The sequence below is a fragment of the Dermochelys coriacea genome, chromosome 3 (genome assembly GCF_009764565.3).
Source record: "Dermochelys coriacea isolate rDerCor1 chromosome 3, rDerCor1.pri.v4, whole genome shotgun sequence".
Taxonomy (NCBI): Eukaryota; Metazoa; Chordata; order Testudines; family Dermochelyidae; genus Dermochelys; species Dermochelys coriacea.
This window is the reverse complement of record NC_050070.1, coordinates 193,966,596-194,038,684: the sequence shown is the minus strand read 5'-3', so window position 1 is coordinate 194,038,684 and position 72,089 is coordinate 193,966,596. Positions and strand designations below refer to the sequence as shown.

At 39.9% G+C, this 72,089-nt stretch overlaps 1 long non-coding RNA gene across 1 annotated transcript; it reads left to right on the top strand.

Annotated features, from left to right (window-relative positions):
• Window positions 1–48,355: 48,355 nt before the first annotated feature.
• Window positions 48,356–50,722, top strand: LOC122459157. The gene is made up of 3 exons (XR_006279657.1): window positions 48,356–48,483; window positions 48,604–50,200; window positions 50,404–50,722. It is a non-coding gene; the product is annotated as an uncharacterized LOC122459157 (long non-coding RNA).
• Window positions 50,723–72,089: the final 21,367 nt, after the last annotated feature.

Below are 72,089 nucleotides of genomic sequence, written 5' to 3'. Positions count from 1 at the left end.
ATCTTGCCTGCCAGTCTTCCTCCACCACAAGATGGCTGGATAGGGTAAATGTTGATCACCCTCTACTAGCTGGCTCATGCAATGCTATTGTTCACTACTATGCTCTTCTGCTTTGTGTGGCAATTTAAGATAAAGGCAGTATGTTGTCTGCAGTGTACAATTTTCAAGTGTATGTGCAAAAGAAATAGGTTGACAATATTTTCTCTAAGCATCATATATACAATATACAATAACAAAATCCCTGTACTTATTTTTTATGTGATACATTTTTCAAATATATTAACAACAATAGTAGAAAACAATAGAATAAAGCAAAAAATAGACTAACAATAGTTATGTATTAACTTTTAGGATCTAATATGCCCACATGTTTACGGCATGTATATGAAACCTAGCACCCATGCAAGAATAGTATTTCAATTCATTAATGAGTTAATAATACCCTTCTTAATTATGCTATATTAATATATTATAATGCAAACTAAAATAAATAAATGATGCTTAGACACAGATTAGTCATTTTAGGTAGTAGATATTGAACAAAGTGGGACAGTCACAAGATGTATGCTAGGATTTTCAAGGAGCCTAAGAGAATTAGGTATTGAACTATTAGGCTTCTTGGAAATTCCCATCTTTAAAAGACAAAGACCAAGTATTGGAATTAGGGAATCTGCAATGTCCCAGACATTACACACACATCTCCTTTATCTCATCTGTATCTTTTTTTGTGGAAAGAAACATCCTCATGTATAATTCATAATGAAATCTAAAAATGGTGCCATAGAGTATCCTATATTATTACACTGGGACTTTTCATCTTGCATTCTGTATGTAAAATTCTTATTGGCTTCTGCCACAGGATAAGGAATCAGAAGACCTGTCTTGGTCTTGCTGTCTGACCTTGGACCAGTGACTTAACTTTTCTGCACTGCACTTTTCCCTTCCATAAAGTGAAGCTAATTATACACCTGCCCTATTCTAAAGTGCTTGAAGTTCTATGACTGAAAGTTATTATAGAAGTGCTAATTATTGTTATTAATTGGCGCTGGTTGAAAAATGAAAACCTATTTTCATAAAAAAAATTAGGAACATAGACATTATTTTCGTGTGAAGTGTTCAAAGGGGATCTTTTTCTCCTTTTTTAAGGAGAATCATTATTGAAAATGTTATTGAAAGTTTTTTATGCCAACACCCCACTTTTTAGTAAATGAAAAAAATGGATAATGCTTTCAATAATATTTTTGATAATTTTCACATTGCTGACAATGTTGAAAAAATTTTTTGCCACTGGATTCCATTTTTGACAACCTTTTCATTTGAAAAATGTCAACCGGGTCCATTACTAATATTATATCAGCACCTTCATTTTTTTAAAATCTCTGTTAAGTGTTGTAGTTTAGCTCTACAGATATTTAAACCGGTAAAAATCTACTGCAATGTTGCCATAGAATGGGAAAAGTTCATCAGGGGGTATGAGACTGTACATCAAGGTGAAGTGAAGTGCCCTTAGTCATAACTACAAGGGATGAGCATTGTAGGAGAGATTTGTAAATGAAACGGCAAGTCATTTAAAAGTCCTCTCCCTCCTTCACCCATACCATATTAATTACATATCTTGGGCCTGTGCCAATATCTTTTCCTTACATCTTAATAAAGGAAGCTGGTATTCAAGATAAACAGTCTGATACAATGTAAAGGAGCTGCAGATACTTTGAAATTGTATTTTCTAAAAACACTTATAAGTTATGCTTCAAACACAGTTTCGTTCACTGAGTCGTGTAAATAAATATCAGGCCAGTGAGTTCCCATCCCACAGCTTCAGTGCAGTAACTCTAATTACCCATCTATAAACAATACTGACAAGCCATAATTTAAAACTCTGTGCTCTTCCTCATTGCCATGTTGTTTGCATTCACTATAGGTAAATATCAAAATGAATAGCATCTACTATATTTTAAAGAGAAAATGATTGGCTAAAACATGTATATAAAGTGCATTAAATGAAAGCATTTCCCAAGGGCCTGGTCCAGACATGCTGCCCAAGCTCTAGACTATAGAGCAGAAAGGTCATTCAGCCACTAAAGCCCAATCTGTCACTCCCACTGAAAAAAACATGGATCAGGACTCGGCTCCAAGGCTGCAGTTTGTGGATCTGATAGGGCGAGGGTGAGGATCAGCAAAGCTGAGATTTCCAATGCATCTCAGTGCAGAGAGCCAGCAAAAGGTCTAGGCAGCACTTACACCCTATTTTGAGGACTTAAGTAGGATTTAAGTGGTGCAGAGGACTTGTGCAGCACAGGGGCAAATTTCACCCCAGATACATTCCTTCTTTGCTGACCTATTCTCTTCAAAGTCCCCAATCAAAGCTGCAAAGCGAGGATTCTACACTGGATTAGATTTTCTGGATGGCTCCAGCAGGAGTTGTCGGACTGATGGGATTGGTGGCCTGTCCCTGTAGAATCTAGTTTTAATTTATTTTATAGAACAAATACATTAACATGGACTGCTGGGTCTGGGAGAGTCCACAACCCTTAGCTGCAAAATATAGCATGGGAGAGGGTCTCCTTTTTCAAGATTGCCAGTCTGAAAATCTTCAGGCATGCACGGCCCACTTCAGTGCTCTAACCCTGGTTGACAAGTCCATTCAGGAGGTCAGAATGGGAGACCTATTGAAATATTTGTGACATCCACTGGTCTCTCCTCCATCAATACTAGGAGAGGTGGGGCAAACACAGCTGTCACTGGCTGGCTGCAGAAAGATGCTTGTCAGCCAGGGAAGAGTACATCAGAGCATTGCCCCTTTAAGATGTATACACTAAGCTGCAAAAGAACCCAATGTCTGGGGAATTCCTTGTGTACAATATGCTCAGTGGGTGACTTCAGTGTCATTAAGCCAGGGCAATTGGGGCAGAAGCAGTCTCTGCAGGGGCCAGCTGGGAAAGGCATTTTATGGCCAGTATGGATGAGGCATTTTCACTTAACAGAACATAGGCAGCTTGCAGGCTTCCATGGATCAGGAACTGAAGAAGCTCATTATTTCTTGGACAGGGCCCAGTGTCATTGCACAAGTGAGCTAGCTAGCTAGCTTCCTTCCCAAAGTAGGTGAGCATTCACAAAAGCCTGAGCAAGGAATAACTGAGTGGCCTCAGAATGTACAGCCACTATATTCAACCGGCAAGCTGTGTATGCTTGCACAATTGTTTGTGATAAATATTTTAAACATACATTTTTTGGGTCCAATTAACCATCCGTGTCATTTTACCAAGGTATTTTAAGAAGGAAAACAGAAAAAATCTCCTTTTGGAACCAATCTTTTAAATTTGTATTTGAACCACCAGAAGCCTGACCAAACAAAATGTCAAATTTTTCCTTGTTCATTAACCTTTGATGCTTATTGTACAGTCAATTTCACTGCTCACTGGGGACGTGGCAGAATCAAATCACCGTATTCATTTTACTTAGGGCTTTAGGTAGAACTTGAACTGCAGTCCACAAAGCTGGGGGTAGAGCGGGGGACAGAAGGCAAAGCTATTAGACCAATTCTACCTCTTCAGCAGTTTGTATGTTCAATAAAAATTGAAGAGAGAGAGAGAGAGAGAGAGAACCCCAACTTAGTAATAATTCCCTTCACAAGTTCTACTATAATTAAAAAAATAGAGTCAAGGTCATGATGAGTGCTATTGAAAATAACAGACAGACCCGTAATTATAACAGGGCCAGATAAACCAAGGGTTAAGGGTCTCTTAATACTCCGTCAGCATTTCCACTATAACCCCTCAGTTTCAGAGGTTTACATCTTGGACATAAATATTTGCTGCAGGCTAAAAATGCCCCTTCGAGGGGTCAGCTGGAGAGGTAAATTTTATTTACATATATTTTTTTAAAATGGCCTAGCTCTTTAGGAGTCACATGGCTCTTCACAAATACAAGAGGCATATTTCATTCGAAAAGCGAGAGATCACAATCTTATGGAACATAAGAAGATGTCAATGAGGGATCTGCCTGCATGGAGTATATTGCAGGGCTAGGGCTTTGCATTTAAGGCCACATTCCTACCAAGACTTACACGTGTGGTTAACTTTATGTGGCCTCCCTGGCATTCCTCTACTCATGGTGTGTAAAATTAAGCACATGCATGACCCTTTGAAGAATCAGGGCCTAAGGCCTTATCAACATGAGAAAGTTGCTTTGTACTCATTTAAATCGATCTTTAAACAGATTTAGTTAAACCACTATGACCCCCTGTGTGGATATCCTTATTTTGGTCTGAGAGTGTCTTATTTGGGGTTTCTAATCATCTTAAGCTAAACCACAATATTACCAACACTCATGATTTTAATTTGGTGCTTTTCTTAAAGCCCCAGCAGCTGGAATCGAGAAGCTGTGTGTCAATCTTAGCAGTCATTAGTTTAAAAAGTACATTTTTAACTCTCATAGGTGTAGAGAAAAACTTGAAAATTAGAAGTGAGTGCACACTGAAGGCTCAGAAAATGAAGACAAATAAAAAAGAACTCAAATGTATTATTTAAAAAAAAACCTCACGATTTTTGGCACCTGCCTCACGATTTTTGAATGCTTGAAGTAGGCAGTACTGAAATCAAAATAAACATGGTTTAAAATGCAATAAGAGCTTCCCAGCAGCATTTTGCACTGGTTTAACTAAATCAGTTTAAAACCACCTCTTTAGTTAAAATGGTGCAACTTTCTCGTGTAGATAAGCCCTACTCCAGTAATATTCTCCTCCATCATGGCTTTGGTGCTCATTTAAAGTGTGCTGGGATGGAAAAAACATGATTGCTAAATTATCTTGACTGTACTGTAGAGATGTGTTTTCAGATCTTTTTGATGAGCAAAATGGTCCAGAAGGAAAAACCCATCTAAAATGATTACACAGGTAAAAACCCTGTGGCCACTCTTTTTTGCCTATCTCTATAAAAGTTATCACAATATAATAATCAGAATGCCTGCTGTATTTCTACCTCACTTCAGCATCTCTCTCAATACGATCCTAGAGGGGTTTGGATTTTTTTAAGACAAATTATATTGAGGATATATAACTTTTTGTTTGTTTGTTTCTAAAAACATATTTATTGTGTAAGACCCAGAAGATAAAAAGGATGCAACTGTTATTCTTGGTTTGTTTTGTGGTTATTTACTTAGGGCTAAGCACCTCATTTTTCTTGTGTACAAAAAGTAATTATGCAGTCAAAAGAATTATAGCCTGCATACTTCAAAACATATGAAAAATGTAAAACTTTATTACACACATTAATTTCTAACAAAGGACGTCTACAGCTTCGAAGTAACTGGGATAAGCCAGATAACTGATGCATGGTATATATACTGATGTTCCTCCCAAATGGGCTTTATAAAGGCAAACAAACAAATAAACAATTTCTTCCGTTATGTCTCTCCTTCTCTTATAAATTTCATCTCCCTAGAACAGGAGACTGTAGATTTAGAGTTTTTTATTAAGCTAAAATATTCTGCTCAAGCAATCTCTTTTACTGTCCTTTGCAATTTTTTCCTCACTTTCTAATCCCAAACTATTCAAATGAAATGACTCCTGCTTGTGTCACTGACCTGACTGTGGCACCCTGGGCAAGTTACTTAATTTATCTGCCTCAGTTTTCCAATTTGTAAAATGGAGACTGTCCACTTGATTCACCCCAGCTAGGGAGGACATTGCAGTTGGCATAGACCTGTGTCTGAACTAGTGTGTGCATTTGCCCCCAGAGGAGAGGTGGTGCTTATACCTTCACCAATGTGTTGCATCAGGGCAGGATAGCATTAAAATGTGGCCAGTACATTGGTGCAGCATGTTGAATCAGTACATCCCTCAATGACCTGACCACACCCTTGCCTAGCCAGTATTGCTACACTGGAATGGAAATTGGCACTCCTGCAATTTCCCCCTGTGGCTAACTTTTGGTTACCAAAGGCTCTCTGTTAAATGAATCAAGCCTACTGATACATAAACACCTTGTCTGGGAGGCACAATGAAAAGCAAAAAGCTGGAAAACTGCATTCCATGGCTCCCTCATCACTAAATGTATTATTTGACCTTTTCAAGAACACTTTTCAAGTACAGTGTCCACCAGAAAGGAGAAAAATATGAAATTTCAAAATAACTGAAATCATTATTTCAGTGATGCTTTTTTTTTTAAACGAAGATGAAAAATGGCTTCAGGGTAGTTTTGCTTTATTTTTAAAAGTGAAACTTTAGTATTTGCTACTATGACAGTGGTGAATCAAATTGTTTGTGCCTCTCACCTATGGATTTATTTGTACCTGTGATTTTCAATTTAATATGTATAGAATTATGTAGGCTTCAGCATTAGCACATTTAGCACACATAACATACTGTTCTCAAAAAGAAAAGGAGTACTTGTGGCACCATAGAGACTAACAAATTTATCTGAGCATAACTGGCTGCTGCCTAACAAATAACATATAATAAATAAAGAACTAACATTTGAGTGTTATTTTTCAATTCTTCTTTGTGTTAATCCCATCAAACGGGATCCACTCTACAACTCCTCTCCTCCAAAAGTGTTCTGTTCAATGCCATATTCTGTCACACTGTATATCAACATTGTTGTCTTTATGACATCCCACTACTATTTCTTGGGTTGGCCCCTCTGTCTTTTTCCTTCACTTTTGATCTGGTGGACTCTTACATAGTTGTCAGGATTGTGCTGTAGCTAGTCTCAAGCCAGGCTGAAAAAGGAGGAGGCTTGGCATCTGGTTGGCAGCTGACCGTAAAATTTGTCATAAACTGAAACTTTAATTTTCAGTTATTTTTCAGTAAACTCTGGTGCAGATTCAGCAAAACACTTAAGCACCTGCTTCACTTTAAGCATGTGCTTAACTCTCATTGATGTTAAGCACATTCGTAACGGTTGCTGACTTGGGTCTAGTTCTGTGTTTCAATAATTGCTGGTATTTGTCCAGCTATCTAAAGCACAATTCAAAGAAGCAGCTTTGAATAGCTTGCAAATGAATGGAGTGTACAATCATAAATGTTCTGACCTTTGTACTGATGTGTTCAGACTCCTTGGCATTGAACAGACGAGCTTGTCACTCCCCTTGACGGCATATGTGAATTCTAGACTGAGTACTGAAAGCTACATAAACTCTTGTGGCCCACATCCAGAAAAGTATTTAAGCACCTAACTCCTATTCATTTCAATTTGAGGATCCAGACCTTCTACGCCTATATTATTATTATTAATTTGCATTGTGTTAGTGCCAAGGAGCCTCAGGCCTGGGACCCTATGTGCAAGACGCTGTATACAGCACATTTAAAAAGAGAGGAAAACCGCAAACCAAAGCTCCAACTTTGACCCTCTCAGACTTGGAGGAAGTTTGAACCTGGATGCAAATGTCAGGCTTAGGCCCATCTTTAATTAAAATGTAGTTTGGGGGTGAAAAACCAAAACCTGTATAAAATTTAACCCAGCCATCACCCTAAGAAAAATACTCTAGAACAGTGGTTTTCAAAGCCGGTCCACTGCCTGTGCAGGGAAAGCCCCTGGTGGGCCAGACCGGTTTGTTACCTGCCGCGTCCACATATTCGGCTGATCGCGGCTCCCAGTGGCCACGGTTCACCGCTCCAGGCCAATGGGGGCTGCAGGAAGTGGCATGGGCCAAGGGATGTGCTAGCCGCCCTTCCCGCAGTCGCCATTGGCCTGGAGCAGTGAACCGCAGCCAGTGGGAGCCATGATTGGCTGAACCTGAGAACATGGCAGGTAACAAACTGGTCCGGCTCGCTAGGGCCTTTCCCTGAACAAGTGGCAGACCGGCTTTGAGAACCACTGCTCTAGAACACAGACAGGTTTAGAGCCTTTGAATACTCTACTACTCCCTCCTCCACTTACTCTAAAGTCTAAATACGTGATTCTCTGCTGCCTTGTGCATTTCGTAGCCATTTGCCCTGAGCAAAGTGAGTGCAGGTTGTCAGTGTTTTACACCCACTTTCCAAAAGTACAAATGGCAACTGAGCGAGTGAAGCTGTAGGTCCCCATTTTTTTAATTTACTTTGGGCTGTAATCTACTCACATAGTTCAAGTCATTCATCCTGCAAACCACCAATTTGTGTTATGCCCTGCAGTTAGAAATCACAGGGTTTTCTGCTAAAAACAATGGAATTCATTTTATTGCATGGATATTATTCATTCTTAGAAAGGTTCAAAAGTACACACAAAAGCTAATGCTGTAAACTCAGGGTCACACAAAGTGGCATGCAGAATCATAGCCAGATTGCCTGTGTGGGTAGGTGTGGGGGCAGCAGCAAGACTAGGACAGGAAGGAAAAGGGGAAATGTTTGGTGACTTTGAAATCTCTTCTATCATTTCATAATTAGAATAAAAGGCACAGGCTGATATCATTGGAAGACTTTGCCTAGAGCTGTTTCATCTGAAGTCAAATTAGGCTGTTACAAGCTTTGATAAGAATGCTGTTTCTTCTTGTGAAGTGAGATGCCTGCAGATAGGATCCCCAATGACCCTGTCTTCTGAATCAGCAGAAAGGTACCTCCAAAACATGCCAATATGATCCATAAATACATACTGGCTAGCAAAATAATAGCATTACATGTTGTTTATAGGCTTTAACCTTATTGCTTTTCAATGGAAACAATCATATCATCCCTTAAACCTGGTCTCAGCACCATTTAAACATCTCCCTTGTCTACCCACTTTAAAAGAGCAGCTGAATAGCTACATATATAGGGACCAAGACCCTCCCCTCTCCAGGTGTCTGTACTTTACTTAGGGCCCCAAGCTTGATTCAGCTCATGCCCTTTCTGACAAGCTTCAGCTGGCCCTCCTCACCAGACAGGCAGATCAATTAACAGAGGGATTTTTCTTTCTGAGCTCCCTTCCTGGACCTTTAACCCTTTGTTTGCTCTACTAACAGAGGGAGGACCAGGGCATAGCTGGAATCACATAAAAATTTTCATTCAAAACCTATTTCAGCCAACAAATGACTATTTTTCCCCAAACTGAAAACTTTTGTAAAAAGCTTTTGAGTTTTTTTTCAAAATTTTCTAGATTTTGTCAAAACTGAAACTTTTGAAATTTTGAATGATCATTTTTCTCACTTTCTCCTTTTTGCCACTGAACACAACTTAATGAATGATGTCTAGAATTCTGTTTGGTTTTCTTTCTTTCTTTCTTTCTTTCTTTCTTTCTTTCTTTCTTTCTAACTCTTCTAAATCCTCCTTTTTGAAAAAAGTTACAGTATGGAAAAAGAAATACATGAAATTCCATAACTCTGCTATTTGGTAACTTTACAAAAGTTGGTTTTGAACAGTTATCAGATTATCAAAATGAAAAAAAAAACCCTTACAAAATCTTATGACATCATTCATTTTTATTGCAGTCAGTGCAAAAACGGGGGGGGGGGGGGAGAAGGGAAGAAGGGGGGGAAACATTTTAAGTTTTTGAACATAAAATGTCAAAACCTCAAAAATTTTCAAAAAAAAATAATGTTCTGCAAAGAATTTCAAAAAAATTAAAACCGATCCATTATGAACCTTGTGAAATGGAAACAACTTACCTATTTGAAATTTTTTTTTAATATCAACCAACTCTACACGGAAGTGTAACACACAGCACCTCACCGATATGGAAAGCCCTAATGCTCTTGCCCCAGCAAAGAAATACATACCAATTACATTGCTAATGATAATAATTAGATGCTCCTGAGAAAACAGGTTTCCCAGAGCTACTGAATAACTTTGAAAAAAATAAAAAAATATCAATGCATGATACACAAAATGCAATTCAAATATATTGATAGTGAATATTTAATTATTTTTGTTAGGCAGCATCTCATCATTGTCAGCATCTTTGGCTATAAAAGGCCATTCTTAAGATGGACCCAGAAAGATCTTGCACTGCTGATTTTTTATGATCCATTGGTGAGGGTTGTTTTTTCCCCCTTCCTGAATTAATACACAAAAGCTCTTTGGAGCAGGGACTGTCTCTTTGTTCTGTGCCTGTTTGGCCCCAAGCACGATTGCCCCTGATCCATGACTGTGGCTCTTCAGCGATACTGCCACATAAATAATAAATAAATAAAACCAATAATAAATACACTGCAGTGCATCAGAGAGATAAGGTGGGTGAGGTATTATTGTTAATTGGATCAACTTCTGTTGGTGAGAAAGACCTGAAGAAGACCTGTGTGTAAGCTCAAAAGTTTGTGTCTCTCACCAGTAGAAGTTGGCCCAGTAAAAGGTATCACCTCACTCACCTTGTCTCTCTAATATCCTGGGACCGAAACAGCTACAGCAATACTGCAAACTGCAGTGTGCATCAGTTAAGGTTGCTGTATCACCATTATTTGTAACAAAAAGACTAGAAAGTGAGGAAATGAAAAGTTAAGGCTACCAACACTACATACCCTCTATTCCCCCATTCAAAGAGACACACACGCATATGCACACAGTATTAGGCTATTGATAAAGACAGATATATCTTCTTCACTAGCTAAATCTGGCATCCGTGAAAGTATGATTTTTGTATGATACAAATGCACAGGACAGCTATAATGTTTTTTTTTTTTTGCTTCCTTCTTGATCAACTCGGTCATACAGTTTTTTGACTGAAAAGAATGATCCTAAAATGTACAATTATTCTAAAGCAATAATGGAGTGTTAATATTAAGTTTCATTTCTGCGCCTTTTGTCTGTTAATACCACAACTTTTATTATGAATTTAAGGATAGATTTCTGCATACAATTAATATTGTTCTCCTGTAATGCCACCAAAGGAAACTAAATCACTCATTAGCATAAGGTTTTTAAAGCTCCAAAGAGTAGAAAATGAGTTTGAGATGTAAGAACTTTGTAAATGTGTTACCAGACACACCAAAGTGAACTACCCAAGTACAGGATGGTATTATTGGAGCTGATAAATCCTCAGACACACCATTCAGCTAGTTATATAACACATTAGAACTAAATATATGAGCAAAATTAGAACATTCTTCTAATAGTGCTAAAGTTCAGACAACATTCTGGAGGATGAAACTCTCATTTTTAATTCCTTATTTATCCATATAACACTGACCACACACAATCAAGTACTGCAAATTGTTTTTTTGTTGAATCAACATAGTCTGAAGATAGTGCCTCTTTGTAACTTAGAGGTAAGTTGAACAATGCAATGCACTGATCAATCCTATGATCCTGAACATTTGTCAAGTGAGATTTAATGAAAGAGGAGTGTCCTTGCTAACACGCTAAATCCTGCCTGTAATCCCCAGTATAACAAGAAAACAAAGGGGTCCTCCATCCCCTGCTATATCAGGAATAAAGATTGGATGATAGCATGATGTGAACATAAAATAATTGTACACAGAGGCTTATGCAAAAAGGCTTTGTTCGTAAGTACTGGAAAGCCACTCACCCTGAAACAATGGGGCAAATTAGAATGCATCCAGCCCAAGGGTGTAAGCAGCACACACACACACTCCTAGTGACGGATGCTTAGCTCTTGCTGGGAGGTCACCACTAAGAATCTTTCTTGAGAAGGCAGCATGTCAGATTTCAGACACTTTCTCTACAAATAGGCTTTTGCAGCTCAAAAGAGGGGCTTTTCGATCCACATAATAAAGTCCATTTACATGAAAAGATGCCGCTTTCAATGACATGATTAATTTAGGAAATACCTGGCATCTGAATGAAGCAAAGACTTCAAGAGATGACTGATGATGAGAAAAGATAATTAGGCAAATGTCAAGAGTCAGTGTTTTGACTGGTGACTGAGAGGCTGGCCTGACTAGGTTATCGTATACCCATTCCAGATGGAAATGAAAGGTCTTTGTAGAGAATTCAGGATGATCATCTTATGGCTAAATATAAACTCTATTTAAGCCTAGATTTTTCCTGAGTTTTCTTCCACTGCAACCAGAAGTGAGGCCTTCTTAGCCCATGAAAGGCCTCACTCACATCAATGGTTTTTCTGATGGTACTAGAGAAAGCTTGGCCTGTTTGTGTCTTGAGATGTCTAACATATGAAAATTTATCTTGCATTTTGTTGAGGACTAGAGCACTCTCAGACTTTTCAAAGCTTCCAGTGATGTTTTCTCCCAAGTCTCCAAAGGTGAAAGGAAATGTAGTAACTTTGCAGAGAGGACCTGAGGACAAAGGTAAATGACAACTCCTTTCTTAAATACAAACAAAAAAACAAACCCCTTTTCTTCCCAAGTTTCAACCAAATGCCCCCTTCAGTGACATGGCACTGAATACTGGTGCCCTCCACAGGACAAAAACAAAATCAACAGGATATTGCAGATCACTATGCAGCATGCACTGACAGGACTTCTCTGTTTAGATTGATGGATTGTCTCCCCTAAGTAAAAGGAGCAAGTACAATGCATTCTTTCTAATCCATCATGACATTTTGGATCAAGATTATCATTGGTCCCACAATTATGTATATGAGATTTAATTTGTGGGCTACGCCGGGTTTATACAGCATATTGGGTCCTGAGAAATATGCATTTGTGCAATAGAATTTTAGGCACTAGAGGTTTTATGGGATTTATGAAGCAGTTGTTAGACAAGCTTGAGACATCACTGACTTTTTTCACTTCTGTCTTGCCTTGGTGCAGATTGAAAGCTAGGCCTGGTTACTAATTCTGTTGGATCCTCTGCTGGCCAGGAACTGCTCAAGAAGACAGGGTAAAAAGTACAGTAGAGGAAGCATCAGCCTAATCAGTCAAGCCTAATTTGTTTAACCATCCAATGCTGCAACTGCTATTAGTTAATCTTCAAATAATTTGTTATAGTAGGCTTTATGAAGTACCGGAAATAATTGTCTTTTTTCTGAATTCTATAGCTGTGGGCATTTATGGGTATAATAAGAGAGCGTATCGTGCAGTCAGAAATGGTGGAGGTTTTATAGCCCTGCATTAGCCAGAGGTGGATAACCTATCTTTGAGAGGTTTGATTGACTGAAAACACATTTTTAGCCTGCTTAAAACGGCGTAGAGAGTGTCACAGAGGTCCCCAAAAGTAAAATGTTCAGTGTATTTAATGAAACTCTACACTCTAACTACATGTAAGGGCACTGTAAGATACTAATTAGATTGTACCATAAAACACCGTAAAAAGCAAAGGCTTGACATTAAAAAAAAAGTCTAAGCTCTGGCCAGCTTTTTTATGTTAGAGAAATACTTAAAAAATAGATTCACAGCAAATATAGGAGGGCTTTGAATAAATCTGTTTCTAATAGCATCTTAAAGCTGGAAGGAATTGAAATAGCCTTTTGTGTAGTAATTTCTACTTAAATACCAAAGAAAAGAAACAAACAAAACCCTGAAACAAACAAAGCCAATCGAAAATAAGAACAATTTTCCATATCTGAAGACAATTTTATAAATGACCATGAGAAATAGGAAAGTATGATTATTATCATGACATTAGCTAAAATATGCATAGTTTGTCACCGTACTTTTCTTTTTTTTCTTCTAGGAAAGATTAGGAAAATTAGGATGTTGGAAAAAAATAATTGCTCGAAAGCAGGGCATGAAAAATTCCTTCAGAGTAAAATAAATAAATAAATAAATAAAAGCTACTGCACTTCATTTAAATATGGCAATGTAAACATACTTCCAGAAACCTTCTCCCTGGAATTTATAGTACAAAGCATTGTTCAAACCATCTTTCCTTGAAACATATTGAGAAAGGTTTTAAACAGGGAAGTGTTGTGTGGTTCTGGGACTATAATATCACATGGAAGGGTCTAGAGTGCCAGAATCCAAACAGAATATGATAGTGTTGTCCTATTTGCTTTTAGTTATCAGTAAATCCTGAGATGCTTAGCATTTTATGTTTAAATTTTACTTTGTAGGAATCAAGATTTTTTCCATGCTGCTACATATTTCAGCTAGTCTCTCGTCTCCCACTTATAATGCACTGAACACATTAGAAATATTTTGCCTCCTTAATAATGTAGGAATTAGTGTAAGTTTTTTTGAATTAGTGTAATTTTTAAACACTCAAGAATATAAGTATTCACATGTCCCAGAAATTTGTAACATAAAACATATGTAACACACTGAAAAACCATAGCAGTTACAACTGTCGACAACACAATTAGTTTGATCAAGCTAGATGTAAATGATCTCCTCCCCCTAAAATATTTTAGGTGGAAAATATCTCAGTGTGTATAATACATACTCTTCTATGCTTTGTGAATTAAAATGCATTTGTAACATAAAACATAACAAAGTGTATAGCTATGAATGATATGTATATACCTCCAATGAAGTTACTTTTTTAAAGCCTAGACATTGTTATACACAATTGAAAAGAATTAAGTGTTAATTTAATAAATCTGTTGTCGGCTGTGTTTAAACTAAACCCAATTAACATATGTTTATTGTTGTATGTGTAGAAAGTTGTAGATTTCTAAACCCTTTACTATGAAATGTGCTTTGTTTTATAAATGAAGTTACACATCTTGGAGATTTTATTGCTTTGCTTTCATATGGACAGTGAGTCACTTTTCTTCCTTTGTTCAGAAAAGTACAGTTTATAGTTGTTCCTAGATTGATTATTTTTCTGGAAGGTTTTGTGATTAAAAATATCATATTTGTATTAAGTTATTTTGCATGCAAACAGCTAGCTCAAGGGGTATTCTAGATTTACAAGATTTTACTAATAAATGTGCTCCCCTCAGCATTAAAGCTGCTAATTAGTGCTTTTAAACAGCTCAACATTTAATTCTTTGAAAGCACCATATCAAGGACTAATATAAAACTGTTTATGTAGAAGGATACATAAAATAAGGTGTTAAACCCAACACAAATTGAGTGGCATGGGGTTCCCTACAGTGCTAATTTTATGTTTATTTTCGTCTCATTTGAAGTTAAGATGTCTGCATTATAACAGTGATATGTAACATGCTCATCATACAGATTAACCAAAATGTGTCAATTTATGAGTCTTATTTGACTAGAAAGGTAGTCAGCTAGTACTTTCATCTGTGTGTATAGTCCGTTATAGAACATCCTAAATATGTCTTTTTTTGTTTTAATGTGATTCACTATCAATACAAAAGATTATTTATAGATTAGTTTTAATGAGGGATTGTTAAATTAAAAATGTTAAACATTCCATTTCACATAGGGCATATTAAGAGATTTTAGGGTCAGATCTTCAGCTGGTGTAAATCAGCAGTGCTCCATTGATTTCACTTGCACCAGCTGAGGAACTGGCCCTCAGACAGATATTTACAGTAAAGAAATAAATCACTTGCAGGCCTCTGAGCTTTGACATTTTTATTGTGGTAGAAAATTTTTGTATAAACCCAGATCAGTACGGCATAGGGTCCCTTAAAGGAGAACAAACTGTCAGAGCTGTTTGAAAGTTTATTTTCAAAACCTCTTTTTCAATGAAAAAAAAACAAACTTTTTTTATGGACAAAATGGAAGTTTTCATGGAAAATGTTTCTTTTCATTGATTTTTTCTTTTGAGTTTTCATGTGAAAAAGCCAACTCCAAACCCTAAAGATTTTCAGTTGCTGAAAATATTTTTTTCATCGACCCTCCTCTCCCCCATAAGGAACAAAAGTTTTAACCAAAAAAAAATCATTTCCATTTTATCAATTTTTTTTGGAAAGACAACTCATTTCCCAACCAGCTGTATTTCCACCAATACACAGCCTCTAACCTCCTCCTTCCTTGAGATGTGTACTGTCTGGGAAGATGGTAGAGGTCACCTCTAGCAGCATCTGAAATCCTTAGATTTCTGGGTTCTCCATCAGTCATGCTTTAGTCCCAGGCATGGAAAAGGAATGGGTGTTTTGTCACAAAGACTGCTGTTCGCAGGCCTATGAGCAGAGACTCTGTAATCCTTGCTGATACTATTTGTTCTTTCAGTTGTTTTTGAAACATATGAACTTGAGGTGCTGTTGACACAACTGTGGCACGGGTAGAGACAATCATTGTACATGGTTCCACTCATTCCCAGAGATTGGTGCTGGGTATTGTCCTTCTCCTCACATGGAAAATCCTGCAGGACTCAGTCACGTGAGAGACCTTTTGAGGCAATATGGATTATATTGTCATAAATATGCTGATGGTTTTCAGCTGTCTCTCCCTTTCTTCTGACCCAGGCATAGCAGCTCTATACTCTCCCAAAACCTGGAAGAGATTGAGATCTGGATTAAAACCATCTGGTGTAAAATCAACCCTGAGAAGATAAAACTAATGCAGATTGGCTGGGGAAAGCTTTCTGAGGGTCTGGAATAGCCTAGAACTGCTCTTTTAAGCAAGGGTCTTTGCCTTCTTATTATCAAAGTGGTTCATGATCTCTGGATCTTTCTAGGCCCTGATCACTGCATCTAGATTCCTAAATTAGAATAGTAGACAGAAACATTTTTTCCCCATCTGTGGCCAGCCACAAGATTGCACCCTTTCCTCATGGATTTGGTCTTCACCAGGCTCTTTCACACCTTTACCTCTAGACTATTCTACTGCAATACACTGTATCTGACACTAATTTCAGCTGTACAAAGATGGCTGCTTGCATTCAAGATGGGGAAGACTGGATGGAACATATTATACATGTGTTCTGCGTTCTACACTGGTTGTCATCCACTTTTGGGTAAAATCCAGCAGATCACATAAAAGCATTCGGCAAACTTCTATTATTTATGTTACATTGGCATCCAGATCATGATCCTGTGTCCTGGGCAATGTACAAACATATATTAAAAAACAGACCCTGCCCCAAAGAAGTTACAGTCTAAATAAATTGCCTGTTCATGGATGATAGTTTGGGAAACACAAATTATATAAAGATAAGCAGATCCCCTAAGAAAGATGATATAAAGAGACTTGCTTTATAATTTATGTACAGTAATTTCCTTTCAAAGGTAGTTTGTTCAAGAAGGGTTGCTGCACCAGTGTGTTATGTTCAGTTGGAAAGGCTTATGTACGATGACTCACTTACTTTACAACTAACATTATCTGGAGCAAAGGGTTTTTGTTTGCTTGTTTTATATTTATTTTTTCATGTGAATTGGCTGACGCCAAGATCTGGAATAAAATCTAAGGGTCTGTGTGTGTAGTGGGTTTTTTTTAAGTGTATTTCAGAAGCTATGCTGAGCCTATTACCTCATCTCCAAAGTCTCTGAGTGTCCATTCTTGAATATCTGAGTAGTAATGAACCATTTGCCATCCCAACATTTCCAGCAGCAAGCACTGATATTTGAACTTCCTTTTCACCTCTCACTGGGGGCTAGTATATCTAGAAAAGCATTTTTTCTTAAAATAGTTTTTAACTTCAAATTCTAGGGTGGAATTCCATATATGCCAGCAGTGATAGGTCTCACATTTCAGCATCAGAACCTACAATATTCTCATCTCCCTACCACATGCTGTTCTTTGATTCTCCATCCATAAGTCAGTTTCAGAAATCTACCTGGTGTAGGTGGGGTGGGGAGGGCTCTCTGATTATCAAGCTATCCTAGCCCTGGCCCTGGTCTGAGCCCTGATGTAAGTCAGAACAGCCTTGGGGCAGATCTAGCTAATGACCAAGGGACCAAACTCCATCTGTGAATTGAATTGGTAGAGCAAAGCTGTACTCTGACCTGGCCTCACCCATCCTTTCCAATATGTCCCCTCCTGCCTCTGACACACATCCGAAGCTGGAGTAGAAGCGTGGGCAGATGATGTAGGAGCTGGGTTTGCCGAGTTTGTGCTATTGGAGACTACCACTTGACAGGCAATTCTAAGATTGGAAGCTGTGGCCAGATTCCAGCCCCTTTGTGTTGCTCAGGGAACTAAATACAGCTGTGCATAGTGCCAACCTCTTTGTTTCATATGGCTTAGAGGTGGTAACTTGTCCAGAATATCATTCACCTTACATTGTGGTTTTGGTGTATTATGTGGCTCAGCTGGATGTACTTCAGGCATTGAGAGTTACCCAACAGAGAAGTGTAAATCACTTGACTATCCCATCACCATACAAACTACTCATTACACTTTAAGCTGTGTAAAAATGTTCTTGGAATTCCTTTCTACTTATTCATCTCTAAAAAATTGTGGTTTGTAACTAATTGCAGCAGCTGTTGGTTGATAGTTGGCTCAAGTAGTAGAGGTATCTCTAGGATTATCTCTTTTCTAATTTAGGAAACCTGGAAATTAATCCATTTGAACATTAGTTCTTTTGCCAGAAGCTTGGAATGGGTGGCAGCGGATGGATCACTTGATGGTTACCTGTTCTTTTCATTCCCTCTGAAGCACTTGGCATTGGCCACTGTTGGAAGACAGGATACTGGGCTAGGTGGACGTTTGGTCTGACCCAGTACAGCCATTCTTATGTGCTTATATACAAGCCTCTTCCTTACTGTAAAGAAGGTTCAATCCATCTGCAGAATGTTGCTCACAGCCCACATTTTTGGAAAGTGAAAAACAGACATTTCTTGTCTACATGGTCTAAACCACTTACAGCATCTAGTGATTGACTATCATGGGTTCTCCTCCACTTCGATACAGGTTTATCATATTTAATAGTTGGTTCACATTATTGCATGACAGTCTAATTTTTAATTAATCCCAACCCAAGTGAAATGAATTAGGTCTGGGAATATATGTTCCAAACTATTAGCCAGCACCTTTGCAAGTAACTTACAGTCCACCTTTATTAAAGATATTGGTGATAATTAGTGCAGTGTTCTAGATCCCTTCCTGGTTTAAGAGTTATGATAATGAGTGCTGTTCTTAAACTTACCAGAAGGATGTCATTCTACATGCTCATGTGTTCCTCCAGGGACAGATAACAGTATCTTTTCACATTATTTTTAATACTGAGACAGATAACTATTTAGGGCTCTTACTATTTTTCACAGATTGGATTCCCTTTAATTGTAAGGCAGAGTGGTCTAGTGGGCAAGGTACTGGGCTGGGATTCAGGAGACCTGCAGTCTATTCACGGCTCTGCCACTGACTTGCTATGGCCTTGGGCACCCCACTTCATCTATCTGTACTGCAATTCCTCAATCTGTGAAATGAAGATAATGATACTTGGGATATGGCTACACGGAAATTGGCTACACTGAAACCCACGGCTGGTCAGTGCTGGCTGATGTAGACTCAAGGGTCTGTTTGATTGCGATGTCGACTTTTGAGAGGTGGGAGAGTCCTACAGCTTGGGCTCCAGCACGAACTGGAACATCTACACTGTTATTTTGGGTTTTTTCAATTTAAAGTGGTGGTAATTTAACTGTTTTTTTTTAGGCAGTGTCAGGAATAAATCACACACTTGTTTCTAGAGTGCCACACTTTGTGCTGCCTGAATAAGGGTGATGGCCCAAAGGGTGCCTGATTCTGCTTTAAGGCTATTTCCTTTTCTTTTTTGACCCTAGCCTTCTCTAAGTTCTTCTCTCTTGACTTTAACTGATCTACCTCTACTTACTACCATTGCAACCCTCTGCTTAGAGAACTGCAGGAATGCCCCAGGGCCAGTGAAGCTCCAGGCTTCCAGGGTCCATTATAATATTCCTCTACAAAATCTCTCAAGCTGTTACCCAAAACCATTTTTATCTTTCCAGATATTTTCTTTCCTTCTGACATATCCTCTCACTTGACCAGGCTATCAGCCTGACCCCAGAGTCTCCATTTATGTAGCCATAAATCACCTCGCGGACTATAACACTGAAATTTACAGTTTGTAACCCTATTCCGCTGTCTCCCCCCCTATTGCACAGCAAACTGCTTGTACCAATCGTCCCCTCCTCTCCACCACTCCTCGCTACTGGCTCACCAAATCTGTTACTCAGGGGTTTTGGAACACAAAGCTGTGGTAACTTAACTATTTGGGTTTTTAGGCGGTATTAGGACTAAATCAATGGGAACATCTAATTTTTTTCCTTAATAAATTCCTTATTATTTTTTATTAGCAAAGCATTGTTAGTATTTTTAGTTATAACAACAATGCAACTTATATGTTGGGGCATTTAAAACCAAGGTTGCTATTTATTTACCTTTTTATGGTTTCTTTATTGTAATTAGCAAAAACTGCAAGCTGCAGCAATTTGGCCTTGCCTATAAAAAGCCCTAATAATTATTCCTAGCTATGTGATGGTCTGCTTTTAATTAATGGTAGATAAACACACCCAAAATGGCTGTGATTTAGTTTGGTCAAGTTTTGGGGTTACAATGAAACAGTTCCTAAGCCTGAGCCCTTGAGCCCAGATCAGCTGGCATGGGCCAACCGCGGTGTCTAATTGCAGTATAGACAAACCTTTAGTGCTTTCAGAGCTATAGCTGAAAAGTGCTATATAAGAAGTAAGTTTACTCTAATTATTATTTTCTCCTTCCTTTATATAGTTTTATCTGCAATGGCTCCATGGAGTCAAAGACATCTGTATATTGCCTATCCTCAGGGTGGTTGCAATCAGAACATATGTTTGAACAGAATGACTTAGATCCATCATTTTGCAATAAAATATTGTTGTGGTTACAGTGCTTGTAATATTACTGGCATTTTTTCCTCCAAAGACTGTTCCTTATATAGTTTTTAAAAAGGTATTTTAAATTAATTGTTCCTCCAATTACTACAACGTAGAAGAATGGTTTCAGCTTTTGCAACATTTCAAAATTTCATTTTCTTTTTGCTGCTCTGTAACTTTTCTAAAATTGGAAAAGTTTTGAAAAGTTGGAGTGGAAAGAAGAAAAAATAAATAAAAATAAATTCCCACCATAACCCCAGGCATCATTCATTATATTGTCCTCAGTGACTAAAACAAAACAAACAAAAAACAAACAAACATAGAAAAATGGGAGAAAATATCTGAAATTTCAAAATGTCAAAATTTCATTTTTTTTCAGTTTTTGCAAACCAAAATGAAAAATATCAGTTTGAAAGGAATTTTTTGTTTCAGAATTTCCCATTCAAAAATGTATGAAAAAATGACATTTTTCTGTCAAAAATTAATTTTCAACAAAACTCCATTTTTCACAGAAAAAAAATCTGTTGACAAATTTCAATCAGCTCTAATAATGTTACTTTGATGCATTGCTACAAAATATTGTAGTGTATCTTTATAAGTGATACACCATTAGCTCCAAGTAGTCTTGATGCAATGTATTTAGCTTTATGGATTTCCTTAATTTCATATTGGCAGCACAGTTGGACTTGGATCCCTCAAATAAAGGTGGTGTTCCTCTAGCTCTTTTAGCTTTCTTGTTAACTCAGTAAGCTTTTCCTAGTTTCGTCTATTTTTATTTTGGGGAGAAGTAAATGATGCTGGCCCTTAATGTAGGCTCTCAGTGCAACTCAACAGAGAAGTACTAGATTTGACACCATCAGCTCAGGATTAAACAAAGACTGTGAATGGCTAGCCAACTACAAAAGCAGTTTCTCCTCCCTTGGTGTTCACACTTCAACTGCTAGAAGAGGACCTCATCCTCCCTGATGGAACTAACCTCGTTATCCCTAGCCTGATTCTTGCTTGCATATATACACCTGCCTCTGGAAATTTCCACTACATGCATCCGACGAAGTGGGTATTCACCCACGAAAGCTTATGATCCAATACGTCTGTTAGTATATAATGTGCCACAGGACTCTTTGCTGCTTTTATAGATTCACCCTGTGACTTGAAGCCTATAGGGTGTTAGGATTGTGAAGCAGAGGAAGGCTGAATCTGTAAAGGTGACTTTATATATCCTCTGGTTCAATAATCAGGCACTCAGATGCTACAGCAAGGGGGCCATATTAGGGTGGATAGGTAGGCAGGGAGATAAATGTACCATTTGTTTTGGTGCAGTTTGTTAGGATGTGAGACAGTGATTTCTCCATGCACACAAAGGGCCTGGTTCTGTTCTCATGCTGCTGAGAATCAGAAATGACTTCGCTGAAGAAGCTGCACCTCCGTAAGTGAGCAATCACAGTTTCCTCCAGCTTGCTAGGTAATTTCATCTCTTTCTCCCGGACAAGGACCTATCCACAGTGACCTATGCATTTGTCACCTACAGGCAGGATTACTGTGATTCTCCTATCTGAAGCTGAGTGGGAAGACAATGTACAGGCTCCAAACTGGCAGAGAATGTAGCTGTCTATAGTTTAGGCCAACATGAGCACACCAGAAATGGATTATTGTTAACAGAGGTGTGTAAACATGAAATTAAGGATGATAGAAGCTGAGATATGGATTAGGAGATTAAATAATTTATCAATTAAATAATTTTTACATGGGCATCCATTGCTGTGGCTGCTGGGCAGTTCATAGGCACTAAAACACCTAGGAAAAAAATAAAGATAATTTGCACCCAACACCTGGATTTGCATCCAGAAGTGAAAAGGCCAATCAAGGAACACTGAGGTTAGGGCTCACAACAGATAACTCACTCAGGCAGTGACCAGCTGCCTTCTACACTCTCTAATACAGTCAAATATCCTTCCAGGGTATCATATTGATGTAATCCAGCCCAGAAAAGCATTTGCATGGATTCTGCAGGCAAGATTCAGATGCAAGAGGAAAGGTTATTACGTCATATCCAATTGCAGATGAAAAAATACACTCCGAGCTGCTTAACCTAATAGAAAGGAGAGACAATGCCTGGATAGAATATCTCTATATTTATCGATCTACACTATACTCATTAGCACGGTTGCTGAGTATTTCATCTGTGGATCATGGACCAGATATGTCTTAGAAAATGCCAGCTTATAGTTCATGGTCCTTGTGTTGCTGCCAGGGGCACTCAGAGTTGTGAGGCACCTTGCTGCCCTTAGTGTGAGAAGGTCTTGTCTGTACCGGCTGTGGATCAGCAACCTGACTCCATCAGTCTCTGACAACAAAAGCTCTATCTTCCAGGCCTCCGTAGGCTTTGCTCTCTCTGTACAGCTAGCGGTAGGCACACACCAACCCATGGGTCTTCCAAGCATCTCTCTGGAGTACTCAGCCCCTGATCCACTGAACACTCACAAAAATCTCAAATTTCCTACTTCCAAAGCAATAGTACACTCCAGCTTGCAAGGTTCAACTCAGGATCACCACTCTACTTAACACACAAAACTTAGATAGATATATAAGTAGCTAGCTAGATATAGCTATAGATATATAGTGAAAAAAAGAATAAATTTATTATCAAAGAACAGAGATTCGAGTGATAGAAAGTAAGACTATTGGAAACAAATGGCTACACACAAAACAAAATCATAACATGTTTTCTAGAATCTAAATTAAACTAACAAGGCATTCCCCTATCTCCTACAAGACAGTTTATTCCAAGTCCTTTTCCCAGTGTTTTCAACCAGTTTGGCTGAGATCCTTTCTCATAAGACCAAGGCTGCTGGCAGGTTGTCCTCACAGATGGGAATATCTGGGAGGTTCATCTGCACTCCAGATATAGTTTCAGAAGTTCATTCTCTTACTCCTAAACAGGATAATCCCTGCTGTTGTTTGTTTTTTCCTGCAGCTCCCACAATCTATCGCATAGAAATTTGCTCAAACTGTAAATAGGCATTCATTGTGAACCACACAATACTCAATCTACACATGACTAGCCAGAGTGAGCTAAGCATCTCTTCTTCCCTGCCTCACACAAGTATGTGGACCACCTTTTGGTGACCAGTCTTAACTCACAGACCCAGAGAACATAATTTTTACTATATATACATAAATCCTTCACATGTTTTACATATATACATCTCACAATGATTATGATGATCAGTGTGACACAAGAGACGTTACATAACCCCTTTGGGGTGAACGCAGGAGATCCCTATACTCCTCTGTACACCTACGCCATCTGCCTGTTGGCATCAAGACATTCTTGGGTCACAGCAGAAAGTCCTACCTGCAGAGAAATGTCACAACCCCCACTGTACAAAGAGCCAGCGGCAAGCTAGAACAGTGCCCAAAGTAGGTGGTGACAGACAAGGAATGGATTTGGCCAGGAATCCTGGAACACAACCTGAGGAGTGCTAATTTTGAGTCCTATCTGCGTTATAGCTGCCCATGTGCACCTAATCTTCCTGTTGGCTCCCTTGCCCAACCAGTACAACCTCCACTTCTACTGAGTTAAGCTCCAGTGATTCACTGTTACTCATGTTCCCACCAGCTTCAGGCATAGCAAAAACAGAGATCGGGGCATCCATGCTCAAAGAAAGGATTCTGGTGAGCTGACTATTATGTATGCATTACTGATACAGTAGTCCATTATGTTTCACAGTCTCCTCCAGTAGCTGTTCATATGTACTGAACTGTACAGGTTGCAGGCTGGAACCTGAGAGAGTTCCCACATGAGAGAGCACCCAGGGATGGAGAGGCAGTGGCTTGCAGCAAATGGCTTCAAATGGTGATGGTGGTGGAGTCGCCATGTGGCACCTCCTAAAGATTGGCAATAGGTCTACTCAGCCCCAGAACAGGGTGAGAAGAGGGCAAACCACCGGATGCAATTAAAGACATAAGAGGTAAGCAGAGGGCTGGGAGACACTTGGGCAGGAAGAAAATAGTATGGCCCCCTGGGAGGTTTAATTTAACATTCAAACCTCCAAGAGGACCCATAAGGGTGGGTTCACTGCTAGCCCCCAGGAGCCACCTTGAAGGGTTCAGTTTATAAAGTCCTGAGGAACTGAACTCTGAACACACATACCTCTAGTCACTGCCTTTGTTTAGGATCCTAAGGCCTGCGCTCAGTCCATGGATGAGAACCCAAGCCCAAGAAAGTTTAAATACGTTTTTCATGTACGGTTTTGTAAGACATTGTATCAAATTGTTCCCCAGAGTTACACTAATTTCTTAACATTAGCTAAAATCTGTGTACATTATATTCTCCAGTTTGTTGGAACGAGATGTCTTCCTACCACTTCTCTTCATTGAAGGGGAGGAGGAGAAAGTTGCTACATTTTTCTTTTCAGCTGCATGCACACAAAATGTTGCGGTAATATTAAATTCCACTCTCCCTATTTTCTTTATCCATTTGTAAAACTTCTCTTTGTACTCTTTAATAGCTGGTCTTTAGAGGGTGTGATAATTTCCAAAGTGCTATTTCTTTATGCATAAAAATCCAACTGACCCTTCAAAAAAAGTATTTCAATTTTACTTTCATCAAAGAGTTAAACAGCCAAGGGCTTTTAGCATCTCATTTCACTTACACACATAGCCCATTATAACCTGCATAAACAAGGATGACAAGTTGAGATTAATGAGAGTCCCAAAGTGACAGAACAATTTAATTGTCAGAAATCATAGGAGGTGAACTTTGCCAGTGTATTTATATAAGACTGCCATAGTCTAAAAACTTCCCTAATTGATTATGACCAATAAGTAATAACACTGAAAGCAGTTTTCTGGTATACAGATAACAAATGACCCATAACAGTTAATAGCAGTATTAAGATGCATAAGGGAAGAATATTAGATTGACAAGATAAATTACCTGGAATGTTGTGCAAATAATTGTAGAGTTTACACGTTTAAGAAGAGTAAAAGAAAACTGCAATACTGTAGACAGTCAAAATAAGTCTAATTTAAGACAATGAGATTACAACAACTCAGTGGATTGCTGTACAATGCTATTGTTACACAGTAGCATAGGAGCAGATGCAGGCAAACAGACTTTCATATCTGGAATGGTTTGTCGATAACTCTTGTCTCTACCTTATATTACTTTACAATACTTAAAAGAATATTTTTTTTACAGTTTGAAAACTTTAACGCTTTTAGGTGGCAGAAGAAGGCAAAACAATTCCATGTAAACAAACAATTTCACACACATAGCCCCCAATCTCATTACCACCTTTAGCCTCCAAGGGAAAAATACATCCTGCGTCTTCTATATATTTTTAAATCCCACAAATCCATCCAATTACTGTCTAAATATATATGTACCATTTGACTTTATCACCTCAGCTGGAATCCTGTTGCACCTGTTCACCAACTTCTGTCCAATTCTCCTTAAATTCTATTTATACATCCTCTAGTTTATTTAATCTTTAATTTACATCCTCTAGTTCTGGCTAGTGCAATGATCACAAGCAGATCATCAAACTAATTTGAATGATATCCCTTAGGTAATGGAAATTTTCTTAAGATTTTCCATAAAGTAAGGTACTTATACTGTACCAGCAGTACTCCCCCTTCTAAGAATAAAGAATATCTATTCATACCCCTAACACTTTAATTGATGATCTAAAAATGCAAAAGGAAACTTTCTCAGGGCAATCACTGACTTTCATTCATATAACCTCTTAATTACCTTTTCACATGAGAGACTAAATAACCCAAATTTCATCGCTCTCTCCTCCTGCTTATGATTCCATCTATCAACTTAGCTGTCTTAAACTTCTTCCAATAGGCCAACCAGAACAGGACACTAGGAGCCAAATTCTTTCCTGATGTTCATCATGAGGGCAAGGGGAAATGTACATGTACCTGTGGGCAGAAATTGGCCCTGTATTCCAAATGCAGTCTGACCAGTGTTTTATAAAGTGCCACTGGAAATGTGTAGAAATATTTTGAAATTCTATAGAATTTTCCCTTTTATTCTATGAAAATTTTTGGAATATCAGTTTAGATTTTAAAGGTAATCTTTGCAAGCAGCAGGATTAGATTTACTTTTTAATGAAAGCTTAAAATCTTCAGAAAACATCTAAAACTCCATGGAGACATTCTAAATCTGTGTCATAGAATGGAATTTACTCAAGGCATATTTTTAGCGACCATAGTCAAAGTACAGTACATTTGGATTTATATATGGTGCTTTCTGAATAGAAGCCAGCATCCTTCTTTACTGTTGCTTTGAGCTTGGCAAACTATTAACAGTGAACAATGTTCTCAATTTTAGTCCTTTTTTTGGTTGTGGATTATCTGCAAACAGATCATGATTTTTAGCAATTTGTTCATTTTTTCAAAATAATTGGACAAATGATTTACCTAACGAGGATTTCAGCCTTACCAGCTTCTCGCTGTGTGATATGCTTTGAGCATTCAGTATTTGCAGTTTGAAATGCAAGATGGCCTGAGTGGTCCCTTAGTGTCATTTGTTTCTTGATTGAATAAATGTAACTGTTAAAATTACGTATTTGTTCTGGAGAATCATGATAGTGAATTCTAGATCCGGTTTCACAAATGGTTGAGGCTTTTCACAGAAAGGTCCTGTTTCAGCAAACATCTTTGCCAGCAGCTCACTACAGTATTTGTGGAAGGTAAAGATAAAAGGAGCAAAACCACAGGTGTATTTGGTGGTTGGAAACCATTTGTTAAAAAGTGTTAACAAATGGTTTCCATTCCCCCCCCCCCCAAATTTGCATTTGATTTGAATTTTGGGTGAAAGTTCAGGTCACTCTTATCCAAATCTATTTACCCCTCCACTACTTTTAATATCATTGAAATCATCACAAATAATAAAACATGTAAAGAGTGAGCTCTCTAAACTTCTTACATCATCCCAGTTTGAATGTTGCAAGTTCAGCTCATAGCAGCATTGGGAAGGATTAGCTACAACCATTCCAGTGTGACTCTGGTACATTTACTTGATAAGCCCCAAACAGTCCAGTTTGACAGCCCCTTTATATGCAAGCTTGAAAAATAACCTATTTAGCATTCCCCAGCTTCAGCACATGATTTCACTGGGAAACTATGCAAAAGATACTTTGGAAATAAATATGTACAAGAAATTACAACTCTGTCTGAATGACCCGCTACCTTGGAATGTCTAGAACTGTGAGAATTATAAGGTCAGGAAATATGTACAGACCTAGTGCCTTGAAAAGTTACTATTCCTTATTTGGAATCTGCACAGACATGGAAGCTGAGGTTGTATAAACTAAAAGGAAGACTTTTCCTGTCGCTTACATGCCTAGTCCTTGACCTATCCCATTTATAGTTTCCTTTAAGATACTATGCATTGCAAGTTCATTTGTTTCCTAGCAGTCTTCCAACAACGATTTTCAGGACTAGCCAATACTTCACACAGAGCTGGGCTATGTAAGCAGAAGCCTTAGATTTATATGCCAGTAAAAGCGCAAGTTATTAATGCATATTATGCCATTGTATTAGTTTACATCATTGTTAACAATTTGGAGCTCAGGCTCTAGTATTTCCAGGTAAAATGTATTCCTTACTCTCTGTCTGAAAATTTTAAATACAGATGTACAGAAATATTTAGTCTGCTTTACTATAAAGAGAAGGTAAAGTGTTATTTCAAACAAAAAACATACCATAAACGACACATTTAGTTTTGACAGATTTGCTTTCCTCTGTAGGGTCCTATCCTCTGTCCTGATATGGATCAAACTCTCATTGATTTCAAAGGCGAGTTATGCTCACTTAGGGATTGCATTTCTGGTTTTGTTTTTAAACTTCTATCCCATTTTTTTGTACCATATTAAATTGTTCTCTCATTTTCACTACATATAGATTTTGCTTTTTGCAGCTAGCAATCTGATCATAGAAGATATACAAAAATCTAGTAATAGATGGAAAATGTATTCACAAGCACATTTTTTCAACATTCAGAATCCATTACTGGATACTCTAGAAATTAGTTAGAAGGGCATTTATACTACCATATGACACAAAATTCCAAAAGGAAAATACATCTATGTTTATTCTAGATATAGCTGTCTTCTGGTTGAATTGTTCCTGTTATGAGATGGATTTTTATCTAATGTACATAATTACATTTTGGCTAAAAGTTCCTTTTGTATTTCCCCAGTTCACATCTTAATTTAATGATATTTTAGTTTTCAGTTGAACATGTTTGCTGTATGATACAAAAATGCAACGCATTAACAGCTTTTGTATACATGTGTATGCATGCGAACGTCTAGATTAGAGATGTGTTCAAGCCTCAGAATTATGATCTGGATCTGGATTTCAAACAACAAAAAGTTTGAGTGTTCACTTTGGGATATTTTGCTTCAGTTTGCTCTGAAGACAAGGTCCATTTGTAAAATTCAGGTTCATATGGGTGTTCACATTTCAAACATCTCCTGAAAAATTCAGAGATGTTTGAATCTGGAGTTCTTAGTTGGGCCTATCGATAGCCTAGGTACAATGTTAGTTTATTGTAACACGTGCTACAGGACTTTTGAATCAATCAAGTTATTTTGTCACTGAAAAGAAATGCAATATTGTGTCAGGTACCAGATCCCCAACTGCTTTAAACCTTAGATGGAGCGATGTTGATTTATATTACTTAAGATCTGGCACAGTTTAGACTGGAAATTTCGAGACGCAAGATCCAAGAAGTTTGAAAGTAAATGGGCTGTGCATTCATGAACACTTGCACAGTAGGGAAGGGACTAAGATACAGAATCTTCAGTCCCTGAATTCATTAGCTGATGTCCATGGGCTCTATTGCTGGGATATGGTACGGATCAGCAGATGCGGCTTATTGTTTTCTCCTCCATGAAGCTTTGGCCTTCTCTGTCTGCACTTGTAAAGGCCTTTGCCATACCAACAGCAACATGCCCACTCCCCTTTCGTTGCCTAGGGTCCCAACATCATATCTGCACCACTTGACTTCACAGCATGTTAGATATGCAGTGCCTCATTCTTTGTGGCAACCACCCTCTATAGTCATTTATACATGCAAAGTGAATGTAAAAATGCTGCTGAATCAGAATGGTGGCATTCTAGACCCATTTTGCACTCACTCTGCCAGTGCTGATATGTTACAATTTTACGGTGAGTCTCATAATATTTGGTATTTCTCTTAAAGCACCAGCTCAAGATTCATGAAAACATGAGAGAACTTCAGCTTTAATGTTTTTAAAGTACATTTACAGGAAGCCTGAAATATAGGCAGTAGGGTCACTAACCAACCAAGGTATTAATGGAGAACTCAAGGAAGATAAAGCCATTTCAGAGAAGCTAAATGTATTCTTTGCATCAGTCTTCACTACAGAAGATGTAAGGGAGATAACCCACATCAGAGCTTTCCTTTCTGGGAAACAAATCTGAAGCAGTGTCCTACACTGATGTGTCAATATAAGAGGTTTTAGAACAAATTGATAAGCAATAGTAAATTGGCAGGGCCAGATGGTATTTACCCAAGAATTCTGAAGGAACTCAAATATGAAATTGCAGAGCTACTAACTGTGGTATGTAATCTATCCCTGAAACAAGTCTCTCCACCAGATGCTGGAAGGTAGCTAATGTAATGCCAATTTTTAAAAAGGGCTCCAGAGGTGATCTTGACCATTACTGGCCAGCGAGCCTGACTTCAGTACTAGGCAAATTGGTAGAAACTATAGCAAAGAACAAAATGATCAGACACATAGAAAAACATGTTTTTTTGGGTAAGAGTCAACACAGCTTTTGTAAAGGGAAATCATGCCTCATCAATCTATTAGAATTCTTTGAGGATGTCAATCAGTATGTGGATAAGGGTGATCCAGTTGATACAGGGTACCTGGATTTTCAGAAGGCTCTTAAGGAAACTAAGTAGTCATGGAATAAGAGGGAAGGTCCTCTCATGGATCAGTACCTGGCTAAAAGATAGGAAACAAAGGGTAGGAATCAATAGTCAGTTTTCACACTGGAGAGAGATAAACAGCAGGATCCATGAAGAATCTATACTGGGACCTGTGCTCTTCAACATATTCACTAATTATCTGAAAAAGAGAGTGAACGGTGAAGTGGCAAAGTCTTCAGATGATATAAAATTATTCAAGACAGTTAAGTCCAAAGTTGACTGCGAAGAGTTATGGGGGATATCAGAAAACCCGATGACTGGGTAACAAAATTGGAGATGAAACTCAACACTGATAAGTACAAAATAATGCATGTTGGAAACATAATCACAACTACACATATATAATGATGGGTTCTAAATTAGCTGTTACCACTCAAGAAAGATACCTTGGAGTCACCATGGATAGCTCTCTGAAAATTTCAGCTCAATGCACAGGAGTGGTCAAAAAGGCTAACAGAATCTAAGGAACTATTGGGAAAACAAGAAAATATCATAATGTCACTATACAAATCCATGGTGTGCCCACACCTTGAATATTGTGTCCAGTTCTGGTCGCCCCATTTAAAAAAAGATATAATGGAACTGAGAAACATTCCATATAAGGAGAGACTAAAAAGATAAGAGCTGTTCAGCTTAGAAAAGAGACAACTAAATGGAGAAATAATAGAGGTCTATAAAATCATGAATAGTGTAGAAAAGTAAATAGAGACATGTTATTTACTTTTTTTCACAATACAAAATCCCGGAGAAACCTGATGAAATTAATAGGCAGCAGGTTTAATACAGAAAAGAGGAAGTAGTTTTTCGACACAACACACAATTAACCTGTGGAACTCATTGCTGTGTGATGTTGTGGCGGGCAAAAGTATAACTGGGTTCAAAATGGAACTAGGTAAGTTCATTGAGGATAGGTCCAACAATAGCTATTAGCCAAGATGGTCAGGGATGCAATCCCATGCTTGGGGTGACCCTTAACCTCCGACTGCCAGAAGCTTGGTCCAATAAAAATATTACCTCATCCACCTGCTCTCTCTAGAAGACAAGGGTGGATTACTCCACCTTCCCTGTTCTATATACTCTCCCTGAAGCTGTGATAGCCACTACCCCTGAAGCCACTGTCGCAGACAGAGTACTGGAATAGATGGACCATTGGCACGATCCATTGTGGGCGTTTGAATGCTCTTATTTCAAGGTCTTATGATTTCAGAGAAAAGCTTGAAAACGTGACCCTAGTGCCTCCTAAACGCACAACAACCAGAAAACAAATTAAAAATAAACAACCCTTCAAACAACCCTTTTAAGCCAAGCTCATGATGTTTGAACACTTGGGATTGGCAATACTGCTTTGTATTGGTGTAATTTACTGAACAAGGTGCAGAGCAACAGAGAATTAGGACAATGTTTCCACTGTGTTCTGGGGTTACTTGCAGTTTCCTTGTGAGTGCCTGATCATGAACCACTGATGTTAACAGTAGTTTCTCCACTGACTTCAGTGGCAGTAGTATTGGACCTGATTATCAAACTGGTACACCAAAGAGCCATTCAATAGTCTTCTGCTTTATTTAAAACCATCATTAGATGTTTTGACAATTCAAACACTCACGAAAACATTCAGTTACTTCAACTTTAGCAAAAGTGGGTCTCTCTATCAGTACAAGTCACCAAAAATTTTTTATGCTCTCACATAGATAATCTAACAACACTCCACGTTTTCTATTTCCAACTAAAACAGGTTCAAGATATCCCCCTCTGCTATGTGGTATTGCTGTAAACCATACAGCTAAATTTAATCTTTATCTCATGTTAATCTTCAATTTAGGAAAGTTCATTTATTATAACGCGTGTGATCAAGTTTAACAGATAGTTTTTGTTATAAAACAACCTCTGTCAAGAAAGCTTGATATTTAATTGACTATTATAAGCTTGGTTGCAACTTTTCCCAGTAATGAAAGCTATAGTTAAGATCATATTCAGACTTCCATTATAATCATTTTGGAGCCACATTCTGCCACTCTCAAACTGAGTAGTACTTGACTATGCAAGCGGGCCCACTGGCTTCAGCAAGTGACTCATGCAAGTAAGGTACTACTCACTGTAAGGTTGGCACAATCTGGCCCTTTGTTTTCTTATGTTCATAACTCCCTCTTTTTAGGGCTGAAACTGTTCATGCTTGGTTTCTTCCCAGAGGTGAGTATCTTTAGTACAGCTGGTAGAATTTTTTTAATTCCAAATTTTGATGCAATTTTGGAATTTGAAATAAAAAACAGATCAGAAAAATAATGATGACATCTAAATTTTTCATCCTTTTTTAATTTTGAAAAAAGGGAAATTTTGTAAAAAAATATATTAAATCCACCCGCCCCACCTTTTTTGGCCCAGCTCTAATTTAAAGGAAAATCCATTAATCTGTATTTGAGTTTAGGATAAATGGGGGGAAAATCCGTTGAAAAATAATTATAACTTCTTTGCTCACTGCAAAGTAAAAAATGTCTAGCAAAGAAATCACCTCGCATGTGGATAATGTGCTATGGGTGGGAGGGGGTAAGAATTAAAAATTGACAGTGAATTAAAAAAATATTTCTGAGCAGACTCAGTGGGCTTTGTAAACTATCACAGAACTTTCTGGTGCTATATAAGACCAGCTCTTGGTTCAGCCAGTGCAGCAGTTCAAGGGAGGAAAGGAGCAAAAGAACCCGTTGCTCCCCACACACACACATGATTAGGGTCGCGTGGGCTTTGTGGAGCTGCGGTATATGCCCCTCATAAAGGTGGGCAGGAAACTATGACAGAGGCCCTGGAGGGAGAGGACCCTGGACTCTGCCACCTCCGAATGCATCGAACAGCATAGCAATGCCGGTGTGTCAGACAGCATACAAACTCCCTTCCTGGAATGGGATGGAGATTATGATTCCCCAAGTCACGATCTCCCTCCCAGACTGTTCCCAGGGCAGCACCATACACTGCTTCTTATTATGGGCCAGATCAAAATGTTACGATCTAGATAAGCAAGTGAATCAATAATATTAATAATATGTAATGCCATCAGCAGGGGAAAGGGAGAACTAGAGTCTCACACTGACAGGCCATTGCGTTACTACTTTCTGGGGGTGCTAAAACGATCCGTATTTACCTGTGTATCATTGAAACACACTCAACAATATTTTCCCTGTTGAAGATGAAAAGACACTTTGTTGTTGAGGGAATGGTGGGAGAGAAAAGGCTTATCTGTCTTTTTGATTAGAAATGCATGCTTCCAGCTTAACTGTGAACCATTGATAACTGGTTGGAAAACCATTCCCAGAGAGTAGTTATGCACCCACCTTATAGTAGCTCCATCTAGGTTCTATTTCCCTAGTTTGTTTATGAGAAGGTCATGCGAGATAGTATCAAAAGCCTGAGTGTGCAATTCATTCTGCATTTCTGAATTTCTGCAAATACTGAATTTAACAATGAAATCCATGTACCATCTGGAGCACACAGCTATTGCAATACAACCAAAAAGATATTCTGTGCTATTAATTCAGCCTTATAGTCCACTGTTGCCAGTCAAATCTGGTAGCAGCAAATGCTTGACACCACCCCTTGCCTTCAACAACCCATTCTCCTCACTGATGTGTGAACTTCAAAGCCAACACAGACCATTTAAATACTAACATTATTAAGCACTGGTAGTTCCTTTCTTCTCTTGTTTTTTTATTTCTTTAAAAAGCAAACACACACAAGGAATTGAATGCAACAAAGTACAACACTAAGATTCTGAATGGAAACACTCTCAAGCCAGTAAATGAAAATAGTAATGTTCTCATCAGAAGAATAACTCACTGACATAGTATGCACTGTGGGCCAGATCCTCAGCTGGTGTAAATCGGTTAACTCCTCTAACTTCCATTCAACATACACCAGTTTGAACCTTTTGAGGCTTTGACCCTGTATACATAGGTATACATTTGTGTTGTGTGTTTGTACAGCACCTAACATGATGGTATCCCGGTCCATGACTAGGACTCCTAGCTGGCTACCACAATCCAAATCAGAAATAATCCAATAAGAATATGGCTAGATTGTGACACGGCTCTTGGCCTATAGTAAGGGGTGGCATGAAAATAAGGGTGTGCCATTTCAGGAATTGTTCAGGGAAAACAATGTGACTTGGAGATTCACAAGTCATTCCCTTCCTCTAAAAGTATATCATTGTTGTTGGCCTATACTGACTTTCCCTTCTGCTCTGATTCAGCTAAACTGGCTGGTTTGTTGGGGGTGGCATGGTGGAATCAAGGATCAGTCTCTCTCATTCCCAGCCCATCTGTACAACCCTGCACGCAGTTTGGTGATAAAGGCAGCCCATGTGGATGTGCAGAGCTAGTTACAATCTTGCCCTTTACAGTCCAGTAATCAAAAAATATTTTACGGGTACAATACGGGTGAATTATATTCTGGTGAAAATAGTAACCATTTCATTCCCCAGTTTATGTGCATTTAAATTTATAACCAAACATTTGCAACAAGAAAAGGTTTTTTGGATTTCATATACTAATAAAAATGGTTTGAGATTATGAGTCCATCTTCCCTGGTTAAATGAAAATAATCCTGTCTGGCATTTCAATGCACAAATTACTTTTGACTAACACAGAAAAGTGACAGCTGTAGGGGGATATTAAAACTAATTTTTTTAAGTTACTCAGTATAATTTAATGTTCTATAGTGGCCTTTGTATCTATAACATTTCAGAGTGCTATAGTTCAGTGCCTGTGTAGTCATATGGCATAGTCATTATATGTTCAACAAAAGAGTACTTCGTAGTCAGCATTTGAAATTAGAACCTCTTACATCAAGAGGGATGAAAGCTTGACCTGAGTACTAAACCATCCCCAATGCCTTTCAAACAATACTATGAGACCTTTAACTTCCATCTGGACAGCCTTGAGAGGCTGACAAAGCATCTTTATTCTATGTTGGACTTGAACCCATTACCTGACATAGCAACTGAATCCAATTTACCATAACAACTGAACACATAATGATGCATGTTTTAATTTAATATAGGATTCCCCCAGTTCTAGTGTCTGGTCCTGTCAGCAGCTTTCCTATCTGGCACCAATGCCTGATTAAATATTAACACGGGGCGGGCCTGTTATTTCCTGACTTCCGAGAAACCACTGGTAAATTGAGATCTAGTTGTTAAAAACGTCTGACACAATGTAATTTGTATTGAACCCCTCTTCCATGCCAAAGTGCCAGTGTTCATAAATCAGGCTGCTCAAATTGAATAAATCTATTTAAATACTTATAAAATATTAAATATGCATTTGGGAAAAGCCTCTAAGGTTATTGTGGCACCCATACACCTCAGAGTAACTAATTTATTAAAGAGTTTGCAAACCTGGGAAGAAAGGGAAAAGAAAAATGGTTTCATAAACCAAGAGCAGAAGCCAATTTTTCAGTTCAGATGATGAAAGGAAGCATGCATTTCTAATCAAAAAGACAGATAAGCCTTTTCTCTCCCACCATTCCCTCAACAGCAAAGTGCCTTTTCATCATCAACAACACTCCATTCCTAATGTCTGCTGAGGCCTTTCTTCACCTTCTCCATACACTAGTAATGTACACACAGTATCCCTTTGAAACAAGAGCCCATTAGCTGTGGCAGACTACCTTTTCACATGAAGTCCTTCTGTTGGTAGTCATCAATAGAGTGTTAAATCATTCCAACTGGGCATGCTCAGAATCATGGCAGTGGGATAAACAGATATTTAGAGCTGTAGAATGAAAATTGCTTTTCAACCTATTTTGAAGGGCATTTTTTTTTTTAGAAAAGGTCATAAACTACACAAGGAACATTAAGCGCTTTTTCTTCTAAACATAGATTTTTAAGAAACCCACTTTTTCTTACACCCAAGTCATCTGTAATTTTAGACCTTCAACCATCCAGTAGTTCCCTTTCAAGATTATATACTAAATACTACCATAAATTTGTCCCTCAATAAGAGACTAGTTCAGGCATGCCTTGAAACGGGGATTTATGTGATTATTTTCCATCCAGTGGGTGTGGTAAAGGGATATAGAAACTGTCATCTATACCAGCAAGCACAGTGATACTTCACAAGAGCTACCTGGGTAATGCAAGAGGGATTAAGCCTAAATTGAGGATTGCCATTTCTGAGGATAATTAATTTTCAGGCTGCCATGACATTTCTTAGCATGGATTTTGAGCCTCTGCAAGCCTTTAACCAGCTTTGTTCAATAACATACAGTGGTGCTGCTGCATCTCTTTTACTGAGAAAGCTAAGACAACACAGTGCAATTTCTATTGTATTTTCCTCTTTGATGCAGTGGGAGTTCAGTTTTATATAACAGTTCTATTCCTTTATCCAATCTTCCATTTAAATAGGCTCCACAACCTTATGTTTTACACATCAGTTCTAGTTTCATGCAGCCAAATTTTCAAAAGTGACAGATATGGTCTCACAATTATAGATACCTTAAAGTTGAGCACCCAGAAATGGAGTGATCCAAAATCTGTGACCACTATTGAAAACACTAGCCTAAAAGATTGTGGGCCTGATTTTTAAAGGAGTCTCTTTTAGCCCCAGAAAATAATTGCAAGCACAATTATCTGCAAGTGAAAATAAGGATATGTTGACATCTAACTGCCTAATATGCCGGTGCAATCTGTTAGCTATATTCAGGTCTTCACTTGAGCCTGCTAGTAATTGTACCACAAATATTTATGGGTGCAAATTCCAGTGGGAATTTCAGTGGGGCCAAGATTACACCTGAAATTTTCAAACTAAGGCCCTATAGTTACAGCAAATTGGTATCTAGTTAGAATTTTGAACATACGTGCAGTATAGTATGGGAAGTATTTTCAAACTTGGGTGCCTAAAGTTGGGCACCTAATTACTAGTATCATGTTCAGTTGAGCTGAGCCCACTGATGTTAATGGAAACTATAGTACTGGGAACTTCTGAAAATCAGGTCACTTATTTTAGATGCTTGATTAGGAACTTAAGTGTTGTGACAGGGTCAGGCCAGATAGCTACAAGAGAGTGACTGAAGGCAGATATATTAGCCCCAGGTTAAGTAGGTCCCTTTTCCCTGGGTAAGGTAACAGGGAAGGTTCCAGAACAATCAGGAACTTTTTGGAAACAATTAAGGCAGACAGGCTGATTAGAACACCTGCAGCCAATCAAGAAGCTGCTAGAATCAATTAAGGCAGGCTAATCAGGGCACCTGGGTTTTAAAAAGGAGCTCACTTCAGTTTGTGGTGTGTGTGCGAGGAGCTGGGAGCAAGAAGGGCAAGAAGCTGAGAATGAGAAGGCATACTACTGGAAGACTGAGAAGTACAAGTATTATCAGACATCAGGATGAAGGACCTTGGTGAGAATAAAGAAGGTGTTGGGAGGAGGCTATGGGGAAGTAGCCCAGGGAGTTGTAGCAGGCATGCAGCTGTTACAGGAGCCACTGTAGAGAGCTGCAATCCACAGGGCTCTGGGCTGGAACCTGGAGTAGAGGGTGGGCCCATGTTCCCTCCCAACTCCCTACTTGATACCAGAGGATTTGATCTGGACTGTGGGTTCCACCAGAGGGGAAGGTCTGTGGCCTGTTCCCTGATCCACTAGATGGATCAGCAGAGACTGTGGGTATTGTTCTTCTTCCTTTTCCCCATGCTGGCCAGTGATGAGGCTAACTGAGTGAACGGCAGATTTGAGCCATGAAAGTGGCCAAACTGAGGGTTGCTGTGAACCTCTGAGGCGAGCAAATCCACCAATAAGCGCAGGACCCACCAAGGCAGAGGAGGGACTTTGTCACAGCGCCTAACTTTCAAGTTTGAAAAAATTGCCCTATATGTATTGTATCCAAAGATTGAATTTGTAACCAATGACAAAGTGTTTATAAGGGGCTATTTTTTTTTTGCTAACGTGCACATACACAGACATTTATGCACAGAGGCTGACGGTCGAAAGGGTTAATTATTCAACAAACTCAAGCAGAGGAAAAAGTTTCAAGCTCAGGGAGGTTATCACTCCCTCTTGTGCAGGCTGGTTTTAATCACTTTCTTGTACCTCTCCCTGACTTCATTTATCAAGCCTTCACATAAAAGTTGCAAAGTGAGGTTATTCAGCGGATACCTCCATTCATCTCAGATTATTGACCAGGGAGGTTTGCAGTACAAGCCAACCTGGGTGATGGCATTCTTCTTGTTTTCATTGTGCAGTCTGCTTTCGTTTTATGCTGTAATTGTGTTTGCACAAAACCATAACCACACAGAGAGCAGATCCCAGATTCCAGAGTTATTTACAAACACCCCCTTCTCGTGCTGTCTGCTTTATGCTTGTTTGGGTCTAACAGCCAGGAGCCTGTGGTGGATTAACATGAAAGAAGCTAGATCCAATCTAAGCAAAGGACCCCCAACCAACCAAACTTTCCCACCTCCCACAAAAACAAAATCAAAGCCCTCCCTTCCCCCACAAATTGTTCAAGTGAATTTCCATTACTCCAATATGTATATTTTCTTTTCTGACTTTGGTGGATGCTAGGAGTCAGATTCAAGTCCTTCTAACCACAATGAGCAGCACCTTGCTCCACAAGCAGTCCCACTGAAGTCAATGAGGCTACTCGCAGAGTGAGATGCTATTTCAATGTGAGTGAAGGAAACAGAATCTGGACACAACTGATTAGTAAACAGCTGTTTCATAGATAATTTAATTTGGTTATTTTTAAGCATTGTGAGCCAGATCCGCAGCTGGTGTAAATCAGTGAAATCAATGGAGCGATGCCAATTTCTACTAGCTGAGGATATGACCTATTTTTCATTTTTTTACAGAGCTCATAAAATATTGCACACAGTAAATTGTGCAAAGATTGGGAGATTATATCCAAGCTAAATCTATGACCTTTCAGTATTGCCCATTTGTAGTTTTTACTTTCCATTGAAAAAAACCCTTCAAATTCTGTTTCCATCTGAACACCTTGTGCTAGGTGATGTAGAGGGGAATGACTTAATGATCTTTGTTATTATTACAAACTAGTGAATTAAAAATTCACCAGCCGAATAAGACTGTCAAGCTGATCACAGGGGTACATGTTATTAAAATGGCGTTCTGCATTTTGTGGTAGTAAAATCATTGGTGACTCACTGTAATCAGTCTTTGGTGATATAGGGGCCATGCAACAAGAAGATTTTTTATCTCAGCATACTTTGAGGTAGTCAGTAGTCTTGCTGAATGGCCCAATCCAGGGATTTTTGGTCCTTCAGCCAAAGTGGGAGCCATGAGATACAGCTCCTACTGTCTTTTATATCTACTGTGAAGCTTGAACTCTTGAGGCCCAAGACTGCCATCAGTAATTTCAGCGTGGTTGCATGAGTGTAACAAAGGGAGTTTACAACCAAGGATGCTGATTGAGGCTGAGGCACGTTCCTTCACTGTTTTTTTTATTTCTGGTCCTGCTTTTCCTTGTTTGGAGTTTTGGCATGATAGATTACAAGGAGCTTATTTACAGCTGAAACAGCAAAGAGTATCTCCAGGCTAGATCTAACTCTGGGATCATAGCCTTCAAGCAGGTTACTGCTGGGGGAATTCTGCACCATTGCGCATGCACAAAATTCATGTCCCCCACAGATTTCTTTCCTTCCTTGCAGAAAAATGACTTTCTGATGGGGAATCCAAGGGAAGCCACAAGAACGGTCATGCGACCCTCCCCAGCAGTATGTTTTGGGTGGCCAAGGCAGCTGGCGGAGAGGTAAATCTCTGTGGGGTAGGGCTCGGGATTGGGGAAGACCCGTCTGGTGGCTCCTACCCTGTGCCGGGCTAAGCTGCTAGTCCCAGCTGGGCTGCAGAGGATGGGACTTCCTTTTCCCCTGCATAGCATCCAGGGCCAGGTCAGACCCACCCCCAGATTTTTCCCCAGGCTCTGCAAACTCCTCCCACCCTCCAGAACAGGACAGGAATATCTCCAACTTTTTTGGCCTATCAAGGACCAAAGGCAGGTCAATGTCCCTGCAGGTCCTTTGTTGTTCATTTCTGGCTGTGATGTTGTTTAAAGTCCTCCATGAAAACCCATGGTATCTTGGGGTCTCTGTGGAGTTTTGAATGAAAAACCTTTCCTAACAACTCTGCACTGCTAGTCCAGCTGTTTCTTTCAGAGGCCCATTTCTTTGCTAGCAGAATATTCACCTTGTTAGATGGTTCTATTTTAGGGCTGGTTTCTTATTTCACCTTAACCCTGTACTGTTGGCATAAGATGATAGAAGGAATTTTCTAAGATCACTTCCAGAGGTCATAAGTGGTGTTTGGGAGCATATCAACAAAACAGTTTTCCTCCTGTGTCCACATGCTCATTCACATGGGGATTTCCTTACTTTGTTCTATGTGAGCAGGTATCTGGAAATACCACATGTGGTGAACAATGATGCTTTGGCTCCTATTGACACTCTTATTTTAAATATGTTGATGTTATTAGGCCAGGGCTGTCTGATTATATTTTACCCTCCACAGTACAGAGCAAGGGATCAATGTCAGTACTCATTTAGTTTCAGGCCCAGCAGCCAAACAATTTGCCTCAAGGCTGTAACCATAGTGGTTACATGGGTTGCACTCTGTATGCACTATGCACTTCAGCTGGAGTGTGATCCTTACCGTGTTTAGCTTCCATGTCAGACGAATGCACTTGAGATGGAATGCAGATTCTCCTTCCCACTGGAGGTTCTCTTTCTTTGGTATGCAGCCTATTCAGTTGGTCATTGTTGAAACGGATTGGTTTTGGGTCACATCTGACAGGCTGTGGTGTACCTTGCCCTGGTGCATTCTGAAGGTTTCTCTTCTCTTTCTCTTTTAAAATTAAAGATAAAGGAAGGTTATGTACCTTATAATAACTAGAGTTATTCATGTTGTGTGGTCCCTGTGGGTATTCATTGGGAGTGGATGTGCTCCATCCATCCAGGACCAGAAACTCCTCAACAGCAGTGTCCACTGGGCTGTGCCTGTGTCCTTTTCCTCCTTGTGCGTCCAACCGCTGGGTTTAATGGGGGCACAGACCAAGCACCTCTCCAGTGCCTACTCTACCACAAATAGCCCTAGTATAAGGATCCAAAGCAGAGGCGGAGGAGAGAGGGTTTGTGAATACTGTGATAGGGTTGGGCCAGATGGCTACAGGAGAGTAATAGAAGGCAGATATATTAGCCCCAGGTTAAGTAGGTCCCTTTCCCCTGGGTAAGGTAACAGGGAAGGTTCCAGAACAATCAGGAACCTTCTGGAGACAATTAAGACAGACAGGCTGATTAGAACACCTGCAGCCAATCAAGAAGCTGCTAGAATCAATTAAGGCAGGCTAATCAGGGAACCTGGGTTTAAAAAGGAGCTCACTTCAGTTTGTGGTGAATGTGTGAGGACCTGGGAGCAAGAGGCACTAGGAGCTGAGAGTGAGAACGCATACTGTTGGAGGACTGAGGAGTACATGCATTATCATACTCTAGGAGGAAGGTCCTATGGTGAGGATAAAGAAAGTGTTGAGAGGAGCCATGGGGAAGTAGCCCAGGGAGTTGTAGCTATCATACAGCTGTTACAGGAGCCACTGTAGAGAGCTGCAATCCACAGGGCCCTGGGCTGGAACCCGGAGGATGGGCCCGGGTTCCCCCCAAACCTCCCAACTCCTGGTCAGACACAGGAGGAGTTGACATGGACTGTGGGTTCATGAAAATGGCCAAACTGAGGGCTGCCATGAAGCTCCAAGGAGAACAAATCCGCAAATAAGCGCAAGACCCACCAAGGTAGAGGAGGAACTTTGTCACAATACCTATAGGGAGCAAGAGGTCAAGGGCTCAAATGGTGGGTTTACCAGTGCTGATAGCACAAAGTTCAGGTCCCAGGCAGGTGCAGGTTTCAATACAGGTGGCAGTGTGCTGACAATGCCTTTTAGGAACTTTACTGTTGTGAGATGGCTGAAAACCAAGCAGTTTTCCACTGGAGGATGAAATGCATTAATAGATGCTAAATGTATCCACAGTGAATGGATGGATAGGCCTGATGACTTCAAAGAGAGAAGATGTTCCAGGATAAGAGAGATCTTGGACTTTTAAAGAGTTAAGGGATGCTGCTGACACCACAGGGAGAACCTCTTCCACTTGGTGGTATAGCACTTCCTTGTACTGTTTCCTGCTATTGAGAAAGATGGATTGAACCTTCTCTGAGCAAGTCCATTGCCCAGGCAAAACTCAGGCCACCAGGTGGAAGAATGCCAGGATGGGGTAGTTAGTCCTGCCTCCATTCTGTGACAGTTGGCCCCGAAACAACTGTAGGTGTATGGATGGGTGAGAAGCTGTCTGCAGGATTGTATTGAACTAGAACTGCATTGGCCACCATTGTGCTATCAGGATTATTGCTGCCTTGTCCTGCTTGATCTTCTGAAGTATGCAAGGTAACAGGGGGATGGGAGGGAAGATGTACCTTAATGGTCTGACCACTGTACTCGGAAGGCATCCCTTCTGGAGTCATGCCCCAGTGTGTCTTGGATTTACCTGAAGTTCCAAGGAATTTCCTGGATTTATCTGAGGTTCCAAGGAATGAAACATGTTGAGTAAGGAGGTGACTGTTGCTTTTATCTCCTCATATGAGCCATCCTGTGAGCAGCCAGTCATCTAGGTACAGAAATACTGGGTTGCCTTGGCGTAAGTGTGCTGCTACCACAGCCAAAACCTTTGTAAAGACGGTTGGGGCATTCAATAGGCTGAAGACTCTGTATTGGAAGTGCTCTTGCCCATAAAGTGCTGGAATCACCTGTGCACTGGTGAATATCTGCCTGGAAACAGGCATCTTCAAATCATATCCATCCATTCATTCAAGGAAGGTATTATGGAAGTCATCCTGAATCTTAATGGCGGATGAAGACATTCAGCTCTCTTAGGTCCAGGATGGCTCTCCAGCACCCCTTCTTTTTGGGGATTTGAAAGTATTTGGAGTAAATGCCCTTCCCACAGTGTTTAGGAGGTATGGGTTCTATTGCCCCTAACTGGAATAAGAAGTCTGCCTCTGGCTTGAAAATCCTGTAGCTAGTAGGGTCCCTGAAGAAGGATGGGGAGGTGGAGGTTGGAGAAGGGATAGACAGGAATATAATCCTGTAGCCAATTGAAATTTAAACCCCTTTGTCCAAAGTTATATGTTTTTGGAAGAAAACAGGCCAAGTGCCCCCTAAGGGAGTGTGGGGAGACTGGCTGTACATGGCCTAGTTGCCAGTTCTTGAGCATCCCATCAAAATGCCCTCTTGGTAGGCAGCTGGGTCTCAAAATGGGATGGTGATAGTGCAGTATGTATGGCATCCTATATCTTTGGCATTTCTTAAGAGGCTCATAGGCCCTCTGAAGACAGAATGGCTGAGGGGTTGGTTGGTACCTATGAGATGGTGGTTTAGAAAATTTCCCACAAGGTGCTGGGGTCCATATTCCCAAGGAGCACAGGATGACATGAGAGTTCTTGAAGGAATGAAGCAACTCATCAGTCTTTTCACTAAACGGATTGTTACCCTTGAAAGGGAGATATTCATCTGTCACCTGGATCTCCTTGGGGAATCCCAATGCCTACAGTCAAGAGGCCCACCTCATGACCACCAAGTTAGATATGGAGCTGGAAGCCTTGTCAGCTGTATCAAATGATGCCTGGAGGAACAATTTGGCAAGAAGTTTACCTTCACCCAGGTTGGCCTGGAATTAGTGTCTGTGTTACTGTGGTAGTTTATTGGCAAACTCCAAAATCTTGTTGTAATGAATAAAGTCATATTTTGACATGAGTGTCTGGTAGGTCATAATAAGAATAGAAGGATGGCTGATGAGACGTTCTTTCTACTGAAGAGATCTAATGTTTTGGCATCCTTGTAAAAGGGAATAGACCTGGGCTGGGGTAGCATGTTTTGCTCTGTGACTGCCTGGATCACAAAAGAGTTTACGTTAGGGTGGGAGAACAAGTATTTTTCTGCTTTGGAGGGCACAAAGTCAGAATTGGAGCACAGGTGGCTGCTGTGTGCCAAATAGCTCCAACATGGCTTCACTGATAGGGGGGTGTCACCTTGGAAGTAGGTGTAAAATGGAGAATGCCCAGAAGTTTAAGGTTGGGTCCTGAATCTCTTCCAGTGGAATCTGGAGGGTGTATGTTATCTTGCTCAGGTGGTCCTGGTATTGTCTGTAGTCATCCAATGGAGAGAGAGAAGCTGATGCTACCACCTCCTCTGGAGATGAAGATGACACTGCTGGCAGATCCAGTGGTACCATCTGTTCCTGCTCAGCAATGTTCTCCAAGAGGGCTGAGGCTCCCGTCTTGGAGGCAATCTCTTTGAAAAGCAGTGACCATGGTCCTTGTAGCCTGGGATTTGAAAGTATGGATCCCATGGAACCCTAAATGGCCAGTGGGTAGGTTCAGAAGGGCATGGAGCCAGTCCCCATGGGGGATACCATCGGTCTCTTCCTCCATAGTACAAGTCACAGGGATTTAGAGGCCTCGAGGAGGCTCTGGAAGCCCTATTCAGGCTGATATCTCATGTTTGGGCTGCTGGGGAAACCACTGGTACTACCTCCTGTTTGTCAAGGAGTAGGAGCCAATGGTACTCTCTGTCTTGTAGCAGCATGGCTGCTGGCATACACCAGTAAATATGTTGGAACATCCATGTTGCAGCTTGGGACTAATTAATGGCATTCTGATGCTGCGATGATGTCTCTAGATAGAACTGGTTCAGAGATAATTGGCAACTCAGGATTGGTGTACATTGCCAGGTCCTCAAGAAGAGTGTAACAAGACCTAGTGGGAGGAATGCTGGCTGGAGTCCTTGGTATAGGCTGGTCTATTAGTGCAGGCTTCAGCACAGTGGGCCTGGTGCAGTATGGTACCACTTGTGCAGAGGGTGCATGCTCCCTCCAATCCTTTTGCGATGCAGGGATCAATCCCACCTCCTTTGTGGATGGTTTCTGAGTGCTGTAGTGCTCCTGGTGCTGTCAGTGCTGGGCCTGTGAGCTCCAGATGCACAGGTTAGAGGTTGAAGAGCCTCACTTGGTGTGGAGAGGAGAGAAGTGGCAGTCCTCTTCTTAGAGGACTTGAGTGGCAATTTGTCTCTCTTTTTATAAGGGTATTTTTTCTTTCCCTTCTCATAAAAGGAATTTAAAGGAGTCCTTGTGTTTACTGTAGGATTCTGAAAGTGTTGGTGCTGCAGGGGCAATACCCAGAAGCTCAGTTCAATAAGACAGAGAATGGGAGAGTCCCAGATCGGAAAGGGTCCTCATGGACAGCTCCATTAGATACCTGTGAAGTCTGAAGTCCTGAGATTGCCAAGTACAAGGGGGGAATGTGTGCCAGATATCACACTTCAAAGAAATGTGTGATTTCCTAAGGAAGTACAGGCAGCTTTCGTGCAGGTCACTTACTGGGAAGACCTGAGGGCAGGCCCAGCAGTGTTTGAAGCTTAGAGTCCTGGGCATATAAGTATTTCAAATGGTGGGGAAAGCAAACTATCTAACTAAAACTAAACTAAGCTTTCTAATATGAACTATTTACAAATTATTTACAGAATCAAAGTTTGAAAGGAACTCTAGAAGTCTGCGGACACAGAAGTCTTCAGTGCTGGACTGGGAGCAGTAGAAAGAAAAAGGAAAGTGGTTGGTCTATGCTGCCATTTAGGCCCCGAGTTGAGAACACAAGGAGGCAAAAGGTGCAGGGTGCAGACCAACGGACTTACAAATTTTATTAAAGCTAATGTTAAAATTATATAATACACAAGTTGAGTAAAGAGTGTCTGTACATCTGGGTATAGTGCTAGTTTATCCACAAATACAAAAAGAAAAGGAGTACTTGTGGCACCTTAGAGACTAACAAATTTATTAGAGCATAAGCTTTCGTGAGCTACAGCTCACTTCATTGGAAGCTTATGCTCTAATAAATTTGTTAGTCTCTAAGGTGCCACAAGTACTCCTTTTCTTTTTGCGAATACAGACTAACACGGCTGCTACTCTGAAACCACAAATACAAAGTTTGTTTTTAAAAGTCATATGATACATATAGTACATAATCAGCAATAACCCAAATTTAGGTGAATAAATTTAAGAATACAGTTTAGATATTAGTATCTGGGTCCATCACTCATGAAAAGTTGTATAGAGATTTGCTTGTGGAAAGGAAAATACATCAATGAGTGAACATTGTCCCTCAGTAATCAAGAATTAGGGTAAATTGTCCATTTAGAAAATACAATCTATCAGTGAAGTATTTCAGTTACTTTTCTTACTGTACTTCTCTACTGCTATTGAATAGTTTCCTGTCTTGGGCACATGGAGTGCATCCATACTAAATAACCATAGGGACCAGCACTCGAAGAAGAACAAACGAGCTTGCCAGGCATCGGCACTTGGCCTTTGCTCATGGCCGTCATGTATGCAGTTATTATATATTTACCATTGGGATATCCTGTCCGCTACCTACTCTCCAAATATGAGAATATTACAGGGATGGTCTCTTTAGAGAAAGGTAAATTTCCTACCTTTCTGCTTCTCTGAAAATGCCTTCATGTAGGAGTCAGATTAATCCTCCTCACCCTCTCAGATTCATTGCTCATGAGGGAAGGTTCCCTTTGTTCACACTATATTCATTGTCCATTCCTGATCTGAAATGGTATTCTTCCCAGGGCTAACTATTTTTGTATCCATGTTGTGAACTCAAATGTTAAGGGGAGCCCTTGCTTCTTGCTTATTGAAGAACTAAACATTCTCTGGCCCCTCAGGTATATCTGGTTGGAGTTCACTCAGTGGGGCAGGGACCTCAAGCTGGTCTATAGGTGCCGCAGAGGGCCCAAATCTTTGAAACAGGGAAATATGAAACCATGTACTTTATTAACATTAAATGCTGAGAAAGACTTTGAGCAGTTGGGTGGCTTTATTTGATGGTAGTCTTGGAACAATATTGAACTGAACTGAGCTTTCGTAGATGGCTGCACTATATTCACAACCTACTACATTACTTTATAGTGTAGAATGCTGGGGAATGAGAACATATGACATCTCCAAACTGTCTTCATTCCACAGAACCTGCCTCAGAAAAATCCTCCATATTTTTTGGCCCAGAACAATCTCAAACCAAGATCTATTGACACAGTGCAGCCAAGAGGATATGAGCACTGTCATTACCAGGAGGCACTAGAGATGGATTTGCCATGTGCTTCGGATGGAAATTGATTCCATCACCAGAGTAGCAATAAGACGGACACCTGAAGGAAAGTGAAAACGAGGCCGCCCGAAAACAACATGGTGAAGAGCTGTGGAAGCGGAGCTGAAAAACCTGTGGCACAGCTGGGGAACCATTGAAACACTTGTCAGAAACAGACAGGAGTGGAGGAGCTTTGTCGCTGCCCTAAACGCCAGAGGTGTAATGGGAACATGATGATGATGACAGATGTGCTTACAAAGCAGGAGTTTTGTTCTATTCTGTCAATATTTACAATTTAGATGTCATATTTTCATAAAACTAATGAAAAAAATTAATAGAAAATATACCTTTTTATTGTAGAGCCGTATAATGAGGGAGTAAATGAACATGTTATCTGCGTGACAAGGTGGGGAAAAGATGTGAAAGGTAGAGCTGGTCAGAGAAACTTTAACAGAACCATATTCTATTGGACTATACAGTTTCATCTAAATCAAAAGCCTTCATAAAATCAGGTAAATTTCACTAGACTTTCACTTAGGAAAAAAACAGAAAAAAATGTTCTAATAAAACATTTTGATTTTTCATTTTCAAATGACTTTTCAGTTTCCAATTTTTAAATTTTGCATTATGTTCTACATTATTATAATAACACAAAATTAAAAAGTCAAAATTGAAATAAAATTTTGTTGAAATAAATTGTTTTGATTAACCTGAAGTGATTTTTTTTCCAGAATTTTCCTTCATAGAGAATTTAGAAATTTTCAGGTTTTACTCCTCTTTAGAGCAAAGCCAGATTCTGAAATCTCTAAATCCTTCATAAAATGGAATGTCTGTCTTCTACGCTGCTCTAGTTAAAGTTTAGTATTTGGGACAATAAGTGTTAGAACATAATGGTAATGGAGAAATGAATGCATCAAACTAAAACTCAACAAGGGAGAAAAAAAACCCTTTGTTTTCTTTTACTGAATTTTCAGAGGAGATACGTTCAGCACATATAAAGAAGTAAACTGTGACAAGAGTGAACCTGGCATTTTCCCTCTGTTGGGACTGAGAGATGAAGCCAGGGTTCAGAAAGTGCTAACAATGAGACTTTGGTGTACATTTCTTGGGGAATATCAAGGATTCAGCAGAGCAATCACTCAGGTCAAAAATGCCAGTAATTTTTAAATAGAAAATTTGAAAAACGATTGAGTTTTTTTCAAAATTGTACATGATAGTTTTTGTTTTTACAACAGAAATCTGAAATTGAAACTTTTTCTCTTTGGTAAAAAATTTTGAGTTTTGCTGACAAACTGGGCTTCCGCCATTTTCTTTGGGGGATTTTCCCCACAAACTAATAGGTCTCACCACCAGAAGTTTCTCCTGATATTCAGGTAAATGTTTCCATTGCCAGTTTGCAGCACAAAGAACAGTTGCCACCTTACTTCATGAAGTGACATTTCTTTGTTTGTACTCCACAATTGTATAGGCCCCCTTTTTTGCTATGTCTCATTGCAAATTCATGCCTAATTTGCTGATCATTGTTATATTTTCAACATTTCTGCTTTCCAGGACTCTCCTTCCTATTCAATATCTGTTTCAAATGATTTTTCCCCCAAAGGTATTTGTTTGCATTTTTTCAACCCAATTCTCATTTTGTAGTTTTCTGCCCATTTTTCTAATCTCTTCATGTCCCTTTTAATATAGCTCTGTCCTCAGTGATATTTGCATGTATCATTTTGATGGCTGCAAAAACTCAGGAGTTTGGCATGTGTGAATGGTGCCCAAGACGGTCTCAAGACGTCAGCAGAGTCCACTTAAACTTTTCCCAACAGAATCAATAGCTGGTAACAGGATGCAAACAGGTCTAGGGATGAGAGGCCTATCTGAATATCATTTACTGTGATGAAATAAAAACAAATATTTTGCTGGGATATACAGTACATTCTAAACACAGGAAATGTGGCAATGTCAATACTGTGGTACAGCCCTTGTGAAACTTTTCATGGCACCTGCAAATTTCATTAACATGCTCATGTAGATCTAGGATGGCTTCTTCTGGGGAGTCTCTACTTTCTGAATCATAATGTTTTCTTCTATGAATTTAGGAATCTATGTGCAGCGGTATTTGTTACCCCACAGATGTCTGGATAGTTAAATTTCTCCATGAATTTTTTGCAGTACTTCTCTTCTGGGATTTCCAACCAGTCCAGGATGGCAGCTTTGACAGCCTCATACTCAGCAAGAGCATCCTTGCTCTGGGACCAACATGCAGCTTGGACCTCATGTTAAAAAGAGGGACCCATACTTCCTTCTGAGCAGCAGCAACTACCTGATCAAAATTGACCAGGGGGCACTTGGAGTCAACTTCTGGTCCCATCTTGGGCTGTGTCCATGAATTAACACATCTTCTCCTGGGACTGTCCATGCTCCTTCTGTGGGGCTACAGCCTGGGCTTGCTGGTCCCCACAAATTCCAATAAAACCTGCTGTTGTTGCTACTATTGCTCTTCTATCATTTATCTCATCTGCAACAGAAAGTTAAAAAAATCCTTTGCTAACAGCACACATGAACAGGAGCCTTTTCCAACACAGGTTTCAGAGTAGCAGCCGTGTTAGTCTGTATTCGCAAAAAGAAAAGGAGTACTTGTGGCACCTTAGAGACTAACAAATTTATTAGAGCATAAGCTTTCGGGATGCATCCGATGAAGTGAGCTGTAGCTCACGAAAGCTTATGCTCTAATAAATTTGTTAGTCTCTAAGGTGCCACAAGTACTCCTTTTCTTTTTCCAACACAGTATGTAGATTCCAAACTCACCCCTTCCAGAGGTTTGATGTCATTAAAAAAAATTAAGAACAACAAAGGTTTGTTTCCTCATTCTAGACTGTTCCTAGCACATGCTAGATCATCTCTCTCTAGAGAGCCACTCCCACCTCCCTTATGTCTGTCCATCCGTCTCAAGACGTCAGCAGATTCCACTTAAACTTTTCCCAACAGAATCAATAGCTGGTAACAGGGTGGAGTCTTTCAGGAAAACACTGACAGCCTGTTACATTGCCTTATGCTACCTCTTTGCATTCTATAATAAAGAGCTCTCCCTAGAGCTGGTCAAAGACTAAAATAATAACCCAGTTTGCAAATAAAAATGCTGATTTTGGATCAACATGGTTCACAGGGTCCTAATATTAGTTATTAGCGAATATTTAAACCACTGATGGGTATTTGTGAAAATGTTCATAAATCCTGAGAGTTTAATGAATGTTAGCATGAATAATTACTCATCCAAAAGTTCATAACTCATCATTCTCCTGTTTAAAGTTGTTTGTCATTGAATCAGAGAGCAGAAAAAAATACCATGTCCCTTATTTGAGCAATAACACAACATAAATAAAACCTGTACTGTCAACATGAACAGTTTAAAAATAGATTGTAAATTAATTGTCCTAACTATTCATTGGATAGCTACAAATAAAGAATAGATTCACAGTTAACATGATTGGTGTGCAGATATTTGTTAATCAGAAAGAGGACTATATTAATCTCTAATACTACTCCTAAGGAATAGATTGGCTTCAGCTCTCACACCTGAGAGGGATTCTGTGGTTTCAAGCAATCCTGCTCTGTGTTGACTCTCCAAAAGTCCTTAGAAAGGTGCTTCTCCAGAATTTAAGCAACTTCCTCTTTCTTATATGGAACACACACTTGCTCTGAAAACACATCCACTGCTTGCTGCTTCCACTGAAAATATGCAAATATTTAATTTGAATATAATCCTTTTTTGAGAAAATTTTATACTGCTTTCCCTCTCTGCATACTTTTGCAATGCCCTGATCTGTTATAAAGGAGGATTGGTGCAAGGTACTTCTCTCTCTCTCTCTCTCTCTCTCAAAAAAAATGGAGCCAATAATAATTGTCTCTTCCTTTTCAAAAACTTCAGTGACATCCTTCTCCTATATTCTACAAAAATAATTTGCTTCTGCTAGCTAGTTGGCAAATACAAAATCAAACACCTGTTTACCAGATACATAGAGCTATATGGCTCCATTGCTGATCCATCTGTAGTGCATAAACATAACTTTCACCAGCTGCTTTTCTTAGCATGGGGTGGTAGGGGAATCCTCAACATGTTTTAATAATAAGGAAGACCAGATCCTCAGATGGTGTAAATTGACATAACATCCCTGAAGTCAATGATGCTACCCTGAATTACTAGAGGTGAGGATCCTGCCCAGTATGATTTTTATTCTCACTCTTCTCCTTTCACTTCCATTTTTTCCAGTTACTATTTTGGGTTTTTTTCTTTACATTGTATTAATGAGGCAGCACATTGCAGAGACAATTCCTGGTCCAAACCCAAGCAGTAAGGATAATTACTTGGCGGAGCAGACAGTCTCACTACTAATGATACTTAAGAAAACCTCAGAAAAGCCAGAAGTGTGACACTGAAGTGGTTTACGGCCAAATACACCACTGGGGTAAGCAGACAGAACTCCGCCTTCCTATGCAAGCTGCAAATGTGCCCCCTGGACATTTAGCAAAAGCTTACACAAATGTACCCATGCTTCTTGCATATAATGTTCTGTCTTGAAATCACAACAAGTTGTTTGAGCAAAGTACACCTCTACCGTGATATAATGCTGTCCTCGGGAGCCAAAAAATCGTACCCTGTTATAGGTGAAACCGCGTTATAGCAAACTTGCTTTGATCAACCTGAGCGCGCAGCCCACCCTCCCCAGAGCACTGCTTTACCGTGTTATATCTGAATTTGTGTTATATCGGGTCACGTTATATCAGGGTAGAGGTGTATATTTTATTATTAATATAATAGTGTCACCAATGGTTCTGCTGGCTCCTCCCTTGCTCCAAAAGGCAAAAATGCCTTACTGGCTCTGGACCAGCACTAGCTTACTTCTCCGCCAGTGCCAGCTCAGCTGTGTGGGCCAACACCCAGGTTTCACCCACTCCATGCTATTTTCTGCCCAGCCGCATAGGGGAGGAAGACAGCTTTCCTTCCAGTACGAAGAATAGCAATGTAGTTTGAGCCATAAGGCCCTTCACTTTCTTGACCAGGTATTCAATGGCAAGTTGTCATATTGCCCAGTGTAAGTAAGCTCAAAATCAGGCTCCCTAAATAGATTTTCACTAGTAGTTGAGACTTAGGTAAATCGGACCTAAGTTACGCTACTCTGGCTATGTGAATAATGTAGCTGGAGTCGGTGTAGCTTAGGTCGACTTATCCCGGTGTCTTCACTGCGCTGCGTCAATGGGAGACGCTCTCTGGTCAACTTCCCTTACTCTTCTCAGAGAGGTGGAGTACCGGGGTAGGCTGGAGAGCGCTCTGCTGTCGATTTAGCGGGTCTTCACTAGACCCACTAAATTGACCCCTGCTGCATCAATTGCAGCCGCGTCAATCTCCCCGTAGTGAAGACAAGCCCTAAGATGCCATCTATTTACAACCCCTTGAGGAGTTCAAATTCAGTGAAGTCCATCCTTTTCAGTTCATACTAGAGATGTTGGCAGTCTCTGAGACTTACAAAGGAGAATTTGTTTTTCTTTTCGTAATTTTGTAACACATGCCGTATGCTGAATGGGGCTTTCCAAGATTCGTACAATTGCTACCATCAATACTCCCCTCTAATATATTCTGACTTAAAGTGTGCAACCTTGTTTAAAATGCACTGTTAAGGCATATATTTTCATGTATTGCTATGTCTGAATGCATGCTAACCAGGTTGAAAATCAAATTATCTGTGTTAGGGTGAATATTACAGTGTGAATACTGCCTGCTGTGCTGTGAATGAATCTTGTAAAACACAATCAAAATCTCTCTCTCTCACTCACACACACACGCACCCTTGCACAAGAAAAGCAATTCTTCACCTTCTGCCATCCTATTGTCACAGCAGCTCATGTTTATTGCAGATGACATCTTCAGCTACAACTCAGTATGAGCCCCAGTAGGATGGAACTGAACATCGGATCAGAAGAAGCAGTAGGCATATTAAAGTTGTTTCATGAATAATGAAAAGTAAATATCACGCTTACTGTAGGTACACAAAATGCCTTGTTTAACTAAAAGCATTTACAGAAAAATTCCAGGTCTCTTATTGTTTTATTAAGTGTGGCTAGAGGAGATATTTAGAGGGAGCTATTTTCATTACATTGGTAATTTTCTACATTATACAAATAAGAGAAGATGTGAGCTCCGCTATTTGTAGAATATGGACTGCTCTTTAAAACATGACAAACCATCAGAAAAATCATGAAACAACTGCCTCCCCCTCTTTCAGCCATCAAGCCATTTTATAAGTGAAGTTCATATGTACGGATGGCTTAGATATGCCTCCCAAGTCCAAATTTGCATACCACAGTTTTAATCATTTATGGGAAAAAAGGCTTGAGACAGTAATGAGATTATATGAGTGTATAATACGAAGGAGAATTCAATTGTCTTGATGCCATACAAGGCAAGGTTATTGCAAGACCTCAGTGAAGGAAGCTCTAAGCATGACTGTACTGGACCTACATTTTTCCTGGCAGCATCAGTATATATTACTGCCAACCGTCAGAAGTTCACAATCACAAATTTCAGAGACAAAACAAACCTACTTTGAATTACAGGGTTACAGTGACCAGGGATTTATGTAAGAGCTATTTGTAACAGAAACACTATATTTTGCATTATTAAGGATCTAATGAACAGACTTTTTACATGGTATTAACAAGTGAAACTAAAGCAAAGCCTTTGAATAATTTCAGGCATTGTGCTATGCTGAAGTTTGCAAACCTAATAGGCATACATTTTCATAGATTCGTAGATATCAAGGTCCGAAGGGACCATTATGATCATCTAGTCTGACCTCCTGCACAACGCAGGCTACAGAACCTCACCCATCCACTCCTGAGGTAAACCTCTCACCTATGTCTGAGCTATTGAAGTCCTCAAATCATGGTTTAAAGACTTCAAGGTGCAGAGAATCCTCTAGCAAGTGACCTAGGCCCCATGCTGCAGAGGAAGGTGAAAAACCCCCAGGGCCTCTTCCAATCTGCCCTGGAGGAAAATTCCTTCCTGACCCCAAATATGGCGATCAGCTGAACCCTGAGCATATGGGCAAGATTCACCAGCCAGATACCCAGGAAAGAATTATCTGTAGTAACTCAGATTCCACCCCATCTAACATCCCATCACAGGCCTTTGGGCCTATTTACCATGAATATATAAAGCTCAATTAATTGCCAACATCACGTTATCCCATCATACCATCTCCTCCATAAACTTATCAAGTAGAATCTTAAAACCAGATAGGTCTTTTGCCCCCACTGCTTCCCTTGGAAGGCTATTCCAGAACTTCACTCCTCTGATGGTTAGAAACCTTCATCTAATTTCAAGTCTAAACTTCCCGATGGACAGTTCATATCCATTTGTTCTTGTGTCCACATTGGTACTGAGCTTAAATAATTCCTCTCCCTCTCCAGTATTTATCCCTTTTATATATTTATAGAGAGCAATCATATCTCCCCTCAGCCTTCTTTTGTTTAGGCTAAACAAGCCAAGTTTCCTGAGTCTCCTTTCATAAGACAGGTTTTCCATTCCTCCTAATCTGAATACATCCTGCTCCAGAGGTGGAATAAGTAACTACTATCATCCCTTAAAACAAATAAAAAGAGCGGTTACTCTCAGTTCTTTGGAATGCTTCATCCATATGCATAGCAAGAACTCTGAGAAATTTTCAAAAATGGCAAGAAGGTATGAAAATTAATACTAAAACATTGTCAATATTTTCTTAACTATTGCTTTTTATACAGTATCTCTCTGTATCAGCATGGAAATTGTATTCTCAAATGAACAAATTGAATGACAATCAGATATGGAACTTCACAAATACTACAACTATTAAGTACAGACATAATATTAGCAATTCAAAAGACTATCTTCTATCTCAAGGAATATGAGCAGATTTCTTCCTCCAGATCTCACTGGGGCAGGTTAGGTGACCTGATAGCAAGCCTGAAAAATCAGGATACTTTTTGGGGGGGGTGTGTGTGTTATAGTTACCTGTATAAGACAATGCCCCTAATATCACAATGGACCCAATAATATAGGGACATCTGGTCACCCTCGGCTGGTAAAATAATGGTGTCTTTACAATACACCTAACATTTTCGTACAGACAGTCGTGCATTTTTTAAAAGTGACCTTATGTTCTATGAGTTCAAATTGTCTGCAATTCCTAACTAAAAAAGTGTTCATTTATTTATCTTTATTTAACAACTTTCTTAACATAAAAATGCCTTGTAAACATTATAGTATAATAGTATTAATGGTGGTAATACACAAACCCATATTCTCTCTTTGTCTCTCTCTCGCTTTTAAAACAGGCCTTAGAAAATTAAAAACCTTGTTTCATAATGGCCTGATACCTGAAGAAGAAAATAATAAAGACACATATATAAGGCATGTGCTCTAAGCCTCTATTACTTTGTCCAAAGAGTCTCAGGCCAATTATTTTCATATATATATATATATATATATATACAATTTTCAGCTTGAACAGTTAAAGTTTGGCAAAGCTATAAAAGCAAATGAAAATGAAGTCTTATAATGGAAAGTGTCAGGCAACCTTAACAATATGCAGTTCTACTAGATCTACCTATAATAAAATAGAGGTAAAGCACTGTACTAGGTCAGTTCCTTACACCAACCAAATGGAATCCAAAAGGTTCTGAAATTTAAGAATCAGTTTATTTCTGTTTCCTCCGAAGTTGCATTCCATCTGTGTTGAGACGTTTACCAACTCTTCTTGAATTAGGAACACAATATCTTCAAGGCACATTGAAATATATTTCTCTTAGGTAGTGGGGGGGCAGAGGGCTCTGTGCATTGCCCTTGCCTCCAGACACCGCCCCCCGCAGCTCCCATGGAACGGGGAACCGCGGCCAATGGGAGCATCAGGGGAGGTACCTGGAGGTGTGGCAAAAGCAGCACGTGGAGCCCTGTGCCTCCCCCTCCCCCAGGGGCCACGCAGGGATGTGGTGCCATCCACTTCCTGGAGTGGCGCTGAGTGGGGCCAAGGCAGGCATGCAGGTAGCCTGGCCTGGCCCCGGTGCACGCCGCTGCCACCCCGGAGCCCGAACCCCTCCTGCAAACCACCCCCCCAACTCCCTGCCCTAAGCTCCCTGCCTGCACCTCGCACCCCTTCTGCACCCCAACTCCCTCCCCTGAGCCTCCTGCTGCATCCTGCCTCCCTGTGCACCCCAACCCCCTGCCCTGAGCCCCCTGCCGCACCCCACACCCTTCCTGCACGCCAACTCCCTGCCCTGAGCCCCATTGCACCCCGTACCCCTCCTGCACCCCAACCCCCTGCCCTGAGCTCCTTCCCGCAGTCTGCATCCCTTCTGCACCCCGTCCTGAGCCTCCTCCTGCACTCTGCACTCCTCCTGCACCCCAGCCCCCTTTCCTGAGACCCCTCATACACCCCGCACCCCACCTCTGCCCCAATCCCTTTCTCTGAGCCCATTCCTGCACACCGCACCCCTCCACACACCCCGCACTCCCTTCCACACCCCAACCCCCTGCCCCAGCCCTGCATACAATTTCCCCACCCAGATGTGGTCCTCGGCCCAAAATGTTTGCCCACCCCTGCTTTAAACCATTGTATAGCCTTGCCTTTTCTTAAACAGAGGGACCACAAAATCAAGTGTATTTATATTGCAAAATAAATAGGAACTTTAAATCTTAAAAATCAGTATATACTCTAATATTTCCACCTTGAAATTCCAGTGTTCTTGCCAGTCTTTTTCTCATTTTGAGGTTTTGTATTCTATCAGAATGATTCAGATGAATGCAGGTTGCCTGCAATTTCCAGGCTGAAGACCAAGTTACAAAACTGCCCAAGAAATTAGGGGCTATAAGATTTATCAATCATTTTTTCAATAAATGTTCTGTTTTATCTGACTACATTTTCTCCATAACTCCAACGAGTCTAAGGTTCCATTCTAGTTCTATCCTTTTTCTCAACATCATCAATTTTACTAGTCGGATTTCTATTATGTTGCATCCAGGCCATGCTGAATTTTCTAAATTCATCATAGCAACCTCCTACCTTTGTACTCTTCCCAGAATTTTCTCTACCTTGCAATCAGTAGTTAACAAAGGATACTGGGGACAATGCACCATCATTGGGACTATCCTTTTAAAGTGCTGAGCACCTTCTTGAAGCTGAAAACAGTCGTAGGTGTTCACCACCTAACCAGATCACAACATTGCTAAGCCTAAGCCAGGGGTGGCCAATCTGAGCCTGAGAAGGAGCCAGGATTTACCAATGTACGTTGCCAAAGAGCCACAGTTATACATCAGCAGCCCTGCATATTAACTTCTGAAGAGCCACATGTGGCTCCGGAGCCACAGGTTGGCCACCCCTGGCCTAAGCGTTCAAAAATCATGATTCGGCCTCAAAAATCATGAAATTGTCTTAAAAAGATTGACATTATATAAAAACCCAATAAATGTGGGGTACTTTTTTATTTGCCTTCTGGATTTTGAGTCTTTAAGGTACACTTGGGTCATGTTTTCAAGATTTTCTCTGCAACAGGAATTCTAGAAACTAGCTTTTTAAAATGAGAGCCAAGATTCTCTCTTAATCACAAGTGTCTAAGTGTTGGGGCTTTGAGAAACACACCGAATATTGCAAAACTCATGATAAAAGTTGTCAACATTGAGTACTAGACTTCTCATCACTACAAACTTGAAATCCACAAAGTCTGTTTTCTAGGTTGAGGTAGATGTACCAATGAAGGATATTCAGTCAGCAGCAGAACCAGAAGCTGTTGATTTCCCCTCTCTTTGAATGCAAAATTCTCTCTGAGCAATTAGATGACTAACGAAGAATTAGATAACCCAAGAGGCAAAATGGTTAAAACAGAAATGAAAAACAACACAGTAATGGCTGTTGAGGAGCTCACTCAGTATTCAGTCACCCAGCTAGGACATGCATATATCCCCAATGTAAACTTCATTCCACACAATAAAACTTTTATCTACTTGGACCTAAAACTACTTAAAGGTTTCTTTAAAAATATACAAATGAATTAAGAATTTGGACCAGCATCTCCTTGTAGATAGAAATGCATACTTGCTTCTCTTTATTTTCCCCCATACCCTTCTAACTCTAGAAGAAAAGACAACAGCTGAGGCTATTGACAGAACAAGGCTGGCAGCTGCAAAACTGAGACACCAAGTTTCAGTATGTAATTTCTTTCAGCATTGTCTCTCCCTAACTGCCCTCCTTAGGAGGCACTTAAAATCCATGTGTCTGGCTCAATTATTGTTATTGCAGCTATGGAACAGAATGTGATGCTGATGAGGATCTACCTGTCTAGTTAGTTTGCCTTCTGGTGCTTTCTTTCTTTCACTCATCATTGCTTGTGACATATGTATTGTCTAACCTATGTTCAAGAAGAAGTTCTTAATATATTCAATGTACAAAGGTAAAAATAGGGAAATGGCATATCACTTGTATGCATATATCTATTCAGTAGTCTTAAACATACATTGCTTGGGAAACTTCTCATATAGAAATCATGTGTTCATTGTAAATGGAGAATAAAGTTTATTTTTCTTCTACCTTTCTTTGTCAAAAAACACCTATATTGCATAAATCCCTATCTTTGTGAAACAAAGTTCAAAACAGCAGACAAAAGGGGTGCTATCATAGTCCTCAAGCGTGATGATGATGTTAATGAAGCCACCTGACAACTCTCCAACACCACCTCCTATAAAGAACTCAAAGAAGACCCCATACCACAATTCACAAAGGAATTTTAGGATATCATCAAATCCTTCTCCAAATAACTCCAGGAAAAACTCTACAACCTCATCCTCCAAGAACCCACCCCAGGGACCTTCTGCATGTTTCCCAACATACAAAATCAAAGGATCCCACACAGACCCATCATATTTAACCACAGCACTCACCACACAAAGAGCAAGTCTCTTCCAGGACACAATCGACTTCCTCCAGAAACTCCACAACATCAACAACCCACCTCAGAACACCATACTTGCCACCATAGATGTCACTCCCTTATACACCAACATCCTTCACCATGACAGCATTGCTGCTTGCCTTAAAATATCTACAAGACAATGGACAACACTCAACTATCCACCCCAAACACATTACCAAACTCATCCATTTCTAGGTTCTCCAGTCCTCAGATCATCCTAGTAGTCCTTCTCTACACCTGTTTTCACGATCACCTTGAGGAAGAATTTCTGGAAAAATGCAACATGAAACCAGTGATAAACCTGAGATACATCAATGATATTTTCATCCTCTGGACAGACAACCTAAACTCCCTCACAGATTTCCATCCCAACTTAAACAACCACCTTTGGTTGGTTAACAACAACAACATCTTTCAAATTCTCTATAGAATACTCCCACACCAGCATCAAATTCCTGGACACCACTATTGATTTCAACAATGGAACCATACAGATAACTATATACAAGAAATCCATAGGACACCACACTTAGCTCCACAGATCCAGCACCCACCTCAGATACACCAAGATATCTGTTATTAACAACTAGGCACTCAAATATCACAGAATATGTTCTGAGAAGAGTCTGAGATGCACACCTTAACCTGCTTAAAACTGCCTTCCCCAGACAAGGACACTCCAACAGAGAAGTGGATTGCATCATGGAATGGGCCAAGCTAATTCCCCTGAAAGAGCCTGTTTCAATACAGAAAAAAATCTGCACTCACCACATACCCCTAGTTGTCACCTACCACCCACACTGGAACCCATACGGGGTATCATCCTAAGAATTATAATCCCTACTTAATGGTACCACATCCTGAAAGAAATCTTTCCCAAACCTCCTCTTCTAGTCTTCAAACAACCCCCAACTTCACCAAGTTCATCATCAGAAGCTAGCTCGCTATAGAGCAGGCCATACCAATACAAAGCAGCAACAGACCCCGCCAGAACCACAGGTGCAAAACCTGCAGACAGATCTCCCCTGCTACATGATCAAAACCCTGTACAACACACCTTTCAAGATCCATGGTTCCTACACATGCATATAACAACATGTGGTGTACTCACACAGTGCATCAAATACCCCCATAACACTATGTGGGTGAAACTAGACTATCACTACACTCTATAATAAACTAGCACAGAAAAATGATAAAAGACAAAAATATCCTGTTACATGTGGGCAAACACTTTTGACAAAATGTCCTCAAAGGAAACCTGCACAGCACCTTCAAAAGATGTACCTGGGAATTTAAATTCATAACTCTGCTAGAACCAAAAATCATGGGCACAACAGAAACACTGATTGTATGTCTCATTACAAAAATCTGTAACTCATTAACTCTCTTTTGTCCCATGACTGCAAAGATGTTAATTGCCCACTTAATTTAGAATAGTGTCTTGCAACTTGTGTTAACTCCTGATGCTTAACAATCAGTTCCACTTCATATTTAGCTGTTACACGCTGATTACCTTTCCCAGTCCTGAAGAAGAGCCCTGTGGAGCTTGAAAGCTTGTCTCTTTTACCAACAGCAGTTGGTCCAATAAAAGATATTATTACCTCATCACCTTGTCTATCTTCGTGAACAGAATAAGGAATTATATGTTCTCTCAACTCTTGAGAGTACACTACAAAGTCATATTTAAAGTATTATGAATTCATGTCCCAGGGGATATAAATCCAAATTTAAAATCATCACAATTCTGTATATACTCCACTAGATTGAAGGATTTATGATATGTGTTGAGAGTCTTTTCTCAGGACAATCCTAAAAATAAGCTAATGCAACGGGGGCTGAATTTATTGTACATGTATACTCACCTTCAATTGGTGTTTCTTTTGGTTTTCTGTCATGTGACTAGCAAGGATTTGTGACAGCTTGTCTCCTCCTACGGGAAACATATAGACATTGGTAATTAGAATCATCACTCCGTCTTCCTGACACCTGCTAGTGCAGTGGCACTGGGCGCCTGAACTAGCTCGCTGCGATAGTTGGAAAATCCTGCCTCTAAGTGCCTTAGCCTCAAATGGGAACATGTCTAATTGTACATGAACTTTTTGTAAATTACTGCATGAAACAAACAAAAAAACCACCCTGATGATATCTTTGAGTGCTGACAAACATATGAGTACCAGGACTCCAAAGAATATGGCACCCACGATTTCTCCTGAAGAACAGTTTCACTATTCCCTTTTACTGAGAGAGATTTTTACAATCCTGGATAAAATTTTCAACTTAGAAGCCTCAGCTTCATTGAAAGTTAATGGGAATTAGGCTCCTAAGTCATGCAGGTGCTTGTTAAAAATTTGCTCCATTTCATTTTTAAACTTTCAGTGTATTGAATTTTAAGAATAATAACTTCCTTAATGGAACATGGGTTAAAAAAAAAAGGTAATTTAGCTATTGCAGTACTTCTATAATGATTCATTTTCAAGTGAGGTAAACACAAATAAAAAATAATAAAAAATAGAAAAGTAATACAACTGGAAATCAAACAGGAAACACTTCTAATTTTACTACTATGTTAGCATGAGGCTCCAGGTGAAACAAGATATTTGGAAAGAATATGACAACTGCAAATGGTTCTGAACTCTTTCCTCGTAGTGTCATATCCATGTTCAAAGCACAGAAGGCAGCATACCAAAGATTCTTAGAGAACTGAATTGGAGTCTTGGGTTCTATTCCCGAGTTTGCCACAGAATTGCTGTGCGATCTTGGGCACTGGTGCAGTTTCCTTATCTGTTAAATGGGGTTAATAAGAGTTACATACTATATGTGGCATACTATACGTGGATGATTCCAAGTTATTTAGAACCCCATTCTGTCACCCTTAGTCATGTTAAATACCATCTGACTCCAGGAATATGAGAGTAAGGAGGCAGATTCAGGCCCTTAATGTTTGTAAAGCATTTTGAGATCCTGTGATGAAAGAGTCAGTTGAGTTTGATGCCCAGCCCATTAAAGTGTAACCCCCTTTTCCTCCCTGGGTTACTCAGAAGCAGGCAACAATCACCTGTGTGCTCAGATGCCTGATGTTGTTGACAGTAAAGAGGATCCTGCGTATTCCAGTGGCAATGTTGAATAGGTACGAATCCTCTATCCACCCCTCTGCTGCAGTCCTTTTACTTGTAAAGGAAATTACAACTGGCGGTGCCTCCACCTGGCTGGACCCTGTACACACTCAATGGTGAGCCTTGGGAGCCTCCAGGAATAAACCTGAGCTAATCTGTGCAATGGGTTTAACTCAAAATACGAATTATAAACAACATACACCCAATATACATTTAGTTTGGTGTTAACACACCTTTACTTAACAATTTAAGAAAACATGATATAACAGACTGAGATTAAATGTCACCACTCATTTAAATCAGCAGGGGCAGTTCAATAAATCAATTAACAAATACAGTTTACAGTAGTAAATGAAACTTATCTAACTTGCATTTACACTGACATCATTTACCGCACCCTGGAGTGTACACTCCTTTGGATTTCAGAATTATATATGCTTGCTTGCGTGGGTGCGCTTAAAGATCTTGTCACTGGAGAGACAGCACTCTGTTGGTCCTGTGAATCAGTCCAGCCAAGGCAACAAGCTGCACACCCCCTCTGAAGACTGGAGTTGTTTTAACTGAATGTCCACAACCACAGGTTCTGGTTTGATGAGAAAACTACTCCACCTCTTCTCAGGCTCAGACAACCCTTAGACTCTCTTTGTTGTCCTTCTTCCCTTGCTCTCAGCAGCAACTTCGGGTTTCCTAGCAGCAACTCCTGGTTTGGACAGAGCTCCACAAAAGCCATCTCAACTCCTCTCCAAAATGGAGCTCACTGGTGCTCTCCCTGGGAGAAGAAGTCTCTCTCTCTTCCCCAAGGCATCATGGGATTTGTAATCTCCAAGGCTGGATTGCTGCATTCAGGATCTTCCCAACTAACACACTCCCAGTTAAGTTCAAAGGCCCCTCTAGCAAAGGGTGCCTACAGAAGTCACTGGGAAAACTTCCCATGACATCAATGAGTTTCGGATGAAGCCTTAGAACCATAAAGTGTTGTTGACTATTATTACACCAGTATACATGAAGACAAGTTTATTTTTCCAGTGCCACGCTTGGCTTTCACTTCCCAGCAGGGGTATTAGTACTGGGTTAGATTATTGCATCACTAGGGTACAGAATATATTCAGAGTGGCATGGAGCAGATCTGCCCCAGGGTATCTCAGGGAAGGAACTGTAGCTGTCTTTCCCACCTTGCTCCAAGGGATAGTAATTTGCTGCTGGCCTATAATGCCAACTAGTTACTAATCAGTCTGTACTAACTGTGGTGTCTACACCATGCTGGGTCAAAGGGAGACACTCTCCTGTCGATTTACCTTACTCCTCTCATTCCCAGTGGAATACCAGGGTCAACCAGAGAGTGTTCTGCAGTCGATTTATTGGGTCTTCATTAGACCCACTAACTTCTGCAGGCCAGAAAGGGGAGTGCTATGCGGAGCTAGGCATCCCTACTTTTTTTAAAAGGAGAGCTCAGTGCCCAAGAAACACCACTCTACTTACTGTACTTCAGGCTGCGAACATGCTGCTTTATTCAACTACATAACAAACAGGATTGGGGGTGGGGGAGGGAACACCCAGTAACTAAACAGAAATAAGGGAGGGGTGGAGCATGGCTCCAACCCATGATACTCTAAGTAATCCAGTTAGCCTCTCGATTACTATTTTACTTCACTGTCCCTCTCCCAACTCCCCAATTTCCTGCCCACCTGCTCCAAGAGGATGTAAACAGGTACCCCAAAGGGAACCCATTTACTCAGAACTTAGGACAGAGCGTGCCAGGGTACCTCATGTAGGGTTGGTTCTTACCCCTCTGTAGTCCAAGTTACAATCTAGCCCACTGTAACTATTGTACGGTGTTTCTCATATTAAATATTTTACTTATGATGTAACCATTCTTCATCACCATATACAGAAATGGCCATTTTTATTTTTAGATGGATAATTGTGTATACCCATATATGTGGTCCAGAATACACCAAATAATGCGGTCATGTAAAAGGCAGAAATTATTGTATAAAAATACCATTTATTTTTTAGAAATTTATTGTAGCATGATGACACTGTAATTGTGCCATATATGGATAACATTTCAGTACAATGCAAAGGGATTAATTAATTGTGAAACTCTTGCCACTGTTCATGGAAATTCCTTGGTTAAGTCCCAATACACTGCCCTCACAAGGTACCCCTTAATTGGTATAGGATTCAGCCTGCATTCTTCATGCTCTCAAAACTCCCACTGAATTCAGGATCAAGCCTACAGATTGCTACTATCATCCTGTAACTAATACATAATCTTCACCTGCACTCAATTTTCAGGTGAAACAGAAGGCAAATAAGTCACCAAGTCAACAACTCATGCATTTTTGACTACGCAATTTCTTTGATAATTTCTCAAACATGATGCTAAAATGGAGATATAACTGAGAATACATATCAGTAATTAAGGTAAAATACATTACAGAGATGTTGCAATTATTCCAAAACCAAGTACTATAAACCTAAGAAACTCAGAATTAAGGTAGTTATTTTTCATACACAAAGTGGCGGAATCCCTGCGTTGTGTGCAAAATTGAACTCAGTCCTAACTATGGAACAGAGAGCAGCACTTGCCTAGTAATAGCGATCCAAGTTAGTACAAGTGTCATGGTTATTGTAAACAACTGCACTTACTGGGCATAGCAAACCTGCAAACACATGAATAATCCCATTGATTTAATACCTTCTCTGAAGCACTCTCTCCTCCCTGTTTCCTCCTTAGTCCAGAGGGGGGTAGTAAAACATTCCTTGCACCACCTCAGCCCTGCCAATTTTCCACCCCTCATTTCCCCATTCCAACCTGGAGGAAACACAATCTAGCTCATTATGATTCTGCCTAATTCTGCCACCCTTAGTGATGTTGCAAAATTTCTCACACCCGGACAGATCCCATTGACATCAGTGTGATTACATGTGGAGTAAAGATCCTCAGAGGGTCTAAGGTGGCAGAACCAGAGGGTGGCACAGTCAGGCCCTTAGAAATCCACATATTTTGAATATAACAGAGAGGCAGCTGGAAAATGACCTCTTCTTTTGGCTGACTACTGAGTATACTTGCAACATCGTTGTTTCTTGCCATTAAAAGGCAAAGGGTGAAATCCTGGCCCCACTGAAGTCCATGGGCATTTTTCTATTGACTTCAATGGGGCCAGGGCTTTTTGCCCAAAGGATTTGAAAATCCTGCAATACTGAAGGTATATCCTGGCAAGGATTGCCTCAAAGTGTCTACATTTACCTGTCAAGCAGTATAAGTAATTTCTAAATCCATTATATTCAGATTAATGCTCCCCTTGGACTACAAGTATACACAAATACATGGTGTTTTATTTTCCACAATTACCTATAGGCTTTGTGTGGCTAGGAGTAAATTACAGTAGCAGTATTTTAACAACTGTGGGAAAGACGATAAAACTTTCTGCCTCTTATTAACTGCTATGTGATTATTAGGTTTATGGGCGATGTTAACATTGCAGAATAGGAACAATAACATTGTAAAAGGCCTCCAAAACATTAGTTAGAAATTTTCCCCATGAGAGGCCAGGGGGACTTTGCCAACCCCTATAAGATCTGAAAAGGTCACGTGCCAATCATGTAAAACAAGAGTAAACTCTCTGTTGCTAAGTAATTATACCTAATTGTAAATTTGTGGTATAGTGTGAAGTTTAAACTAAGCATGCTGCTCAGAACTCTGAAATTGCTATTGGAAGTTCACAGAAAATGAAAACTACCTCTTTAAAACTCAGCTTGCAGCTTGTAGCTCCCTAGAACAGAGCCCCTGGGCAAGTAGTTAAAATATGATTTTGATAAACAAATCTGACATTGCAAACTTACTGCAAAATCCTATGCATATAACATCACTTATGTGTGCAACTTGTTTAAATTATAGCTGTAGAGAGAAGGAAATAAAATGAGCATATTAACCTTTTGTATAACAGTGTTCACATACGGGTAGTATTCAGCAGCAGATGATATTATACGGATTCATTCTAGCATTGCTGTAGTTAAGGATCTGTCAGGATTTTTGTTCTAAACCTCTCTATCAGAGTTTATTAGCTCAGCTATAAGTATCCCTTCCAGACTAACCTTGGCATACACAGTCCTGAGAGCAAAGCTTCTTTTAGTACAAATTCCCTTCCCACATCACCAAAATCCATCACTTTGTATTTAAAGTCACAGGAATGTAAAGAAGCAAAATTGAAGTTAATTAAGGACACAATTATTTTTTTTCTTCCTTTTTGCATTTGCATTCATCAAAAGTAATTTACTCTTTTGGACTGAAATTTTGTTGGCTAATGATGCATCAGGTGAAATAATCTGTTTGCCTTTTTTAAAAGAAAAACTACCCATAACAATAGTTATTAATATTTAAAAGAACAGGCTATTGCACAAGCACAGCAATGTAATCCGATCTGGTTTTAATCGCAGAAGTCCCTTTACACAGGCCCAGATTTTTAAAGATATTGAGGTATTGCTTTGCTCCGATTTAGATGGGTACATCCCATTTCCAAAAGTGACCTAAGTGTTTAGAAGCCTAAGGCTATGTCTACACTACCATGGGATTGATGCTCTGGCAATTGATGCACTGGTGGTCGATTTAGCGGGTCTACTGAAGACCCACTAAATCAATGGCAGAGCGCTCTCCAGTTGACCCTGGTATTCCACTGGGAATGAGAGGAGTTAGGTAAGTCAACAGAAGCGTGTCTCCCATTGACCCAGCACAGTGTAGACACCGAAGTAAGTCGACCTGAGCTATGTTGACTCCAACTACTTTATTCACATAGCTGGAGTGGCATAACTTAGGTCGATTTACCGCGGTAGTGTAGACATAGCCTAAGTCCCACTGACTTTCAGTGAGACTTGAACTCTTGAAGACCAAATCCTCAATGGGAGCTAAGTGCCTAAAACCTTTGGGGATCTGGACCCTAAGATGTAAATCACTTTTGAAAATGGAATTTGACTGTATAGGTCACTTAGGCTTGGCAACCTGAGTGGAGCAATGCCTAAATATCTTTAAAAATCTGGGCCTGAGACAATATATCATAACACACCTGAGTATTATTAACTGGATATAAAAATTCACTTACAGCTGAAATTTGACATGCAAAGTTCTCACCTCCAGAACAGGCTATTTTTTGGTAACTGTTCAACAGTATTAAAAACTCATCACTTTAAATATATTTTAATGTAACCAACAGACATCTAATGAACACTAGAAAAAATCTACACTGCAATATGTTTTTGGTTTACACAATTCTTAAATATATTTGACAGTGTCACCTATGGCCTTCACATATGTTCTGGGACTGTCCAAGTTTTCAAAATTAGAAAACTGAGACCCATTTCTCTTTATCATGGGACACACACATTGTCTTGGATCTTTCAGATATACAAGAGAATGGTTTCTGCATGAAGCCTTAGAGCAGTGGTGGGCAATCTGCAACCCATCAAGTTAATCTGATTGGGGACCGTGAGACATTTTGCTGACATTGACTGTCCACAGGCTTCCCGCAGCTCCCATTGGCCGGGAATGGAGAACCATGCCACTGGGAGCTGCAGAGGGCCATGTCTGCAGACGGTCAATGTCAGCAAAATGTCTCGCGGCCTGCAATCAGGTTGCCCACCACTGCCTTAAAGTGTGGTTCTATGCTGAAAAGTGGCTCATTAAAAATGAGTATTGTGAAGTTCCATGTTTACACATTCCAAGGTTTCACCTGGGGAGCTCTGTCAGCCTTCAATGAGGTTGTACAGGTGTCACTAAGGGTACAATCTGAAGACAACAGAGCTGCACAAATCTAAGTGACAGCTTAATCTGGCCTACACAATCTTTATTACAGCTGGTGATCCATGAAAAGAAAAGCACCAAGCCTGACTTTCAGAGCTATGGTGAATCTGCAAGGTTGACATGTAGCAAAATTATCTTTTTTACTTGAAAACAGATTCACAAGGGGGATTTAAGACCCAACTGCCACTTTAGGCTCCTATGTCCAAATTAAAGAACTTTAAAACCCTGCTCAGCTGCTGCCTAACCCTGTAGGTGCCTAAATTGCCTAGACACCTACATTTCTATTGGAAAAATCCCCTAGGTGACTAAATTTCTGCCACTGGTCATGTGACACCACTGAGCAGCTCAGCCCTTAGCTCACATCTAAGCCCCAGCGGGATTCATAAACTAAGCCTTCCCCTGCCTATCCCATCTGCAGAGTTCCATTCACTATACATGCTCAGGGGCTACCTTGAAGAATATCTATTGGATTGGGCTCCAGAGAACACAGAAAAGGAAAAGGGGTCACTACTGCAACCTTGTCCCAAATAGCCTAGTGGTTAGAGCACCTACTCAGGAGGTAGGGGGCTTTCAGATTCCCACTCTGCCTGATGTGGGGCAGCGACTTGAACCCAGGTCTGCTACCTCCCAGATGAGTGCCCTGAACACTGGGCATGGAGTATTCTAGGCTGGGTCTCTTTCAATCTCTCCTCTTGAAGTTCAAGTGGGAGAACTGGGTTCAATTCCCTGCTCCACATCAGGCATCACAGGAATTGTAACCTGGGTCTCCTATGTCCTGGGTGAGTGTTGTAACTACTAGCCTCTTGGGCATAAAGAAAGCAGCACCACCTCCTCCTCCTCAATTTTTCTTGAGAAAGGGCTGACCTGGCTTAGGCTCCCCACTTCAGAAGAGGGCTCAGAGTTATGAATCCCAAGGGGAGAAAGGCACCTCTCTCAAGCCCAGAATTGGGAACCTAATTCCTTTTGAGGCCTCACCCCCTGTGTGAAGGATAATATGAAGCCCAGTGATGATAATATGAAGTTATGAGTAGTCATACTTTCAAGGCACATATATCCCAAAACACATGGGCCAGATTCTGATCTCCTGGCTTATATTGAAGTCAGCAAGGCTGAGCGTTAGAATGAAGTGCTATTCAAGAGAAACAAGCAGATCAGAGTCTGCCCCATTTTAATTACCTTTATCTAGGAGGCCACCTAGATCTACAAAACAGTCTGGAGGCAGGCAGGGCAGGTGGGAGGTTGAGGGAGAGTTAAGAGCTGAGAGGTGGCAGATCCCTGTTCAAATCCCCTCTACTCACCCAGTAGTCTCCTGTATCCTGGGTGAGAGCCCTGTTTGTTAATTAAAAAATCAATAAAGATATTTCAAAAGCAAACACTTTCCTCCTCACATCTTTCCCAATTCGCTACACATATTCTGACAAAGGGTTATTATATTCATACAAGTGCTGATGATGATCAGTACAAGGTCTATTCACTACTTCAGTCATACTTAAAATTAGGTACACATAGAAATTAAGTGGTGGACAGGCCTTGTGCTAAAACTCCCAGCATAAGGGCAAATTTAACCTACCGTGAATTTTACCCTTTTCTGAGATCTTCTTTCCAGGACTCTCTAAATTTCCCATAATTCATAGCACACCCGATCATGTTTTCATGAAGGATAGAAACCAAAGCACAAGTTCCATTATCTGATGTATCCTGCATAAATTATACCAGGATAGTAACTCTCCTGCATTACTTAGGAAACCTATTAGAAAACTATCCTTGATTAGGAAGGGAAATGAAAGCAGCAATAATTTTTTTTAAAATATGCAAAGGCTTATATGGGATTAAATCAATAAAGAATTAAAGCATAATTAATGATAATCAACATAGCTGTATTGAAAATAGATGGATCTTGTCAAACAAACTTGATATAATTTTTTCATGTGATTACAAGCTTTGTTGATAAAGATAAAGGTGTTAATGTGTTAATATAATATACTGACTTATTTAAGTTTTTTGACTAAGTACTGCATGGCATTCTGATTTTAAAATTAGCACTATACAAAATCAATGAATCACATATTAAATGGATAGACGACAGAGCTCAAAAAGTAACTGTAAACTTTCTTTCAATGGGGGTGTTTCTAGTAGTGCGCCACAAGGGTCTATTAGCCAGCTAGTAATTAATATCTTTATCAATGATATGGAAGAAAATATAGAAACATCGATGGTAAAGTTTGCAGGTGAATGTGGAGGAATGATTCAGCATAGAGTTATCTGAAAATTGTAAAAGGCTCATGACATTTCAAAATTCAAGAAACAAACCTGGAAAAATGCTAATGACATATTTGTTGTTGTTTCCCACTTTTTTTCAAACCAGCTGTAATTCAGAACCGCATTACATTATTTTATATCTTCTCAGCACTTTGCTAATATGCAAGCAATTTCTAATGCGGGCTGCTACTTCCAGGAGCCTAAACACACGGATCTAAGGAAGCTATCTAAATTTATTGGGTGAAATCCTGTTCCCTTTGGAGTCAATGGCAAACTCATGTTATCTTCAGTGGGACTAAGATTTCATCCATATTTCATATCTGAACCACAGTTAAATATATTCATATGTAAGTATTCATGTCACATTACCTCTGAAAAGGATGAATAGTGAAACAGAAATAATGTCTTTCTCACTCTCACACAGAATATACAAAAGCATATATTGTCTATAATTAGCATTTATTATTGATATTCCAGTAGGACGTACACACGGTCATGGTTCCTGCCCTGAAGAATTTACAGTCGATCTAAAGATATATAGATAAAATTGCACCAAAACCTCATTCTTGATTAAAATCAAAGGTATTTAAAGCTTTAGTGAATACTATCCTTTGGCTAGATGGATATTATCATATGCCTTTTTAAAAAATGTTTCCGATCTGATCCTTCTAGGTAAGGATGAGCAGTGGAATAAGAGGCGTGTATGTGAGAGATTTACTCCCCTTTTCTCCCAACACAGCCAAGCAAAGGCTGTGACAATCCCATTGAATTTAATGGAACTACTTGGTTGAATAAAGGCTGTAGGATCAGTAATAAAGCCTTGGAATAGCACTTGGCCAAAGATCAATGTACATGAAGTAAGTTGAAAGAAACAGAGCAATATGTACTGCACCAACAGTGAGCTGGCAAGAAATTTAATCCCAAAAGGTCAGACACACATCTAAGGCCCTGGGCATGTCTTTGTATCAGAATGTTATAAAATGAGGAAACACAAGCCCTAATGGCTTAATGGTTTTGCCCTTGACTGTGTTAACAGGGACCTATCTTCTTACACGGTAAATTAGTTGCTTCCAGCCTACACTTGATTCCTAAGTGGTAGGGAAACAGATGCATTGCTAGCAGAATCAGAAACTAATCCAAACATCTAAACTAAACAATGTTGCCTAGAGGTATTCAGATTTTAATCCAAATTGTGGAGAGAGAGGAAAAAAAGCTGCCACGTTTGTCATTCAGGAGCTGGAATTACAATAAAGGCTTCTCCTTTGTGTGCTGTCTTGCAGTGTCATCAAAGGTCATTGTATA